Below are 72,089 nucleotides of genomic sequence, written 5' to 3' on the forward strand. Positions count from 1 at the left end.
ACGACAATGCCACAAGCATGCTTTATCCATACTATTGGAAGAATCCACACACAACACATCATTTCCTAAGTTGTCTACAACCATCACAGTTTCATATATTCCATTACAAGGCAATGCTTCAAAATATAAAACATTATTAAAATAAGCATAAATAGAACCCTTTTCATTATCAAATGAATATCTAAAACCTTGTTTATATAAACCATGAAATGAAATGATTTTTCTAGCCATATCTGGCGAATAGCAACAATTATTCAAATTTAAATCTAAACCATTACTAAGCACTAAGGAATAAACTCCAATCTTGGTCACAGGCGACAATCTTCTGTTTCCCATGATCAGATTCATCCTTCCACGCTCCACATCCCTATTTCGTTTTAGTCCCTGCAAATCAGAACATATGTGGAAACCACATCCTGTATCAAGAACCCAAGAAGTAGCATGTGATAAACTATTAGATTTAATTGTGTAAATACCTGCGAAATATGGCTTGATCTTCCCATCCTTGATTGCCTGCAGATATTCTGGGCAACTTCTCTTCCAATGCCCTATCTTGTGACAGTAGTGGCACTCTGCCTCTTTAGGGTTTGAGTTGGGTTTAGCATAACCAACTTTGGTTCCACTAGAAGAGGTGCCATCATGGGACTTTCCCTTGTGGTGGCCCCTTGAGGAGGCCTTCCTTTTCTTACCCTTCCCTTGCCCTATTGCCAAGACAGGGGCAGCAGCTGGAGTTGGAGGTGATGCAACAGATTTATCCTTGAGGTTGCTCTCAGCAGTCCTCAACAAGCCCTGAAGCTTGCTCAAGGAGACCTCTTCCTTATTCATGTTGTAGGTCATGCGGAACTGGCTATAGCAGGAAGGCAATGAATGAAGGATGATGTCAATTGCTAGCTCTTCATCGAAGTTCACATTCAACTTCAGCAGGCGATCAACATATCTCTGCATCTTTTGCAGATGGGCGGTAAGGGACTCTCCATTACCCATTTTGGTAGTGATCATCGAAGTGATGATCTCATACCTCTCTTGCCTAGCGCTCTGGTGGTAGCGTTCCAGCAGATCCTGATGCATCTCATAGGGGTACTTGTCCTCATAGGAATTTTGGAGCTCAGCAGTCATAGTCGCGAGCATGATGCAATGGACTTTCGTGGCATCACGCTCGTGGGCTTCGTAGGCCGCGATCTCATCGGCGGTAGCAGTTTCAATATCAATCTCCTTTAGCTTCTCGTCGAGGACATATTCTTTGTCCTTGTAGCGAGTAACCATGCGAATGTTGCGGATCCAATTACTGAAATTGGTCCCATCGAATATCACTTTCCCACACAAGTTCATGAGTGAGAATGAACCAAAGGAGTTTGACCCAGAAGCGTTGTTGTTTGCGTTCGACATCTAAAAAAAGAAAAAGAACAAAGTTGATTAGAAATGAATTTCCCCAATTAATCACCCAAATGAGAAATTAGGGCTAGGAACCAACAACATTATTTACAAATTAGAAAAGGGATGCTGTAATCTAACAAGTAAATAATTTGAAGGCAAGTGAATGTCGATTCACTAATTCTCCACCATGAAAAACGAAAAAGGAAATTAGGTTTTAAATGTATTGAAAACTCCTAGATACTTTGAGATTCATTGAACCTTTCAATGGCATGTTTAAATCTCGATATGCCTCTCAAGTTTGTGACTGGGATGCCGAGGATCACAAAGTGGGTGTGAATAACCATGCAAATGTACATGGTGCCCTTATTGTTACAGCCACCTATTCGATGTGCCGGTTAGCCACACACGCTCCATCGAACTATGACAAACAATGAGTCACCCTTTGCCACCTTTGCTTAGAACCCAATTAATGTGCCGGTTAACCACACACGCTCCATTAATGTCTTAACATGGGTACAAAGTGTAATTTCATGGAATTACATCAAATTCACTTTTGCCTAAAGTAACTAAGATTGGGAATTTTGTAAAAACATTTAGTTGCTTTATATAGATTCATTATACTTTTAATGAGGAAATGTTTGCCCAATCCTACCCGTTCGACTAACGACCCTACACCAATCAAGGAAGCGGTGGGTGAGAATGGACACCCATTAAACGACCATTTTATAGGCCATAACCTTATACCCCCTTATAGATCGGCTTCGTGAATGAGGGTTACTAACGGTAAGACTAGCATTTAAGTTATACATATATATATATATATATATATATATATATATATATATATATATATATGTATATTAATCTTATAATATTATAAGTATAAGGTTGAATTTTAAAACATGTAAAATTCTAAGGTTTGAAATTTAAATAAATCAAATTAAACTTTTAATCACAAAACAAAAATTTCAAAACTTGAGGACAAGTTTTGAACTTTTCAAAACATAAAGGATCAAATAGAAAATAATATAAATTAACTAATTAATTTAATGATTATCTAAATTTGACCTAGTCAATATTATTTGCAAGACAATTCACCAATTAAGTCAAATAATCAATTATTATCAAATAAGGAAATTGTTATTTAAACAAATGGTAACTATCTTTTGTTTTGTCAAGGATATAGTCAAACATATGATAAAATTCGGATTTTATGGACCCAAAACGATTTTGGCAAGTATCCTCAAGCAAAACAGCAAGAAATCCCGAAAATCACTCTGACATACGCTCCGACTCGTCGAGTCCCATTATGGACTCGTCGAGTTCATGCTACTTGTCGAGTCCACAATGGGACTCGCCGAGTCTGTCAGTCACGGGCACAAAAACCGATTTTTCATGGCAAGAACAATCAAATAATGCATCAATTCAATAGAAATCAATCTAAGCTCTGATACCACTGATGGGTTTGAGCTATAAGAACTTTCCTATGTGCACATGCAAACCCTAATGCTTGGATCTGGGTTTCTCTAATTTAACATGCATTGTATCCAAGACTTACAATTCTAGATCTAGTGAATACAATAGAAACTTGACATATGAAATCAGATCTAGATGAATACCTTTGATTACTTGCTTGAATCTTCTTGTTCTTGGAGCTTAGAGTCACAATTGTCACTCCTCTAATGGCTTACAAACACCAACTAGCAAGAGGTTGATTTGGAGAGAGAGAGAAGGGATGTAGAAATTGGCTCTAGGGTTCCCAAGGAAGCAAGGTGGCCGATTTCTCCAACCCATGGGTACTGTGAGCTTCTAGGGTTTCAGCCAAAACCCTAATGGACAACTTAATCACCAAGCAGCCCATGGAACCTTCTGGATTAAGGCCCTTGGACGAAATCTTGATGGGATCCTCCCATAATTTCGTCCACCCCTTGCTCCATAGGGTTTCCTAACCCAAAATACAACTATCACACATTTGACAGTTTAAGCCCCTTTATTCAATTAACCTCTTTTAGTCACTTAATTAATTCTTAATTAATCTATGACTAATATTAATCAAATAATATTATTATTTATTTAATATATTATTCTCATAATATATTAATAATATCTCTTCTCTCTTCATAAATCACCCTGTCAAGTTGTTATGGTGAAGGCAACCCAAAAGGACCATGCACAACTGGGTCAAGTACTTACCAAATATAGTTACGGGCTTAGACACTAATCCAGCACTTAAGTCAATCCGCTTCTTTTGATGCTTCACTCGTTGCAATGTATTCATACTCACACATGGAATCAGCTATTGTGTCTTGTTTGGAACTAGTCCAAGTAACTGTTCCTCCATTCAGTAAGAATACCCAGCCAAAATGCGAATAAAATTTGTATCGGTCTGTTTGAAAATTGGCATCACTGTAACCACTTACTCTTAATGTATCACTACCGCCAAGAACTAGGAACATGTCTTTCTTTCTTCGCAAATACGTAAGAATATTCTTCACCGCAATCCAATGGGCTCTGACAATATTTCTATGAAATCAACTAACCATGCTCAAAGCACAAGACACATCAAGGCGAGTACAGGTTATTGCATACATGATCGATCCTACAGTTGAAGCATATGGGACTCAACTCATGTCAGCTATATCTTTATCAGTACTAGGACTTTGGGTCTTACTCAACTTGATAGTACTATGAATGGGCAATTCCCCTTTCTTTGAATTATCCATATTGAAACGCTTTAGTATTTTATCCAAATATGTATTATGGCTAAGACCAATAAGATGATTATTTCTATCCCGTTGAATCCTTATTCCTAGAATATAGGATGCTTCCCCTAGATCCTTCATAGCGCAACACTTCCCAAGCCAAGACTTAACTTCTTGCAAGGTTGGAATGTTGTTTCCTATAAGGAGTATGTCATCAACATACAAGACTAGGAAAGTCACTATACACCCACTAGCTTTGACATATACACAGGACTCATCTTCGCTTCTAGAGAACCCAAACTCTTTAACTTTCTCATGGAAGCAACGATACCAACCGTGAGACGCTTGTTTTTAATCCATAAATAGATTTCTCAAGCCTACACACCCTATCAGGAAACTTAGCATGTACAAAACCCTATGGCTGACTTATATAGACGTCCTCAGATAGTTTCCCATTAAGGAAAGCAGTTTTAACATCCATCTGCCAAATTTCATAATCATGAAATGCAGCTATAGCAAGCATATTCCTGATAGACTTTATCTTAGATACTGGTAAAAAGGTCTCATCATAGTCAATCCCTTGGGTTTGAGTAAAGCCCTTTGCAACCAGCCTAGCTTTATAGGTGTGTACTCTCCCATCCATGGCGGTCTGCTTCTTGAAGATCCATTTGCACCCGACTGTCTTTCGAATAGGTACATAATCAACCAAGTTCCATACTTTGTTATCATACATGTGCTGAATCTCATTGTTCATTTCCTCCTTCCATTTAGCAGCCTCAGGGCCTGCCATAGCTTCCTTGTAGTTAGTAAGTTCATCTAAATTTACCAGTATACCATTACTGAAAACGTGTTACCATCTGCAATAATATGGAAACCATAGAACTCAGGTGGCATGCTAACCCTACTGGAATGACGAAGGGGTAATGAGTTTTCAACTGGCTCAACTGGAACCTCTTCCTCACGTTGAGTGCCAGTGTTGTCTGAGGTTCCTTCATTGATGACTCTTGAATTTCTTTAAGATCAATAGTGCTCCTACTGTCCTCTTTGAATATGACCTCTCTCGCGCGAAATACTCCCCTTCGAGCTACGAAGATCACGTTCTCACTAGGTCTGTAGAACAAGTATCCAAAGGACTTCTGTAGGTAGCCAAAGAAATAACACTTCTCGGCTACGGGTTCAATTTTGTCATGCCTCTCTCATCTTACGAGTGTTTTACAACCCGAGACCTTTATATGTGTGAGCGAGGGAGTTTTCCCTGTCCACATCTCATGAGGTGTTTTGGCAACCTTCTTTGTTGGAACAAGATTCACGATATTGGTGCATGTCTCTAAGGCATACCCCCATAAATGAATAGGAAAATAAGCTCGACTCATCATGGAACGAACCATATCCAGTCAGGTTCAATTACGCCTCTCAGCTACACCATTAAGTTGTGGTGTTCTGGGAGGTGTTAATTGTGACACGATTCCACATTCCTTGAGACAGCCGTGGAATTCGATACTAAGATACTCACCACCTCTGTCAGATCTGAGCATCTTTATATTCCTGCCTAATTGATTCTCGACCTCCTGCTTAAACTCTTTGAACTTTTCAAAGGTGTCTGATTTATGTTTGATTAAGTAGATATAACCATATCTATTATAATCATCTATAAATGTCACGTAGTATTTATTAGCATCTCTTGTGGTGGATCTAAATAGGCCACACACATCTGTTTGGATTAGGTCCAACAATCCTTTACCTCTTTCACATGTTCCAGTGAAAGGTGATTTTGTCATCTTGCCCAAGACACAAGATTCACATTCATTATTTGTCATAAGATCAAATGATTCAAAAAATCCATCCTTTTGGAGTTGGGCGATGCGTTTCTTATTTATGTGCCCAAGACGACATTGCCACAAACATGATTTGTTCACACCATTGGCTGAATTAATATGAAACACACTATTGCCTAGGTTATCAACACAAGTCAGAGTTTCATGCACACCATTACAAGGTAAAGCTTCAAACATAAAACACCATTATGATAAGCAGAAATAGAACCAACTTCACTATTAAATGAATGTCTAAAACCTTGTATGAGTAGTGCATGAAATGAAATAATGTTTCGCGTCATTTCTAATGAATAACATCAATTAATCAAATTAACCCTAACACCACTACTAAGAATAAGCCCATATGTTCCAATCTTGGTAACAGGTGAAGATCGCCTATTCCCCATGATTAGATTGAGCTTCCCATGCTCCACTTCCTCACTTTCGCTTAGTCCCTGCAAATCAGAACAAATGTGGAAACCACATCCCATGTCAAGGACCCAAGAATGAGAAATACGTGTGTTATTAACTTGAATAGTGTAAATACCTAAAGAGGACGCCTTGATCTTTCCATCTTTCAAGTCCAGCAGGTACTTAGGGAAGCTTCTTCTCCAATGACCCTTTTTGCCATAATGGAAGCAAGTGGCCTCCTTTGGATCACTGACCGCAGGGACATCAAAATTAGGCTTCGAATTTGAACCACTGCTAGACCCTCCAACATAGACCTTCCCTTTCCTATCATATTGGGAAAGAGCCTTTCTTTTTTCCCTTTTCCAGATTTAATGGCCAAGACAAGAGCATTTTTTTGTAGTAGAGGCATGATTTTTCTTCATCCCCGATTCAGCAGTTTGCAACAAATTATGCAGCTCAGTCAATGTCATCTTTGTGTTGTTCAAATGATAGGTCAGAATGAAATGATTATAACTAGGAGTTAATGAGTTAAGGACCATGTCAATGGCCAAATCGTCATCAAACGACACAATGATCCTATAGAGTTGCTCCACGTACCTTTGCATCTTTTGTACGTAAGGGAAAACAAACTCTCCTTCCTTGAGCTTGCACGCCATGAAAGCTTTGACCACTTCAAAGCGCTCTTGTCTTGCCTTCTTGTGGAACTTTCCAGCAAGGTTGAGAGACATCTCGTATGGCCAGTATTCTTTATAGAACTTGGCTAGCTCAGGTTCCATAGTGGTCACCATGATGCAAGTGACCTTTGTGGTATCATCATAATGTTTGTTGAAGGAGGTAATCTCCTCAGGAGTAGTGGTGGATTCATTGATTTCGACAAGAGGCTTTTCGAGGACATATTCCTTTCCCTCATATCGAAGATTAATCTTCAAGTTCCTCATCCAGTCTATGTAGTTGGGACCGGTGAGCTTCTCTTTCGATAAATTGAGAGTAGATAGAAGTTTGAGTTAGAGGAGTCGGCTTGAGTAGCAACGAGTTTACTATTTCCAAACATCTATATAAAGAGACATAGTTTTTACTTAGTGATATAAATCCTTAATACTTTAACCCAAAATAAACATTCAAGGCTAGGATCCAAAATACAAGTCGCAATAAAGAAGAGGGATGTCGTAATCTAATTGTGAATTTATCAAGGTAGGTAACAGAAATTTACCAATTTCAATCTAGCATGAAAATCCTAGATCGTTTGAGATTCATTGAATCTTATCAATGACATGTTTAATCTCATATTATGCTCTTCAAATTTGTGATTGGGATGCCAAGGATCATAAATAAGATATGAATAACCATGTAAACCCGCTTGACAACGTCGATGCCATTCATCATCTTAAATTAATGTGTCGGTAAACCACACATGCTCCATTAACAATGATAATTTCTATTTGTCCATCACTCAACTTTATAGTCCCAAATTAGTGTGTCGGTTAACCACGCACGCTCCACTAACAACATATAAAGAGTGATGTGTGTTTTCATGGACTATCATACACTTCACATTTTTGTCCTAAAGTAACTAGAGTTTGGGATTTATTTAAAAGGTTCTAGTACATTAATAACATCATACTTTTAAGAGGTTATGTCCTATGAAATCCGTTCGGGTAACGACCCTCCACCATACAAGGGAGCGGTGGGTGAGAGTGGACACCCATTGGCGGTCATTGTATAGGTCGCTTCCTTATACTCCCTTATAGTATGGCTTCGTGAATGAGGCGTACTAGCGATTTGACTTGCTTGTCTTATACATATAATATATATTAAACTTTTAATCACATATATAGTATAAGGTGTATTTTAAAACTACTAGGGTTTAAAATTAATCTTTCGAATTAAACAATTAATAATATTTAATTTTAAACTAAATAATGATTTAATATTTTATCTTAATTAAACAATTAATTAAATAAATATAAATCATATTATTTACCAATTAATCAATTATGTAACGCCCTGTTCTGAATCGTTTCTCATTTCGGGGTGGTGATCAAGGATTGGGTATTAGCAGACTTAGGACCCTTGACGAATTGAGATCTGGACTCATATGGAGGTGGATGAGGTAATTTAGATGATCTGAATGTTCGGTTTGTGTTTTGGAGCCAAAAGGTATTTTGGTAATATGTAAACTCAGGCTTTTATGGAAATTGGATTTTGTTTGGGAAATTTTAATACAAGTATGAGTTGATTAAAGCGTAGAGCTTCTCGTTACCCTTTCATGGATATAAGGATCGTCGAAATCGAATTTATAATGAGGAAGTTATGGCCTTTGGAGTATATGGGGGTTTAAGGGAAACCCTAGTATACGGGGCGTACCTAGGGAGTACGCATGGCGTACTGGTGTGAAGGTCGGTACGCGAGGAGTACACTGATGTACGCGTAGCGAACTAGGAGGGTCTGATCGTGGATGTGAGACCTCGTACGTTGCGCGTACGAGGAGTACGCGAGGTATACGGGGAGCTAGTGGAAACCCTAATTTAGGGTGTTGTACCCTATATAAGCACTTTAAGTATTTAGGGTTGGCCTCTTTACCAGCCTCCTAGTCCCCAAAACCCCAAAAATCGTTCCTTAGCCTCCATTGTTGTGTTTTTTAGCTCATTGTGTGCATCATGGTGTGTTTTGGTTCATATTCAAGAAGAAGGAGTTTGGTGCAAGGTTGTGGATCAAGCAAAAGAGCTTATGGATCTTGATTCTCTACTTCATTTCCAACTTGTTTGAGGTAAAAAGTTATGACCTTGCTCATTAGAAGCTTAGATCTAGTTTTCATGGATTTTGGACCCTTTTTGGCACCATGAATGAGATCTAGTGGTTTGTCACCACTCCATGAGCTATGAGTTGCCACTCTTGGTGTTTATGATGTTCAAAGTCCATAAAGTTGGCACCTTTAGGGTTTAGAATCATCTATGTATGAGATTATGTCCAATTAAAGTGCTATATCTGATGGGTTTTGAGCATTCTAACACTTCCTAAGTGTACATGCAATCCTAATAACCTTGAATCTATGTTTTCTCTATATACATGCAAATTTCTTTTTCAAGGTTATTTCCTAACTAGCATGGCATGGGGATTACATAAAACATAAAACTAGTAGAAATACATACCTTGTTGTTGCTTGGATTCCTTCAAGACTTTGTGAGCCTAGCACCCCAAATGTTGTGCCTCAAATGCTTCACACAACACCACAAGACTTGGAATAACTTGAGAGAATACTTCTAGCACTCAAAATTGGTTATGCCCTCTCCAGTAACACTATGTCCACTAGATCCACTTTTTGCTAGCCATAGGGTTCCTTTTATAGTGTTGTCACAATTAGGGTTTACACATGAATGCCCTTAATTGTCATGACTCTTGATTTCCCATGACCCATGGATTTGTAACTCCCATGGACTATCCATGGAGCTCCATTTGGTTACATCCATAACCCATAAACCATGGATCATTAATCCACCATAAAAGAATTGATGATTGTCATAATCAACCCTATATATTTAATTAGTCTCACTTTGACCACCAAATTAATCCTAGATTAATACTTGATCAATACTAATTAAATAATACTATTATTAATATATTAGAACTTATAATATATTAATAATCATAAGTGCCTTATTCTCTCATTTAGTCTATCCAAGTATTGCAATGCCATGCAACCCAAATGGACCATGCCGGGTCGGGTCAAGTACATACCAAATAAAGTTATGGACTTAGACACTATATCCAACAGTCTCCCACTTGGATAAGTCTAATAACTATATTTGCAAATATGACTTCAAAATCCGACTAGCAATCGTAGCTCTTTCAAAGTCTCTCGGAACTGAGATGATGATGATACGCCATTTAGGATAAGTGATCATATAATCCTCTGTTCTCATGATATCAGCCGGACAAACACATGGAACATGGTCTTACTTATTGTCCAGCATTTGTTTCTCGATCTCTGATTTGTTTCGACATAGAACTAAATTGAACACATCAATTAGGTTCTGACCAGGCCCGGTACATAGGTCAAAACCAAATCATCGAGGGGCCCAGATATCACTTCTATTTCTAGAAGGAACAGATAAACTTCGACTGATATGCTTGTACTAACTACTTGTTGAATTATTCACAAAGGCACGTTTTATAACATCGAGTTACCAATGCGTTTTCGTACAATCAATGAATAACCAACTCATAGTCAACAACTCATATCTCTAGTTTTGAAGATTTATATGATATTACCGTCTCACGATCACTCGAGATAAATTCCATGAAGTGATGCAAGTGAGCGTGGGTTGGATCCAATACTCAGCCCTTATGAGTACTCATGAATGTTGTAGCAACCATTGCATTGTCCAAAGCACTTTTAGACAAATCATACAAGCCAAATTCATGACAGTCTTAAATCAATACTTACTTCCAAAGTTTGACTGACTGTGGATGGTTTGAATAATAACATAATTATTCTGGAAGTAAAAACATGCAAAATTGAAACATAGTAAACAATCAACACAAGATAGTAACATCTTACTCATAAATAAATAACAACTTTTATTTATCATCAAATGTCAATTACATTTTACAAGTTTCAGGAATCTAATTATTGAAACTAATATCATCCCTCAGCCCAATGCGCCTCGCATGCTGTAAATGCTTAACCCTGCTCAGTCCCTTCGTGAGGGGATCTGCCGGGTTCTCATTTGATGATACCCTCTTAGCCACGAGGAGTCCTTCTTCTATTCGATGTCTGATGAAATGGTATTTTCTGTCAGTGTGCCTAGATCTCCCGTGATCTCTCGGTTCCTTAGCCAAAGCAACCGCACTTTCATTGTCACAGAAAATTTCCATTGGCTCCTTTATGGCTGGTACAACTCCAAGGTCTCCGATGAAGTTCTTTAGCCATATCGCCTCATTAGCTGCTTCATTTGCTGCTATGTACTCTGATTCACAAGTAGAATCAACTACTGTCTCCTGCTTGGAACTTTTCCAAATAATTGCCCCTCCATTTAGGATAAAGACCCAGCCTGACTGAGAGCGGAAATTATCCCTATCAATCTGGAAGCTAGCATCGCTATATCCTTCCACTCTCAAGTCATCACTGCCTCCGAGGGTAAGGACCCAGTCCTTAGTCCTCCGCAGATACTTGAGAATGTTCTTTACCGCTGTCCAGTGTGCCTTGCCAGGGTTCCCTTGATATCTACTGACCATGCTCAAAGCAAAGGCCACATCAGGGCGAGTACAAGTCATAGCATACATGATCGAGCCCACAGCGGAAGCATATGGTATTTGACTCATCTCAGCTATCTCAGCCTCTGTACTCGGACTCTGAGTCTTACTTAGCTTGGCATTACTCTGGATTGGTAATTCTCCTTTCTTGGAATCTTGCATACTGAACCTCTTCAGTACCTTATCCACATAAGTACTCTGACTAAGTCCAATTAGTCTCTTACTCCTATCTCTCAATATCCTTATCCCTAGGATATAGGCAGCTTCCCCAAGGTCCTTCATAGCGAAACACTTCCCAAGCCAGGACTTAACCTCCTGCAAGGTTGGGACGTCGTTTCCTATAAGAAGTATGTCATCCACATACAACACCAAGAAGCTAACTATGCTCCCACTAGCCCTGACATACACACAAGACTCATCCTCACTCCTAGAAAAGCCAAACTCTTTGACTTTCTCATCAAAGCAAAGATTCCATCTGCGTGATGCTTGTTTCAATCCATAAATGGATTTATCAAGCTTACATACTCTATTAGGGTATCTTGTATCGACAAAACCCTCTGGTTGAGCCATGTAAACATCCTCAGCCAACTTTCCATTAAGGAAAGCGGTTTTGACATCCATTTGCCATATTTCATAATCATGAAATGCAGCTATGGCTAACAATACTATAATAGACTTAATCTTAGCTACTGGTGAGAAGGTCTCATCATAGTCAACTCCCAGAGTTTGAGTAAAGCCCTTCGCAACCAGTCGCGCTTTGTAAGTATGTACCTTCCCATCCATGTCGGTCTTCTTCTTGAAGATCCATTTGCACCCAACTGTCTTACGACCTGGTACATTGTCAACCAAGTTCCAAACTTGATTGTTATACATGGACTGAATCTCGCTGTCCATAGCCTCCTTCCATTTAGCAGACTCAGGGCCTGCCATGGCTTCCCTGTAATTATTAGGTTCATCCAAATCTACTAGTGTACTATCACTAATAAACGTATCACCTTCAGTGGTGATGTGATAACCATAATAAAAATCAGGTGTGTTCCTCACCCTAGTGGAACGTCTTGGAGGTACAGACTCATCTATCGGATCAACAGGAGTTTCCTCCTGAGGTTGGTCGATAGCATTTAAGGTTCCTTCACCACTTGACTCTTGAAGCTCTTCAAGGTCAATTTGCCTCCCACTGTCCCCTTGGCTTATGAATTCTCTCTCACGAAAGACTCCTCTTCTTGCTACAAAAACCACATTATCACTGGGTCTGTAGAAGAGGTAACCAAAGGATCTCTGTGGGTAGCCGATGAAAATACACATCTCACTTCGAGGTTCAAGCTTATCATGAGTCTCACGCCTCACGAAAGCTTCACAAACCCAAATCTTGATGTGGTCCAAATTGGGAACTTTCCCAGTCCACATCTCGTGAGGTGTTTTGGCAACCTTTTTAGTAGGGACTAGATTAAGGATATGGGCGGCAGTCTCTAAGGCATACCCCCAGAAAGAGATTGGTAACGAAGCTCGACTCATCATGGAACGAACCATATCCAACAAGGTTCGATTGCGCCTCTCAGCTACACCATTCAACTGTGGTGTCCTGGGAGGTGTCAATTGTGAGACAATCCCACATTCCTTAAGATAGTCAAGGAACTCAATGCTAAGATACTCTCCTCCTCGATCGGATCGGAGCATCTTGATGTTCCTGCCCAATTGATTCTCAACTTCCTGCTTAAACTCTTTGAACTTTTCAAAGGTTTCTGACTTATGCTTGATTAAGTAAATATATCCATATCTAGTGTAATCATCAGTAAAAGTCACATAATAGCGATTAGCATCCCTTGTAGCAACTCTGAAGGGCCTACACACATCCGTGTGTACAAGGTCCAACAAACCTTCACCCCTATCACAAGTACCTGTGAAGGGTGACTTTGTCATTTTTCCAAGTAAACAAGACTCGCAACTATCATCTGACTTGAGGTCAAATGATTCCAAGACTCCAGCCTTTTGGAGTTGGCCTATGCGCTTCTTGTTAACATGTCCAAGACGACAATGCCACAAGGATGCTTTATCCAAGCTATCTGAAGAATCAATATACAACACATTATTTCCTAGATTGTCTACAACATTCACGGCTTCATATACACCATCACAAGGTAATGCTTTAAAGTAAAATACATCATTGTAATAAACATTAATAGCACCATTTTTATTATCAAATGAAAATGTAAAACCTTGTTTGTACAAGCCATGAAAGGAAATAATATTTCTCGCCATTTCGGGCGAGTAACAACACTTATTCAAATCTAACATTAACCCATTATTAAGCAATAAAGAATAAACTCCTATCTTGGTAACAGGTGATGCTTTCCTGTTGCCCATGACTAAGTTTATCTTCCCGTGCTCCACTTGCTCACTTCTTCTTAGTGCCTGCAAATCAGTACAAATGTGAATACCACACCCTATATCAAGCACCCAAGAATTAGCATTAGATGAGTTGTTAGACAATATTGTGTAAATACCTGCATGGGTGGGTTTAACCTTCCCATCCTTTAGATCTTGTAGATATTTGGGGCAGCTTCGCTTGAAGTGTCCCTTATCCTGGTAATAGAAGCACTGTGCTTCCTTTGGGTTTGAAGAAGGAGTAATGGGACCTTTCTTTGTCCCACTTGAAGAGGAACCATCAAGAGTCTTACCCTTGGTACCCTTCGAAGGGTTTTTCCTCTTCTTACCCTTTCCCTGCCCAATAGCCAGAACAGGGGATATTGAAGGAGTAGAAGTAGCAACCGCTTTACCCTTAAGGCCATTTTCAGCTGTCCTTAAGAGTCCTTGAAGTTTGCTAAGTGTGACTTCCTCCTTGTTCATATGATAAGTCATACGAAACTGATCATAACTTGGAGGTAAGGAATGGAGAATGATGTCAATCGCCATTTCCTCAGGAAAGTCAACATTTAGCTTCAGCAACCGGTCAACGAACCTTTGCATTTTCTGCAAGTGACCGGTGATGGGTTCACCATCCTTCACCCTTGCGGTTATCATGGAGGAGATGATTTCATACCTCTCCTGACGCGCGCTCTGATGGTACCTTTCCATCAGATCCAGGTGCATCTCATAGGGGTAGAAATCTTCATAGGATTTTTGAAGTTCAGGAGTCATGGTGGCCATCATGATGCATGCTACTTTAGTAGCATCCTTTTCATGTGCAACAAACTCCGCAAACTCTTCAGGAGTAGCAGTGGCTTCATTCACAACCTTAAGCTCCTTATCGAGGACATATTCTTTGTCCTCATAGCGGGTAATCATTCTGATGTTTCTGATCCACTCATTGAAATTGGATCCATCAAAGATGACCTTACCACAGAAGTTCATAAGGGAAAAGGAGCCTGTTGTGTTTGAGCCAGAAGCATTGTTGGAAGACATCTGAAAGGAAAGAAAGACAAGTTTCATTAGATTAGGAATCCTTAATAATTCACCCAAATGAAATATTAAGGCTAGGATCCAACAAACTATTTATAGTTGGAAGAGGGATGCCGTAATCCATACTATAAAATATTTGAAGGTAGGTAAATGACGATTTACCAATTTCCACCATAAGAACGAAATATTTTATTATTAAGTTTTATTGGTTTTGAAACTCCTAGATCTTTTGAGATACATTGAACTTTTCAATGGCATGTTTGAATCTCGATTGTGCCCTCTCAAGTTTGTGACTGGGATGCCGAGGATCACAAACAAGGTGTGAATAACTATACAAATTGACTTGGTACCCTCAACAATATTACCTAATCGATGTGTCGGTTAACCACACACGCTCCACCGATCTATAATAAGGTCAAGTTACCCTTTGCCACTCTTACTAGTCCATGTTAGTGTGCCGGTTAACCACACACGCTCCACTAACGACTTGGTAAGGTACAAAGTGTAATTTTATGGGCTAGCACCAATTTCACATTTTCCTAAAGTAACTAAGATTGGGAATTTATAATGTATAGTTACTTTATAATTCATTATACTTTTTAACGAGTATTTAAAGTCGTATCCTACCCGTTCGGCTAACGACCCTCCACCGATCAAGGAAGCGGTGGGTGAGAGTGGACACCCATTAAGTCACCATTTTATAGGCAACAACCTTATACCCCCCTTATAGACCGGCTTCGTGAATGAGGCCTACTAACGGTAAGAATGACATATTCTTATACATATCTATATAATAAAATTATAATAATAGTATAAGTGTTGATTTTTAAACTTTTTAAAAATCTAAGGTTTAATTTGGAATTAAAGTATTAAAGTTTAAGACTTTTCAAATTCCAAAACTTGAGGGCAAGATTTGAAACTATTCCAAGTCTCTTCAATTTGTAACTTATGAGTTTTAATGGTTCATAAAATGAAGACTCTTCATTTTATGAAACCTCTTTAGTTCTTTAATCACAATTAAAGGAAGTGACTTTTGGTTATCCATAACTTGAGGACAAGTTATGGACACCATCATAGCCATTAAGATCATGAATTAAACACACATGGTGGTTACACATAATTCCTATGATCTTCTAAAAACTCATAAGAACACAAATTCATGTCAAGCAATTTCAAGAAATCATATAAACATATACAATACTTGAAAATTGATAAAAGTCATGTAAAATGGGTTAACATAATCATTATCATTTTGAAAAACAGATTTTACAAGTCCAAAACTGATTGGGATAATGATCTTAATCCATTTCCAGCAACAAAACTCGAAAAAACTGCCCAGCACGCTCCTACTCGCCGAGTGCATTATTCTACTCGGCGAGTAGGATGAATTTGTTCATGGACTCGGCGAGTACAGTCGTCAGAGTGCAGAATTTTCGATTTTTAAGCAGTTTTGCATCAAGTATACAGAAAACAATCCTAGGCTCTGATACCACTGATGGGTTTTGAGCATTCTAACACTTCCTAAGTGTACATGCAACCCTAATAACCTTGAATCTATGTTTTCTCTATATACATGCAAATTTCTTTTTCAAGGTTATTTCCTAACTAGCAATATCTTGAAGTTGGGTCCTTTTGGGGCATGCAAAGTCACCAAGTCAGTGACTTTATGGTTCTGGACATTTATTGGGGATTAGATCTGTGGTTTGGACTTCTGGTCTTGAGCATTAAGTGCTTAATGAAGGTTTTGGCTTAATGGGTGAGTACGTTGGGCGTACAAGTTTGTACGCACGACGTACAAGACATTTAGCATGTATGCTTAGCGTACATCTGAGTACGCCCTACGTACTCAACAGGAATGGACTTGGGTGTTTGGGCTTCAGTTTGGGCCATCTTTTGAGTTTAGTTGTTTTGGGCCCTGTTGGGCCATCAAGTTTTGGGCTGATAATTATTTCGAGAAGGCCTACAATGGGATTTGGGCCCAATTTGGAAAATTGAGCCATGTTTGGGCCTTGTGTGATTATTTGATAATTGGGCCTTTTGTATTAGAGGTTTGGGCTTAAGTCTTGGTCCAAACTAGGAAAAGGGGTAAAATGGCCATTTACCCTATTTATGGACTGATAGTGGTGGATTGGAATCCAATTATTAATTGGATGTTATTTGATATTGTTAGCTTGGGGATTTGTCAGACCAGCAGCCATGGATTTATCAGGGTGATTCGGCAGTGCGAGGTGAGTCTCCTCACTGAGTTTAGCGGGTCAAAGGCACCAATGTCGGCCCATGGTTTATATGTTAGGATGTTATATGTATGCATGACTCTTGCATGTGTTATGTGATGGCATGTTTACCGGGCAAGGCCCGATGCCAGGCGGGGCCTGATGAGCATATTGTATGCTAGTTATCAGTATGTGTTTTTATGTTACCGGGCAAGGCCCGATTTCGGGCGGGGCTCGATGACTGTATGGTATGCTATTGTCTTTGTGGTTATCATATGTGTTAGTATGATCATATGTTTATATGATTATATTTATCGGGCGGGGACCGATGTCAGGCGGGGCCTGGTGATTGATAGATCTGTAAACCGAGCGGGGCTCGATGCCGGGCGGGGCTCGAACCCGAGTGGGACACGATATCGGGCAGGGCTCGATGGAGGTCGGGGGCCCAGTATGTGATTTATTATGTTTGGTATGTGGTATATTGTGGATCTCCCTAAGCTTTGTGCTTACGGTTTTCAGTTTATGTTTCAAGTACTTCGAATTTCAAATGGAAGAGGCCGGGATGATTGCAGAGCACACACCACCTCGTTCCGCATTTTCTTGATTTAATCTGATAAGAAATGGTGATTGATACAATTGTTTATTTGGATTTATATGATGATGTTTTGGGATTTCTGGTTTTATTAAGTTAAAAATGAAATTTTTGGGTCTTATTTTTGGGACGTTACAAGTTGGTATCAGAGCCTTGGTTTGAGGGATTCGGACATACTCCCGGGTGTGTCTGAACTCAAACTAAGGATTTGGTAAAGGTTTTCAAAAATGAAAGAAAAATGATTTAAAAAGGGAAAAACAAGTTTTTTAATACAAAAAAAGGGTGTGGTGCATGCAATCGACCGAGCTCAAGTAAGTTTCTCCCAAAATACCCATACATGTTATCTGGTATGATTTGATTTATGAATATGTCAATTGATGCGACCTCGACCTTGACCTTCTGCTTGCTTTCCGATCTGATGTTAGAAGGTATCTACAAGGCCACACGAAAGAACAGCCGTCAGCCGTTTCCCGGGAGGAGGCTCCCGGAGGAACGCTCTGACGGTCAAGTTAGATGGGGTTCTTCGGTATTAGAAGATAGGTTACTCTGACGGTCTGACGGTCAAGAGAAGACGACTTACCTTTAGGGCTCCTGAGTGTGCCCTTTTATACCTAGCGATCCTGCTCGTCCGTACGAGACAGGATCGGTTTTAGGGGACAAGGTCAGAGGTGCTGATTGGAGGGTTGTGCGCCTCTTTATGTCAGAGTACTGCCATTGGCTCCGGCGGTAATGCTCTGACCCTCTGCCTTGTCGTTTGACCGTATCCTTTGTCTTGATACTGGGAGCGTCTCTGGCGGGCACGAGCCTTTCGCCAGGGCGCCTTGCTCTTAGGGGCGCTGGCGGGCACTGAGCCCGCTCCTCTTGGCTCGGCCGGGGCGCCAGGTATCTTGGGCAGGAGTGACTCTTCCGTGCCGACTTTGGCACGTCATCAAGTCCCCCAGTCCAGTAGTCGTAGCGTTGTGCTGCTAGATACGACGTTCTGGGCTTGGTTACTTTACACGTGTTGTTTCCCTGTTCGTTCGCCATTCCGGTTTTAATGGCGACGTGACCGCTCATGATGGCTAGCGGTTACGTCAGCGTGTCAGACATTTTGAATATCCCGCCCTTTCCGTTTCCTTATAAGGGTACTTATCATGCCTTCTTATCTACGTTTCTTCTTTCTTTCTACCCTTCTTCCTCAACTCCATTTTCTTTCCTTTCTTTTCATGGCGAGTCCCCCAGGCATTGTGCCTTCTGCTTCTGAGTACTCATTTCTAGAAACCACTTATGGCCTTACTTCTCGTGATGGTGTAGAGTTTCCTTCACCAGGTTCTTCTATACTTTCCCCCCCTCCCGGAAAAGTCGGAATCTACCAGAAAACCCTAGATGCCGGCCTTCGTCTCCCCTTGACTGACTTCCAGGAGGAGGAGCTCCAGAAAGACGGTTGCAGCGTTCAAATGCTAACGCCCAACGCTGTAAACAAGGTTGTTGCTTTTGAGATGATTTGTCGGGCTAACGGTTATCTTCCTGATTATTTCGTATTCAAATACTTCTTCCGCTTTTGTTGCACCGGTGATAAGTTCACGTTTTCTATTCGTCGGGGAGGGCATACCCTAGTGCCTGACGGCCAAACGCCCAAAAACTGGCAAGATAGGTGGTTTTGGGTTAACCAGGGCTTAGTGGGTAGCGGACGCTACCGTGCCAACACTTTTGCTGATACTACCCCCAAACTCTTTCCCCATAACAGGGTGTGGCTGATTTTCTCAAGAACATCCAAGTGTCCCCCGAGGATTATTCTGAGGCCCTTCTCTTTGGTGTGGGAATGAGTCCGTCTTGGAGACGTCGCGGTAAAATGGCGGTTTTCTTCCTCGTCGTGGATGGTAAGTGTCTGCGTTCTTGCTTTGTGTATCAAGGTTAGGGTTTTATTATCTGAATATCTTCCCTTTTTGATTTTCCATAATGCCTTGAATTCCCCAGGTAACGAGTCCCCTTTGTCTATGGATGAGGTGCTTTGAAAATGCTACAGGGGTAAATTGGAGTATCGGGAAGTGGATTTGGTCGATCGTCTTCCCCCCCCCTTCGCCGTTTGGATCAGCTTGTTTTTACTTCCGCTATGCCAAATCCTCTGTCGACAAGCGGGGATCCGCCGTCTGCCGGGGGGATCCCCTTGCAGTTCGCCCACTCTCCTCCATTATGCCTTTAGGTGGTGTTTATGCTACTTCCATCGAGGGTGACGAAGACATAAAAGATGTCATCATTGCTGATGTTCGGCGACTGCAAGCCAAGCGGAAGGCCGTGCTGGCCATGGGCGAGACTATGAGCGGTGTATCTCACGTCGCCAAGCGGGTTCAAACCAGGCGTAGCTTCTCGCGCCTTCTGAGCTCAATCTCCTCGTCATCGACATTGGTTGTTGTTATCCCTGATGATGACGTTCATCAGTCTGAAGGGATGGGCGGGGTGCATAAACAACCCGTAGTTCCTGCTTCAGTTGTTCCCCCTGTTTCTTCCAGTTCTTCTCTTTCAAAGGATCTTCGTGACCCGGATCCCACCCCTGTTTCTCCCATCAAGAGCTTAGGTGGAGGTTATTTAGGACATTCTCCTTTTGTCCCCACTTGGAGTCTCCACAATGAGTCTCGTCTCTCTGTTCGCGCTAATGCTTTAGAGTTTGCCTGACATGCCTTTACTCCTGCTACTGCTGTTGATATGGAGGCTATGGGCAGTCCTGCCCTGTCCCATAACATGACCTGCGTTGCTGCGCAAGCCATGTTTTATCTTGTTGCTGGAGCTCGACGCATTCAGACGCTCAACGATATGGAAGTTGTGCATGCCGGCTGTGGGGCCCATGTGACTGGGTTAGAGCAGCGTATTTCAGAACTTACTGGTGATCTGCAGCGTGCAGAGCAAAGGTATCAACTTCTGGCTTCTGAAAAAGCTGCGATGGAGGAACTCAGGTCCGGTTTGGAGGCCAAAGTTTATTCTCTTTCTCAGGTTAACGAGGGTTTGATGATTCAGGTCGAAAGCCTTGAGCGTGACGCAGCTGATCGTGATAGGGTAGTCGCTGACTTGCAATCGAGTGTGAACGTGACCCAGTGTGATCTGAACTGGTTATTACAGGTGGGGCTTGTGCGAGTTGTGGATAAGCTAATCGAGCATCCGAAGTTTACGGGGGCGGTGAGTCTCATTCGTCACGCCGCCTTTGTTGCCGGAGCTGAATCTGTGTGTGCTGCTCTGGTCACTGCTGGTCACCCAGGTCTTGTGGATACCCCTGCTGTTGGCCCCGTTACTAGTGTCAACGAGGCTCTTTTAGCATTCGCTAGTATGGATCATGCTTCATTGTTGGGGCTAGGCGAATTGGACATGCAGGGGGTTCATGATCTTTGTGCTTTCTCTGGTTCTGATGGTACTCCTGAAGATGTGGTGGATGGTAATGATGGAATTGATCATGGTAAGAGCACTGTTGGTGGCGGCGGTGAGGATGTTGTTAAAGAAAGTGATGGTGGTGGGGGTGTTGGCGATTGTTTGGGTGCCAACGTTTGTCTGAGTGATGAGTGTGATAATGTTGTTCCTGAGCCAGTTCGTGTTGATGACATTGTTGAGAACGCAGAAGATGTTGTTGTGCATGGAGGTGATGACGCTAATGCCGAAGGGAATGGAGATGATGATGGTGATGGTATGATGTAGGTTTCGTGTGCTACCCCTATGGGGCGTGAAGACTTTGTTTGTTTGTTGTTTTGACATTTATGTCTTGAACTCTCGTGTGTGGTTGTTTTGGCTTTTGTGTGTTGGCGATGTTATCTTTGCTATGATATTTGATGATATGTGTAATCGCTATGTGCTTATTACTTCATAAATCGTTAGTTGCTAAATTTATTGGTGCTACAGGGCCACACACTAAGCGATCGACCTTGTGCTGAACATAAGGGTGAGGCCTCGATTAATTCGACGCACTAAGCGTCCGCATCAGCCGGTGTGTTGAGCCCTATTTGCATTGATCATAAGGCTTAATACTCTAAGTATTAAAGCTGAATGCACTGGGTTTTAATATACTGATTATCTTAATACACTAAGTATTATTGTTGAATGCGCTAAGCATTATAATTTAATACGCCAACATTTTAGACTTAAATGCACTGAGCATTACGCGCGTTAATCATTAAGAGTTCAGTACACTAAGTACATATTTCATCATTTTAATTGTTAGATTTGTACACCGAGTACAAGGCTTTTAAACACATCGAGTATCAAGACCTTCTTTAGTGCTCATGGACTCGTGCTTTGATCTTGGTTTTTTGTGTTTTGATGCTTGGCTTATCCAACAGTGCTTTCTCCAACTTCGCTGCTCTCTTGTGGAAGCTTTCTTCTAGAAGTAGAATTTCCTCAAATTCCTTGCGTTCCACGTTCTTGGAATTTGTCTTCCTTCCATTGTTTCTAGCATGTACGCCCCATTTTGGTTTGCTTCTACAACCTTGTATGGACCCTCCCATACGGGTCCTAGCTTGCCCTGAGGGTGAGCCCGACTTGCCTCGTTCTTTCTTAGCACGTACTCTCCCACTTTAAATGTTTTTTCCTTGACTCTTTAATTGTAATATCTCTCTGTCGTATGTTTGTATGTCGCATGGCGTATGCTTGCCTTCTCTCGCCTTTCCTCGAGGATATCTAGGTTCAGCCTCAGGTCTCGGGAATTGGCTTCTTCATCGGTATGGCTTGTCCTTAGCGTGCCTATCATCACCTCCGCTGGAAGCATTGCCTCCGCTCCATATGTCAAACTGAATGGTGTCTCATGCGTGCCTGTTCGCGGGGTGGTCCTATACGACCATAGCACCGTCGGTATCTCTTCCACCCAGTTTCCCTTGGCCTTTCCTAACCGCTTCTTGATCCCGTTCACAATGGTTCTATTGGTTATCCATAACTTAAGAACTAGTTATGGACTCCATTAAAACACATAAAGATCAAGAATTAATCTAATCAATTATTAGCACATAATTTCTATGATCTTCTAAACTCATATGTTTATGAATGTTCATATCAAAAATTTCAAGAATCGTAAGTACATATACAAAACTTGAAATTTTGATACGAGCTTTTAAACAAAACTTCGATTTTCAAGTTTTTTTTTTTTGCATCAAGTATCAAATAAACAAACCAGGCTCTGATACCACTGATGGGTTTTCAGCATTCTAACACTCCTATGGTGTACATGCAACCCTAGAAACCTTGAATCTATGTTTGACTAAGATACATGCAAATAATTATTTTTCCAAGGTTCTTATCCTAACTAGCATGGCATGGGGTACTTGAATCAAATAAAACTAGTAGAATTACTTACCTTGTAGTAGTAGTTGATTGCTTGGAGTTTGAGAGCCTAGCACCAATAATGTGGATGCCTCAAATGGAAGTCACAAATCACCACAAACTTGGAAACTTGAGAGAATAGTCACAAACTTCTTGAAATCGGCCCTCTTAGTTTACACACATCAACTAGTGCAATTTCAAGAACCAAAGCCTCCTTTATATAGTGTGGTGGATTAGGGTTACATCCATGTAAACCCTAATACCCATGTCTTTTCATTTCCATGAGATTCATGGGTTAAAGCTCCATGGAGTATCCATGGACTTTCCATGCAAGCCTAGCCCATTCCAAATAAGCATTAGCCCACACTATATAAATACAAGAGCCCATATTTAATTAGTCATACTTTTGATCTCTAAATTAATTCTAAATTAATTATAGATCAACACTAATTAAATAATATGATTTTATATTAATATATTAGAACTTATAATATATTAATAAATCATAACTTATACTATTCTCAAAAGATTATCCGTAAATTGTTCGGGTGAAGTGCAACCCAAATGGACCATGTCGGGTCGGGTCAAGTATATACCAAATATAGTTATGGACTTAGACACTATCTCCAACAGTCTCCCACTTGGATAAGTCTAATAACTATAGTTGCAAGTATGACTTCAAGAACCGATCAGCAATCGTAGCTCTTAAAACTCTGTTGAACTATGAAGCGCCATTTTAGATAAGTGATCATATAATCCTCTGTTCTAGATATCAGCCAGACAAATACATGGAACATGGTCTTGCTTATTGTCCATCATTTGTTTCCCGATTTCTGATTTGTTTGACATAGAACTTAACTGAACACATCAATTTAGTTCTGACCGGGCCCGGTACATAGGTCAAAACAAAATCATCGAGGGGCCCAGATATCGCTTCTAATCCTAGAAGGAACAGATAAACTTCGACTCATATGTTTGCTCTACTACTTGTTGAACTACACACAAGGCACGGTTTATAACATCGAGTTACCAATGCGTTTTCGTGCAAACAATGCATAACCAACTCATAGGCAACAAATCATATCTCTAGGTTTGAAGACTTATATGATATTACCGTCTCACGATCACTCGAGATAAATTCCATGAAGTGATACAAGTGAGCGTGGGTTGAATCCAATACTCAGAACTTATGAGCACTCATGAGTGCTGTAGCCCCGCTTTGTCTAACATCTTAGACCTCTACAAGCCAACCCATGACAGTCTTGATTCATATCTACTTCCAACATATGACCGACTGTGGAGAGTTTGAATAATATGATATAAACCATAACATAATTATTCTGGAAGTCAAAACATGCAAAAAGAAATAATAGTAAACGATTGACAAGAGATAGCAACACTTTACTCATAAATAACAGCTTTTATTTATCATCAAATGTCAATTACATTTTACAAATTTCAAGATTATCTAACTACTAAAACTAATATCATCCTTCAACCCTATGCTCCGAGCATGCTGGAGATGCTTAGCCCGAGTCAGTCCCTTCGTGAGGGGATCTGTTGGGTTCTCATCCGATGATACCCTCTTTGCCACGAGGATTCCTTCTTCTATTCGATGTCTGATGAAGTGATATTTTCTGTCAATGTGTCTGGATCTCCCATGATCTCTTGGTTCCATGGCTAAGGCAACCGCACTATTGCTGTCACAGAAAATCTCCATTGGCTCCTTTATAGCTGGTACAACTCCAAGGTCTCCGATGAAGTTCTTTAGCCATATAGCCTCCTTTGCTGCCTCGCTTGCTGCTATATACTCTGATTCACAAGTGGAATCACCCACTGTCTCCTGCTTGTAACTTTTCGAAGTAATTGCCTCTCCGTTTAGAGTAAAGACCCAGCCCGACTGAGAGCGGAAATTATCCATGTCAGTCTGAAAGCTAGCATCACTGTACCCTACAACTCTCAAGTCCTCACTGACACCGAGGGTAAGGACCCAGTCCTTAGTCCTCCGTAGGTACTTGAGGATATTCTTTACCGCAGTCCAGTGTGTCTTCCCAGGGTTCCCCTGATACCTGCTAACCATGCTCAAAGCAAAGGCTACATCAGGTCGAGTACACGTCATATCATACATGATCGATCCTACAGCTGAAGCATAAGGTATTCGACTCATTTCTGCTATCTCAGCCTCAGTACTAGGGCTTTGTGTCTTACTCAATCTGGCGTTACTCTGGATGGGTAACTCTCCTTTCTTGGAGTTATGCATGTTGAACCTTTTCAACACTTTGTCCACATAGGTGCTTTGACTAAGTCCAATTAGTCTTTTACTCCTGTTTCTCAAAATCCTTATCCCTAGGATATAGTCAGCTTCTCCAAGGTCCTTCATAGCGAAACACTTCCCAAGCCAGGACTTTACTTCCTGTAGGGTTGGGATGTCATTTCCTATGAGTAGTATGTCATCCACATACAGTACCAAAAAGCTGACTATACTCCCACTAGCCTTGATATAGACACAAGATTCATCTTCACTCCTTGAAAATCCAAATTCTTTGATTTTCTCATCAAAGCAAAGATTCCATCTGCGAGGTGCCTGTTTTAATCCATAAATGGATTTCTCGAGCTTACACACTCTACTGGGGTACTCTGTACTGACAAAACCCTCTGGCTGAACCATGTAAACATCTTCAGCCAACTTTCCATTAAGTAAAGCGGTTTTGACATCCATTTGCCATATTTCATAATCATGAAATGCAGCAATGGCTAACAGAACCCTAATAGACTTAATCTTAGCCACTGGTTAAAAGGTCTCATCATAATCAACTCTCGGAGTTTGAGAATAACCCTTTGCAACCAGTCGTGCCTTATAAGTGTGTACATTACCATCCATGTCGGTCTTCTTCTTGAAGATCCATTTGCACCCAACTATCTTACGATCAGGTACATTGTCAACCAAGTTCCAAACTTGATTGTCATACATGGACTGTATCTCGCTATCCATAGCCTCTTTCCATTTAGCAGCCTCAGGGCCTGCCATGGCTTCCGTGTAGCTGTTAGGCTCATCCAGATTTACCAGTGTGTTATCACTGATAAGTGTCTCACCTTCTGCAGTAATATGAAAACCATAATAATGCTCAGGTGCATTCCTAACTCTGGTGGAACGCCTCAGAGGTATAGATTCTTCAGTTGGCTCAACAGGAGTTTCCTCCTTAGGTTAAGGGCTAGGGTTTGAGGTTCCTTCACCACTTGACTCTTGAATTTCCTCAAGGTCAATTTGCCTCCCACTGTCTCCTTGGCTCATGAATTCTCTCTCTCGAAAGAATCCTCTTCTTGCTACAAAGACCACATTATCACTGGGTCTGTAGAAGATGTAACCAAAGGATTTATGTGGGTAGCCGATGAAAATACACCTTTCGCTTCGGGGTTCGAGCTTATCGTGAGTCTCGCGTCTCATGAAAGCCTCGCAACCCCAAATCTTGATGTGGTCTAGATTGGGAACTTTTCCAGTCCACACCTCGTGAGGTGTTTTGACAACCTTCTTTGTAGGGACCAGATTAAGGATATGGGCGACAGTCTCTAAGGCATACCCCCAAAATGAGATTGGTAGCGAAGCTCGACTCATCATGGAACGAACCATGTCCAACAAGGTCCGATTGCGCCTCTCAGCTACACCATTCAACTGTGGTGTCCTAGGAGGTGTCAATTGTGAGACAATCCCACATTCCTTAAGATAGTCAAGGAACTCAGTACTAAGATACTCACCACCACGATCAGATCGAAGCATCTTAATTTTCCTGCCCAACTGATTCTCCACTTCTTGCTTAAACTCTTTGAATTTCTCAAAGGTTTCTGACTTATGCTTGATTAGGTAGACATATCCATATCTACTAAAATCATCAGTAAAAGTCACATAGAACCGATTAGCATCTCTTGTGGCGGTTCTGAAGGGTCCACACACATCCGTGTGTATGAGGTCCAACAAACCTTCACCCCTAGCACAAGTGCCAGTAAAAGGTGAGTTTGTCATTTTACCAAGCAAACAAGATTCACAACTATCATCTGACTTTAGGTCAAATGACTCTAAGACTCCATCCTTTTGGAGTTGGCCTATGCGTTTCTTGCTTACATGTCCAAGACGACAATGCCATAAGGATGCTTTATCTAAGCTAGTGGAAGAGTTAATACACAATACATTATTTCCTAGATTATCTACAACAGATACAGTTTCATACACGCCATCACAAGGTCATGCTTTAAAATAAAGAACATTATTAAAGAAAGCATCAATACTACCATTATTATTATCAAAATAAAAGGTAAAACCTTGTTTATACAGTGCATGAAAGGAAATAACATTTCTTGCCATTTCTGGCGAATAATAACATTTATTCAAATCTAATGTAAACCCACTATTTAGCACTAAGGAATAAACTCCTATCTTGGTGACAGGTGAAGCTTTCCTATTTCCCATGATCAAGTTTATCTTTCCCTGCTCCACATTCTCACTTCTTTTTAGTCCCTGCAAATCACAACATATGTGAATACCACAACCTGTATCAAGGACCCAAGACTTAGAATGAGGTGAGTTATTAGACAATATAGTGTATATACCTGCATGGTTGGGTTTTACTTTCTCATCCTTCAAATCTTGCTGGTACTTTGGGCAGTTTCGCTTCCAGTTCGACTTTTCATGGCAATAGAAGCATTCAGCCTCATTAGGGTTAGCAGAAGGAGTGACAAAACCTTTCTTGGTTTTGCTTGAAGAGGAGCCTTCAAGGGTCTTACCCTTGGTACCCTTAGAAGGGTTCTTTCTCTTCTTCCCTTTGCCATGCCCGATTGCCAAGACATTGGCCGCAGTTGGAGTAGGAGTAGGAGTAGTAACAACCGACTTACCCTTTAGACCACTTTCGGCGGTCTTCAAGAGTCCTTGAAGTTTGCTGAGGGTGACTTCTTCCTTGTTCATGTGATATGTCATGCGGAATTAATCATAACACGATGGCAAGGAGTGCAAAATGATGTCTATTGCTAACTCCTCAGGGAAGTTCACATTCAGCTTCAGTAAACGGTCCACATACCTTTGCATTTTCTGCATGTGGCCCGTGATGGGTTCACCATCCTTCATTCGGGTTGTTATCATGGAGGAGATTATTTCATATCGCTCTTGACGAGCACTTTGATGGTAGCGGTCCATCAAGTCCTGGTGCATCTCAAAAGGATAATAGTCCTCATAGGACTTTTGGAGCTCGGCTGTCATGGTGGCCATCATGATGCATGCCAATTTTGTAGCATCTCTTTCATGTACCTCATGTTCAGCAAGCTCTTCAGGAGTAGCAGTTGGCTTGGGTACCTTCAGCTCCTTGTCGAGAACATATTCTTTGTTCTCATACCGAGTGACCATCCTGATGTTTCTGATCCAATCTGTAAGGTTGGACCCATCAAAAATGACTCTCCCACAAAGATTCATGAGAGAGAAGGAGCTAGTAGGGTTTGAGCCAGAAGCATTGTTATTGGAAGACATCTGAAAAGAAGAGGGAACAGATTAGATTAGATATAGAGATAGTCCTTAACAAAACACCCAAATGTAATATTAAGGCTAGGACCCAACACAATATTTTATAACTTAGAAGAGGGATGCCGTAATCTAAGCTATAAGATATTTGACGGTAGGTGAATGACGATTCACCAATTTCCACCATGAAAAACGAAATATTTAATTAGGTTTTAATTGGTTTAGAAACTCCTAGATTCTTTGAGATTCATTGAACTTTCTTCAATGGCATGTTTCAATCTCGAGTGTGCCCTTCAAGTTTTGTGACTGGGATGTCGAGGATCACAAAACAAGGTGTGAAGTAACCATGCAAATTACTTGGTACCCTTAATGTATTACCCCTCAATCGATGTGCCGGTTAACCACACACGCTCCATCGATACTATGATAAACATTAAGTCACCCTTTACCTACCTTGTTAAGTTCAAGTTAGTGTGCCGGTTAACCACACACGCTCCACTAACGACTTAAACAAAGTGTAAAGTGTAATTTCATGGATTAGCACCTTATTCACATTTTCCTAAAATAACTAAGATTGGGAATTCAATAAAGTTTAGTTACTTTAGTATTATCATTATACTTTTAATGAGAATTTATAATTCCTTGTCCTACCCGTTCGGCTAACGACCCTCCACCGATCAAGGAAGCGGTGGGTGAGAGTGGACACCCATTAAGTTGCCATTTTATAGGCAACAACCTTATACCCCCCTTATAGACCGGCTTCGTGAATGAGGCGTACAAGCGGTAAGACGACTTGATCTTATACATATATATATATTATTAACTTATAATATTATAAAGTATAAGGGTTGAATTTTAAATTTTAAAATTCCAAGGGTTGGAACTAAAGTTTTTAATATGACTTTACATGTTCCAAAACTTGAGGGCAAGTTTTGTAAACTTTCAAAACATTTCATTTCTCATAACTTATGAGTTAATGGTTATTAAAAATGAAGACTCTTCATTTTTTTTTTGTAACCTATGTGTTCTTTTAATGGTTATTTATAAATGTGACTTTTGGTTATCCATAACTTAAGAACTAGTTATGGACTCCATTAAAACACATAAAGATCAAGAATTAATCTAATCAATTATTAGCACATAATTTCTATGATCTTCTAAACTCATATGTTTATGAATGTTCATAACAAAAATTTCAAGAATCGTAAGTACATATACAAAACTTGAAATTTTGATACGAGCTTTTAAACAAAACTTCGATTTTCAAGTTTTTTTTTTTTGCATCAAGTATCAAATAAACAAACCAGGCTCTGATACCACTGATGGGTTTTCAGCATTCTAACACTCCTATGGTGTACATGCAACCCTAGAAACCTTGGATCTATGTTTGACTAAGATACATGCAAATAATTATTTTTCCAAGGTTCTTATCCTAACTAGCATGGCATGGGGTACTTGAATCAAATAAAACTAGTAGAATTACTTACCTTGTAGTAGTAGTTGATTGCTTGGAGTTTGAGAGCCTAGCACCAATAATGTGGATGCCTCAAATGGAAGTCACAAATCACCACAAACTTGGAAACTTGAGAGAATAGTCACAAACTTCTTGAAATCGGCCCTCTTAGTTTACACACATCAACTAGTACAATTTCAAGAACCAAAGCCTCCTTTATATAGTGTGGTGGATTAGGGTTACATCCATGTAAACCCTAATACCCATGTCTTTTCATTTCCATGAGATCCATGGGTTAAAGCTCCATGGAGTATCCATGGACTTTCCATGCAAGCCTAGCCCATTCCAAATAAGCATTAGCCCACACTATATAAATACAAGAGCCCATATTTAATTAGTCATACTTTTGATCTCTAAATTAATTCTAAATTAATTATAGATCAACACTAATTAAATAATATGATTTTATATTAATATATTAGAACTTATAATATATTAATAAATCATAACTTATACTATTCTCAAAAGATTATCCGTAAATTGTTCGGGTGAAGTGCAACCCAAATGGACCATGCCGGGTCGGGTCAAGTACATACCAAATATAATTATGGACTTAGACACTATCTCCAACAGTCTCCCACTTGGATAAGTCTAATAACTATAGTTGCAAGTATGACTTCAAGAACCGATCAGCAATCGTAGCTCTTAAAACTCTGTTGAACTATGAAGCGCCATTTTAGATAAGTGATCATATAATCCTCTGTTCTAGATATCAGCCAGACAAATACATGGAACATGGTCTTGCTTATTGTCCATCATTTGTTTCCCGATTTCTGATTTGTTTGACATAGAACTTAACTGAACACATCAATTTAGTTCTGACCGGGCCCGGTACATAGGTCAAAACAAAATCATCGAGGGGCCCAGATATCGCTTCTAATCCTAGAAGGAACAGATAAACTTCGACTCATATGTTTGCTCTACTACTTGTTGAACTACACACAAAGGCACGGTTTATAACATCGAGTTACCAATGCGTTTTCGTGCAAACAATGCATAACCAACTCATAGGCAACAAATCATATCTCTAGGTTTGAAGACTTATATGATATTACCGTCTCACGATCACTCGAGATAAATTCCATGAAGTGATACAAGTGAGCGTGGGTTGAATCCAATACTCAGAACTTATGAGCACTCATGAGTGCTGTAGCCCCGCTTTGTCTAACATCTTAGACCTCTACAAGCCAACCCATGACAGTCTTGATTCATATCTACTTCCAACATATGACCGACTGTGGAGAGTTTGAATAATATGATATAAACCATAACATAATTATTCTGGAAGTCAAAACATGCAAAAAGAAATAATAGTAAACGATTGACAAGAGATAGCAACACTTTACTCATAAATAACAGCTTTTATTTATCATCAAATGTCAATTACATTTTACAAATTTCAAGATTATCTAACTACTAAAACTAATATCATCCTTCAACCCTATGCTCCGAGCATGCTGGAGATGCTTAGCCCGAGTCAGTCCCTTCGTGAGGGGATCTGTTGGGTTCTCATCCGATGATACCCTCTTTGCCACGAGGATTCCTTCTTCTATTCGATGTCTGATGAAGTGATATTTTCTGTCAATGTGTCTGGATCTCCCATGATCTCTTGGTTCCATGGCTAAGGCAACCGCACTATTGCTGTCACAGAAAATCTCCATTGGCTCCTTTATAGCTGGTACAACTCCAAGGTCTCCGATGAAGTTCTTTAGCCATATAGCCTCCTTTGCTGCCTCGCTTGCTGCTATATACTCTGATTCACAAGTGGAATCAGCCACTGTCTCCTGCTTGGAACTTTTCGAAGTAATTGCCTCTCCGTTTAGAGTAAAGACCCAGCCCGACTGAGAGCGGAAATTATCCCTGTCAGTCTGAAAGCTAGCATCACTGTACCCTACAACTCTCAAGTCCTCACTGACACCGAGGGTAAGGACCCAGTCCTTAGTCCTCCGTAGGTACTTGAGGATATTCTTTACCGCAGTCCAGTGTGTCTTCCCAGGGTTCCCCTGATACCTGCTAACCATGCTCAAAGCAAATGCTACATCAGGTCGAGTACACGTCATATCATACATGATCGATCCTACAGCTGAAGCATAAGGTATTCGACTCATTTCTGCTATCTCAGCCTCAGTACTAGGGCTTTGTGTCTTACTCAATCTGGCGTTACTCTGGATGGGTAACTCTCCTTTCTTGGAGTTATGCATGTTGAACCTTTTCAACACTTTGTCCACATAGGTGCTTTGACTAAGTCCAATTAGTCTTTTACTCCTGTTTCTCAAAATCCTTATCCCTAGGATATAGTCAGCTTCTCCAAGGTCCTTCATAGCGAAACACTTCCCAAGCCAGGACTTTACTTCCTGTAGGGTTGGGATGTCATTTCCTATGAGTAGTATGTCATCCACATACAGTACCAAAAAGCTGACTATACTCCCACTAGCCTTGATATAGACACAAGATTCATCTTCACTCCTTGAAAATCCAAATTCTTTGATTTTCTCATCAAAGCAAAGATTCCATCTGCGAGGTGCCTGTTTTAATCCATAAATGGATTTCTCGAGCTTACACACTCTACTGGGGTACTCTGTACTGACAAAACCCTCTGGCTGAACCATGTAAACATCTTCAGCCAACTTTCCATTAAGTAAAGCGGTTTTGACATCCATTTGCCATATTTCATAATCATGAAATGCAGCAATGGCTAACAGAACCCTAATAGACTTAATCTTAGCCACTGGTTAAAAGGTCTCATCATAATCAACTCTCGGAGTTTGAGAATAACCCTTTGCAACCAGTCGTGCCTTATAAGTGTGTACATTACCATCCATGTCGGTCTTCTTCTTGAAGATCCATTTGCACCCAACTATCTTACGATCAGGTACATTGTCAACCAAGTTCCAAACTTGATTGTCATACATGGACTGTATCTCGCTATCCATAGCCTCTTTCCATTTAGCAGCCTCAGGGCCTGCCATGGCTTCCGTGTAGCTGTTAGGCTCATCCAGATTTACCAGTGTGTTATCACTGATAAGTGTCTCACCTTCTGCAGTAATATGAAAACCATAATAATGCTCAGGTGCATTCCTAACTCTGGTGGAACGCCTCAGAGGTATAGATTCTTCAGTTGGCTCAACAGGAGTTTCCTCCTCAGGTTAAGGGCTAGGGTTTGAGGTTCCTTCACCACTTGACTCTTGAATTTCCTCAAGGTCAATTTGCCTCCCACTATCTCCTTGGCTCATGAATTCTCTCTCTCGAAAGAATCCTCTTCTTGCTACAAAGACCACATTATCACTGGGTCTGTAGAAGATGTAACCAAAGGATTTCTGTGGGTAGCCGATGAAAATACACCTTTCGCTTCGGGGTTCGAGCTTATCGTGAGTCTCGCGTCTCATGAAAGCCTCGCAACCCCAAATCTTGATGTGGTCTAGATTGGGAACTTTTCCAGTCCACACCTCGTGAGGTGTTTTGACAACCTTCTTTGTAGGGACCAGATTAAGGATATGGGCGGCAGTCTCTAAGGCATACCCCCAAAATGAGATTGGTAGCGAAGCTCGACTCATCATGGAACGAACCATGTCCAACAAGGTCCGATTGCGCCTCTCAGCTACACCATTCAACTGTGGTGTCCTAGGAGGTGTCAATTGTGAGACAATCCCACATTCCTTAAGATAGTCAAGGAACTCAGTACTAAGATACTCACCACCACGATCAGATCGAAGCATCTTAATTTTCCTGCCCAACTGATTCTCCACTTCTTGCTTAAACTCTTTGAATTTCTCAAAGGTTTCTGACTTATGCTTGATTAGGTAGACATATCCATATCTACTAAAATCATCAGTAAAAGTCACATAGAACCGATTAGCATCTCTTGTGGCGGTTCTGAAGGGTCCACACACATCCGTGTGTATGAGGTCCAACAAACCTTCATCCCTAGCACAAGTGCCAGTAAAAGGTGAGTTTGTCATTTTACCAAGCAAACAAGATTCACAACTATCATCTGACTTTAGGTCAAATGACTCTAAGACTCCATCCTTTTGGAGTTGGCCTATGCATTTCTTGCTTACATGTCCAAGACGACAATGCCATAAGGATGCTTTATCTAAGCTAGTGGAAGAGTTAATACACAATACATTATTTCCTAGATTATCTACAACAGATACAGTTTCATACACGCCATCACAAGGTCATGCTTTAAAATAAAGAACATTATTAAAGAAAGCATCAATACTACCATTATTATTATCAAAATAAAAGGTAAAACCTTGTTTATACAGTGCATGAAAGGAAATAACATTTCTTGCCATTTCTGGCGAATAATAACATTTATTCAAATCTAATGTAAACCCACTATTTAGCACTAAGGAATAAACTCCTATCTTGGTGACAGGTGAAGCTTTCCTATTTCCCATGATCAAGTTTATCTTTCCCTGCTCCACATTCTCACTTCTTTTTAGTCCCTGCAAATCACAACATATGTGAATACCACAACCTGTATCAAGGACCCAAGACTTAGAATGAGGTGAGTTATTAGACAATATAGTGTATATACCTGCATGGTTGGGTTTTACTTTCTCATCCTTCAAATCTTGCTGGTACTTTGGGCAGTTTCGCTTCCAGTTCGACTTTTCATGGCAATAGAAGCATTCAGCCTCATTAGGGTTAGCAGAAGGAGTGACAAAACCTTTCTTGGTTTTGCTTGAAGAGGAGCCTTCAAGGGTCTTACCCTTGGTACCCTTAGAAGGGTTCTTTCTCTTCTTCCCTTTGCCATGCCCGATTGCCAAGACATTGGCCGCAGTTGGAGTAGGAGTAGGAGTAGTAACAACCGACTTACCCTTTAGACCACTTTCGGCGGTCTTCAAGAGTCCTTGAAGTTTGCTGAGGGTGACTTCTTCCTTGTTCATGTGATATGTCATGCGGAATTAATCATAACACGATGGCAAGGAGTGCAAAATGATGTCTATTGCTAACTCCTCAGGGAAGTTCACATTCAGCTTCAGTAAACGGTCCACATACCTTTGCATTTTCTGCATGTGGCCCGTGATGGGTTCACCATCCTTCATTCGGGTTGTTATCATGGAGGAGATTATTTCATATCGCTCTTGACGAGCACTTTGATGGTAGCGGTCCATCAAGTCCTGGTGCATCTCAAAAGGATAATAGTCCTCATAGGACTTTTGGAGCTCGGCTGTCATGGTGGCCATCATGATGCATGCCAATTTTGTAGCATCTCTTTCATGTACCTCATATTCAGCAAGCTCTTCAGGAGTAGCAGTTGGCTCGGGTACCTTCAGCTCCTTGTCGAGAACATATTCTTTGTTCTCATACCGAGTGACCATCCTGATGTTTCTGATCCAATCTGTAAGGTTAGACCCATCAAAAATGACTCTCCCACAAAGATTCATGAGAGAGAAGGAGCTAGTAGGGTTTGAGCCAGAAGCATTGTTATTGGAAGACATCTGAAAAGAAGAGGGAACAGATTAGATTAGATATAGAGATAGTCCTTAACAAAACACCCAAATGTAATATTAAGGCTAGGACCCAACACAATATTTTATAACTTAGAAGAGGGATGCCGTAATCTAAGCTATAAGATATTTGAAGGTAGGTGAATGACGATTCACCAATTTCCACCATGAAAAACGAAATATTTAATTAGGTTTTAATTGGTTTAGAAACTCCTAGATTCTTTGAGATTCATTGAACTTTCTTCAATGGCATGTTTCAATCTCGAGTGTGCCCTTCAAGTTTTGTGACTGGGATGTCGAGGATCACAAAACAAGGTGTGAAGTAACCATGCAAATTACTTGGTACCCTTAATGTATTACCCCTCAATCGATGTGCCGGTTAACCACACACGCTCCATCGATACTATGATAAACATTAAGTCACCCTTTACCTACCTTGTTAAGTTCAAGTTAGTGTGCCGGTTAACCACACACGCTCCACTAACGACTTAAACAAAGTGTAAAGTGTAATTTCATGGATTAGCACCTTATTCACATTTTCCTAAAATAACTAAGATTGGGAATTCAATAAAGTTTAGTTACTTTAGTATTATCATTATACTTTTAATGAGAATTTATAATTCCTTGTCCTACCCGTTCGGCTAACGACCCTCCACCGATCAAGGAAGCGGTGGGTGAGAGTGGACACCCATTAAGTTGCCATTTTATAGGCAACAACCTTATACCCCCCTTATAGACCGGCTTCGTGAATGAGGCGTACAAGCGGTAAGACGACTTGATCTTATACATATATATATATATTATTAACTTATAATATTATAAAGTATAAGGGTTGAATTTTAAATTTTAAAATTCCAAGGGTTGGAACTAAAGTTTTTAATATGACTTTACATGTTCCAAAACTTGAGGGCAAGTTTTGTAAACTTTCAAAACATTTCATTTCTCATAACTTATGAGTTAATGGTTATTAAAAATGAAGACTCTTCATTTTTTTTTTGTAACCTATGTGTTCTTTTAATGGTTATTTATAAATGTGACTTTTGGTTATCCATAACTTAAGAACTAGTTATGGACTCCATTAAAACACATAAAGATCAAGAATTAATCTAATCAATTATTAGCACATAATTTCTATGATCTTCTAAACTCATATGTTTATGAATGTTCATAACAAAAATTTCAAGAATCGTAAGTACATATACAAAACTTGAAATTTTGATACGAGCTTTTAAACAAAACTTCGATTTTCAAGTTTTTTTTTTGCATCAAGTATCAAATAAACAAACCAGGCTCTGATACCACTGATGGGTTTTCAGCATTCTAACACTCCTATGGTGTACATGCAACCCTAGAAACCTTGGATCTATGTTTGACTAAGATACATGCAAATAATTATTTTTCCAAGGTTCTTATCCTAACTAGCATGGCATGGGGTACTTTAATCAAATAAAACTAGTAGAATTACTTACCTTGTAGTAGTAGTTGATTGCTTGGAGTTTGAGAGCCTAGCACCAATAATGTGGATGCCTCAAATGGAAGTCACAAATCACCACAAACTTGGAAACTTGAGAGAATAGTCACAAACTTCTTGAAATCGGCCCTCTTAGTTTACACACATCAACTAGTACAATTTCAAGAACCAAAGCCTCCTTTATATAGTGTGGTGGATTAGGGTTACATCCATGTAAACCCTAATACCCATGTCTTTTCATTTCCATGAGATCCATGGGTTAAAGCTCCATGGAGTATCCATGGACTTTCCATGCAAGCCTAGCCCATTCCAAATAAGCATTAGCCCACACTATATAAATACAAGAGCCCATATTTAATTAGTCATACTTTTGATCTCTAAATTAATTCTAAATTAATTATAGATCAACACTAATTAAATAATATGATTTTATATTAATATATTAGAACTTATAATATATTAATAAATCATAACTTATACTATTCTCAAAAGATTATCCGTAAATTGTTCGGGTGAAGTGCAACCCAAATGGACCATGCCGGGTCGGGTCAAGTACATACCAAATATAGTTATGGACTTAGACACTATCTCCAACACCCTCATGTGCGCCTGCTTGGCCTGCATGTGCTTCCCGCAACGCCTCTTTTCCTTTGATCTCGTCCACGCATCTTAGCCATGGGGTTGTGAACCCCTTCCGGTATAGCTCCCCCTCAATTAGAGCGTAAGAAGGTGCCTTTATGTGCACTCTTCTGGCTTCGTCATGACTATCAGGTAGAACGCCTTGCTGTAGGTAGTCTATTAGTGGTGTCATCCATGTGGGCCCCGCTGTTGTGAGTGTTCTCACCTGCCGTTCCTCTATACTTCTTTCCTTGAGCACTTCGACCAAAACCTTCTTCGATAAGTGATCAAAACATGTCGATTCTAGTTTTCTTAGAGCGTCTGCTCTCCTGTTCTCGCTCCTTGGGATTTGCTTGATAGTGAATTACTTAAAAGATTTGGTAAGCTATCGCACTGTCCTAACGTATCTTTCCATTCTTTTGTCTCTTGTCTCAAAGCTTCCATTAACCTGGTTGGCAGCCAGTCTTGAGTCTGTCAGCGCAGCTACAGCCTCCGCCCCCATTTGTTTAGCCAAGCGTAGGCCGGCAAGCAGTGCCTCGTACTCTGCCTCATTATTTGAGGTGTGGAAGTCGAAGCGGAGGGCATACGTAACCTCTTCTCCTTCCGGGCTGGTTAAGATTAGGCCAGCCCCCGAGCCCTCCCTGCTGGACGCTCCATCGGTATACAACGTCCATTTTCTATTTCCCTCTGGAATTTCTGTTACCGCCATGATTCCTTCTTTGATTACATCTCCCTTCCCCGGGACTTCGAGTAGAAAATTTGCCAGCGCCTGCCCTTTGATTCTTGTCCTTGGCCGGTAGCTAATATCATGTTCACCCAATTCGATCGCCCATTTTGCGAGTCTTCCTGAGGTTTCGGGCTTGAGCAGGATTTGTTTAATCGGGCAATTTGTCAGGACCTGTATTTGGTGGGCCTGAAAATACCGTCTCAACCGTCTCGCAGCATAGATCATATCTATTTGGTGGGCCTGAAAACACTGGCTTCTGTTCCCCTACTCTTTCCACAACTAGTACAGAGGATATGGCTTCGGCTGAAGTCGAGAGGTATACCTGCAATATCTCACCCGGAATGGGGCTAGCTAACGTTGGTAGTTTGTGTAAAGCTTCCTTGATTCCTTGGAGTGCTACCTCTGCCGCCGTTGTCCACTGGAAGTTACTTTTCTCGATACAGCCTTTCAACGTGTCGAATAGCGGCATAGCCTTTTCCGCTGACTTTGAGATGAACCTACTGAGCGCCGTGATTTTCCCATTCAGGCCTTGCGCTTCCCTTAGAGTACTTGGGGGTGGTGTTTGCATGAACTCGTCCACTTTTGTTGGGTTGGGCTGGATGCCTTGTCTGGTAACATAGTATCCTAGGAACTGGCCTTTTTCCACTCCAAACGTGCACTTGCTCGGGTTTAGCTTCATCTTTGCTTTCTCCAATGTTTTGAAAGTCTCTTCAATATCGTGCAACATCTTTTCCTCATCCTCACTTTTAATAACCATATCTTTGACATACACTTAAATGTTTCTCCCAATCTGGCTTGAGAACATGGAGTCGACCAGACGTTGGTATGTTGCCCCCGCGTTTTTCAAACCAAAAGGCATTTTGGTATAGCAAAATGTGCCATGGTCGGTGTAGAAAGTTGTTTTCTCCTCGTCGTCCTTACTCATCAGGATCTGGTGATACCCTTTATACGCATCCAGAAAACATTTTAATTTGAAACCTTGTAGTGATTCTACCTTCTGGTCAATCTCCGGAAGGAGGTAACAGTCTTTAGGGCATGTCTTGTTAAGGTCGGAGAAATCGATGCACATGCACCATGATCCATCATTCTTTCGCACCATGACAGGATTGGCTATCCAAGTTGGGAAAACTGCTTCCCTCAGGATCCCTGCCTTCGTCAGCTTGGCCACCTCCGCATTGACTACCCTATTGCGATCTCCCCACTGAACCCTCTTTTTCTGTTTAACTTCCTTTGTACCCGGTTTAATCATGAGTTTATGTTCAATGATTTTCCGATCTACTCCTACCATATCTGTGGGAGTCCACGCAAATATGTGCTTGTATCGCCGGAGGAGATCGACAAGTGACCGCCTGGTGTGCCGTGGAAGATTGTGACCGATGTTGATTGTCTGATCGAGGTGTTCTTCGTTGACCACCTCTTTCTCGTATGTCGATTCACCCCGCGCTTTTTTGGTTTCTCTTGTTATCTCGACTGGTTGCATGATCGTAAAGCACTGCAGTTGTCTTGGTGGTGTGGCCAGGATTATGGTCGGACCTCTGCTAGTGTTGAACTTCACTATCCCGTGCATTGTGGACGGAATCGCGCCTAATTTGAGCAAGGTTGGCCTTCCCAGAATGATATTATGTTCTCCTGAATGTCGGATCACAACGAAATCGACCAGGACTGTTTTCCTTCGTTGCTTGTAATGATTAGTCAGTGTAAGAGGGAGGTGGATCATGCCTAGCGGACATAGGTTGTGCCCCGTGAATTCGACCAACCTTCCCGTTGTAGGTCTCAGGCCGTCCTTCCACCTGTCTGGGAGGAGGCGGAAGCAATGCTCGTAGATGATGTCTGCGGAGCTACCTGTGTCGATATACACTCTGTGTATGACCACGTCTTTAATAGAGGCCTGTATTATGAGGGGGTTATCACATGTCCAGCCTTCGGGCCTGGGATCTTGTGCTGAGAATGTGATCTCTTGTGTCATGGGCGTTAGGTTCTCCTGGTGTGCAGTTCCCTCGTGTCTGCTTCTCTTGGCTCGTATCATGAATATTTCTTTGGGCTGAGTACCTTCTTTCGGAGCCCCTTTGGCGTTTTCTGTGTCAAACTTGGCGCGCAGGTTGCCTGATATCTCCACGAGATCTCCCTTGAGCTTTTTCTCCTCCATTTCTTTTTTAAGGACCGAGCAATTGGTAGGGTCGTGTGTCCTGCTTTTGTGGTATTCGTAGTACCGTCCTTTCGGTGCTCTCTCTTGCTGCTTGTCCGCGACCATGTATACGTCTGGACGACGACCCCGTCTGTCGTCCTTGACGAACGGCCTGAAGCGACCCAGTGATCTCTTTCCTCATCCGAAGTGACCTTGTCCGAAGTTCCTGCTTCCCCCAGATGTTTCTGTGTAGGTTGGGTTAGAACACTTGATGGCCATGGCGTTTAAGTATGCTTGCTTTGCTGCTTCGCCTTCCTCCTGTCTTAAATATCTTTCCACTCTTTCCTTTAGCTCGGCTCTTGTCTGTGGTTTTTTCCCATGAGTTTCTGTGACAGAGGGCCGGGGAGGAGTCCCCACGTGAAAGCTCCTGCTATAAGGCCCTCGTCATGACCCGGTACGTCCAACGTGGCGTTTGTAAACCGTGTGAAGTACTCTCTTACGCTTTCCCCTTCCTTTTGCTTACATCCAATGATGGAATGGGAGTCGCCTTTGTACTTTCGCAGTTGCATGAAGTTGGTGACGAAAAGATATTTTAGTTGGCCAAAGTTGTAAATGCTACCTGGGCACAGCGTCTTGAACCATGTGCCTGCATTTCCATCTAGCGTCGTTGGGAAATATGTGCACCAGAAACGTTCGTCTAGCTTTAGCGACGTCATTGTCCATTCATATGTGTCGATATGACTGTCCGGATCGGTGGTGCCATTGTAAGTTTTCAAGTTGGGGAGCTTTGCTGTGTTTGGGATCTCGTAATCCAGTAGTTCCTTGGCAAACGAAGATGTGACACTCTGTGACAGGCAGTCTTGATTGGGGATGGTTAGCGGGCCCTGCACATTATACTGGTGGGTCGTGTTGTACGGCTGTGCCCCTGGGTGACCGTAGAACGCTTGGTATCCTGGGTTAGGACCATAGAAGGCATGTTGTTGGAACGACAACTACAGCGAGTATCCCGGGTGTGTAAGTTGAGGCTGAGCCAGGGATTGTGTTGGTGTGGGCTGCTGTTGACTTGCGTGGGTGGTCGCTATAGGCGCACCCCATGTGCCTGTCAAGAGGTGAGGCAAAAATGGTGGTGCTACCATGGTTTGCGCGAGCGGCGGGAGCATCAGGGGTGTGCTCGTCGGTATCTGGCTCTGTGGTGACACGTGGAGTGGTGGTTGGGTGTTTGGTGTTTGGCTTGCTGGAAAGAGGGGAAGTTGGTGTTGTACCATTGGGGTGAAAAAGGGTGACGTTTGGTTTACTGAGTGTTGTGTCGCCGTTGGCTGGAATGTTAGCGGCGTTGGCAAAGGTGTGGCGAGTGGTGTCGTCCCCATAAGTGGCCTCGGTTGTCGGAATGACGTTTGGATAATGGGCTCTATGCTTGTTGTTTGCAGCGAAAAAGGTGGTTGAGCTAGCTGCTGGGTTATCGGGGGCGTTGTAGTTAGCATAGAGCTTCCTTCGCCGGTGGGTTCATTGGTGGCCGTTATGGGTGGCGGTACGTCGTCCAACGGTGTCATGGAGCGTATAGGGCTGTTCTGTATTCCCTCAATGCCGTCACCGCCGTCAGACGCCATTGATTTTGATGAAATAGTGGTTTTTACTTCGTTCTTCGTCACACTCCCACGGATGGCGCCAAATGATGCGACCTCGACCTTGACCTTCTGCTTGCTTTCCGATCTGATGTTAGAAGGTATCTGCAAGGCCACACGACAGAACAGCCGTCAGCCATTTCCCGGGAGGAGGCTCCCGGAAGAACGCTCCGACGGTCAAGTTAGATGGGGTTCTTCGGTATTAGAAGATAGGTTGCTCTTAGAGAAGACGACTTACCTTTAGGGCTCCTAAGTGCGCCCTTTTATACCTAGTTATCCTGCTCGTCCGTACGAGACAGGATCGCTTTTAGGGGACAAGGTCAGAGGTGCTGATTGGAGGGTTGTGCGCCTCTTTATGTTAGAGTACTGCCATTAGCTCCGGCGGTAATGCTCTGACCTTCTGCCTTGTCGTTTGACCGTATCCTTTGTCTTGATACTGGGAGCGTCTCTGGCGGGCGCGAGCCTTTCACCGAGGCGCCCTGCTCTTAGGGGCGTTGGCGGGCACTGAGCCCGCTCCTCTTGGCTCGGCCGGGGCGCCAGGTATCTTGGGCAGGTGTGACTCTTCCGTGCCGACTTAGGCACGTCATCATCAATCGCATGCTAGTTAGGGCTAAGGATTTGCTCAGTTTTTGCATGGTAGAATGCTAGGAGAGATGCCTTTGTATGCCTGTTGTATGAGCTTGCAGACCTGCATGCTAGTTCTGTTTAGTTAGTGGTAGATTGACCTGATATGTGATACCTTGTAGCCTAGGAAGCATGGGATGCTAGATTGGTTATAATTTGCATGCATAAGGAAATTAGTAGCGGGAGTGGGAGCTCCTAGTATGAGTTGTAGTATGTGGGATTGGATGCTCGTGAGTATTCTATGGATTGGAGTGCTACTACACGAATATTGTTTTCTTTGTGCTTTGTGGAACTCTTAGGTGATAGGAGTTAGCTACTAAGTGAATATGTTAAGTCATATGTGACAAAGGTTGAATAATCTCAGAGTGATGGATTTGACCTTATTGCGCAGCTCTTGTCTGAGTCTGTTACTCGAAGGATTATCTAAGCCTTGTTGCATGTGATTGTATTCATGAGGTGGATGACTGGCATTGTGGGGAGTTCTTCAGCAGCTGATGGCAGGGTGAGGTCGGGAACCTAGGAAGGCCTAGGGATTTCTTCAGTGGGTTTCGTTGCGCTGGTTAGCGAGTGTTTGGTGTATGGATTTGAGAAGGTCACTTAGAGGATTCAGGAGGATTCTTGAGGAAAGTATGGATAGGTGTGGAAGGTAGTATTTGGACCGTACTACTGAAAGCACAGGATCCATACTCGAACTAGGGAGAGTCTTGGAGAATCTAGGAATCCTGTGAGATGAAGATTATGGAGTATGTTCTGATCTTTTGCATGTTGTTTTCGGTATGGTGTTGAGCACTCAGGAATGGGGTTCAGGTTCTGGTTCCGGCTCAGGTGCAGGTACTGAGCCGATCGATGCGCGGATGCAGTAGTTCATCTTATAGGAGATTACTCGCGGTATTTTGGAATGGACCCCGGTGATCTTTGGTTCAGTCGGAGAAGGGATTTTGGAGCTCTGGGATGGTCGTCTTAGGGCCTTTCAGACCGAGATTGTAGTGGGGCAGTTGGGGGCTCATCTGGAGCCCAAAGCTTGTGGATACCTTAAATCCTTAAGGAAGGAGGTTCCTACTGCTAGTTCTCATCATTAGGATCGGAGGTGGGTTATGCACCATGCCCTCAGGAGGGTTAACTCCATTATTGGATTTCTGTGGAGGTTTTGCGAGCCTTACGCGAGGAGTTACCCGACATCATTGGGCGCGTCATTGATAGATTGGTCGTCAGGTTCGAGGGTCGGACCTCGACTGTTTAGACGATTATAGAATGGTCGGGGTAACCCAGGAAGAGGGGTCAGTATTCTAACAGATGCTTCTACGGGTATGTTATCTTTTGATTTCTTCTCGTTTATTGTCAGAATTTATATTGCTTTGGAATTATGTATTGGTTTTGGGTAAGCATTATCTCTGGTTTGGTTCTTTGCTATTGTCTAGGTTATATTATCAAGGATTGTTATATCCCTTTCTACATGCCATGAATCTGTAGTGGGCCGTATCTTGCTAAGAGGGTTTCAGCGTGTTCGGTTGTTGTTCAGGGTCTTTGTCGGGATCAATTCAAGGCTACTGATTTATAGGTCTATGATTGGATTAGTTGGTTAGCTCTCCAATGAACTCAGGGTTCAACCATGTTATCATCTGTTCTAGGATGATCAGCAGTTGTCCATGGAAGAACCTTTGGGTTCAATCACTACCGTTGCTAGGGAATGAGCGGCAGCAAGAGGATAGTGGTGGCAGTTGCATGAGTCACTGGGTATTTGGAAGTGCCAGGGCATTTTTTTATGGCAAGGATTGTAGATGGGTAGAATTCATTGATCCTTTGAGGAGGGAAGTTAGGGTGAAGATTTGTCATTTCAGAGCAAGGCTTATGGTTTTTAGTCTCCAGCATAAGAACTTAAGGATTTGGTGTGGTATCATGGTAATCATTTGGGGTTATTGGGATGTTGGGATCTATGGGTGTATCTATCTAAATTTCAGAAGTTAGGCCATCATTGAGTTTGGCTAGTAATGGAACGCTAGTATTGGTAGGCTCAGATCATAGTCGGTTCATTTTGTAAGAAGATAAGATGGGTTGGGAATCCATCAATTTTCATGGGATATGAGAGCTTCGACGAGTCCAAGTGGGGGAGTATCGATCAGAAATTTTCGGGAGTTGGATCGGGTGTGAAACTAGGGTAAGTTTCGCATCCCAGTCGGGAGGAGAGACGACCCAAGTGGCCGTCTGGATTGAAGTTGTGTAAGTTGGAAGTTCAGGAAACTTCCAACAGTTGGTCGGCACCTCTTTGTTATGCATAGCAGGCTTGTGGATGGATCCAGGTCGACGGCTATGTTAGAGTCTCGCTGCTTGTTCTTGTATGATGAAGGCTTTGGGGTTCGAAGCATGACCCGAACACCTGATAGGATGCAGTTGGATGCAGGTTTCAGCTTAGTATGCATGGGGTTGTGATGGTTTGGGTGTGGTAAGACCATGGATGGTAACCATGGTTGGTCAGAAGTGTTGTAAGATTGCGATGGGATCGTAGCATTTACCAGTTTGAGGTACACTATCGTTGGAGGTGGTCATGAGCGTAAAGGGGGGGGGGGTCAGTTCGTGCTTTGGGCACGACGGGCAGGATTGTCGAGGAGTATTTCTCTGTTTTAGGTGGAGGACCATTGGGGTCCGGGGCGGAGTCGGACCTCTGTAGCTCTAGATGGACGGGACCCGTGGGTGAGGCCCACTCCGTGGTATAGTTTGGGTGGGACCTTTGGGCGAGGCCCATGTGTATATGGCAATATAGGTAGGACCTGGTAAAGACTGTTGGGTCAAGGTATTGGATCTTGGGCTACAAGATTGAGTGTGTGGTCAGCGAATGGCATAGAAGGATGCTTAGGCTGGGTAGCCTTGTCATTTGGACTCTTAAGAACCTGGTGGCTGGACCAGGTGCGAGATTGGTAATCTTAACAATGGTTTGGGAATCTCTATATACTGGTTTAGTGAGGGGTTGCTGTGAATCAGAAGGTTTCAGTTGAAATGCAAGTGTAGATCCTTGGATCTCGGGTTATAAGTTATGTACCAAGTTGGTTCTTGGTGGGAACTCTCATTGGGAATCACGGGTATTTGTGTGCAAGGTCTTCATTTCAGTTGGATGTGCATTAAGGAATATGCATGCCGAGGGTATCAATTGAAGGATTCAGGGTTAAAGGATGGATTCAGATTCGAAGGTAGATCATGCTCTTGTGATTGTGTTTTGGTTTGGCTCTATCTGTGTGGGGGTCAGGCAAGTATGTAGTTTCGTAATTTCAGCAGCGGTATATTGGTTCGGCAGTTCAAGGAAGCGGTGTCTTGTTCAACACTAGAAGGTTTATCTCCCATCTCGTCGCGCGTTGTTTATTGTGTTCTTGGAAACGATATCATCAGGATGAACCTTCACTCGAAGGAATATCAGTCCCTTTGGTCAAGTGAAAGGTTGTCGACAACAGTGTTTGATCTGTGAATCTATTTTCTAGTGGGAACCTCTGGTTATCAGATGTTGAGTAGTCGGTTGGGGGATAAGTAGAGTGGAATTAGCGATGGTTCAGTATAGGCGGTCTGTTAGGGAGTCAGACCATCTCGAGACTTCAGATTTCAGGTTGAGTAGACGTGGTTATTTTGCATAGGATTATTTTAGGTAGAGAAAGGATTCGTTCATCTTCGGGTTGGAGAACCCTGCTAGGGTTGGTTTCGGTTACCTTGGGAAGGTTGTGGTATGCTCGAGGTTGTGGTCGTGTTGCTCAGGTTGTCTGGTAGGTCGGGGATGGTAAGGAATGATTTTGAGGACGAAATCTAATTTTAGTGGGGGAGAGTTGTAACACCCTATTCCGAATCATTTCCCATTTCCGGGTGGTGATCAAGCATTGGCTATTAGCATACTTAGGACCCTTCAGGAATTGAGATATGGACTCATTTGGAGGTGGATGAGGTGATTTAGATGATCCAGGTGTTCGGTTTGTGTTTTGGAGCCAAAAGGTATTTTGGTAATATGTCAGCTCAGGCTTTTATGGAAATTGGATTTTGTTCGAGAAATTGTAAGACAAGTATGAGTTGATTAAAGTGTAGAGCTTCTCTTTACCTTTTCATGGATATAAGGATCATTGAAATCGAATTTATAATAAGGAAGTTATGGCATTCGGAGTATATGAGGGTTTAAGGGAAACCCTAGTACGCGGGGCGTACCTAGGGAGTACGCAAGGCATACTGGTGCGAGGTTCGGTACGCGAGGCATACACTGGTGTACGCGTAGCATACTAGGAGGATCTGATCGTGGATGTGAGACCTCGTACGTTGGGCGTACAAGGAGTACGCGAGGCGTACGAGGAGTTAGATGAAACCCTAATTTAGGGTGTTGTACCCTATATAAGCACTTTAAGTCTTTAAGGCTGGCCTCTTTACCATCCTCCAAGCCCCTAAAACCCTAGAAAGCATTCCTTAGCCTCCATTGTTGTGTTTTTGTGCTCATTGTGTGCATTTTGGTGTGTTTTGGATCATATTCAAGAAGAAGGAGTTTGATGCAAGGTTGTGGATCAAGGAATAGCTTGTGGATCTTGATTATCTACTTTATTTCCAGTTTGTTTGAGGTAAAAAGCTATGACCTTGCTCATTAGAAGCTTAGATCTAGTTTTGATGGATTTTGGACCCTTTTTGGCCCCATGAATCACCACTCCAGGAGCTATGAGTTGCCACTCTTGGTGTTTTTGAGGTTCAAACTCCATAAAGTTGGCACCTTTAGAATCACCCATGCATGAGATTATGTCCAAGTAAAGTGCTATATCTTGAAGTTGGGTCCTTTTGGGGCATGAAAAGTCACCAAGTCAGTGACTTTATGGTTCTGGACATTTATTAGAGATTAGATTTGTGGTTTGGACTTCTGGTCTTGAGCATTAAGTGCTTAATGAAGGTTTTGGCTTAATGGGTGAGTACGTTGGGCATACAAGTCTGTACGCACGGCGTAAAAGCCATTTAACATGTACGCTTAGCGTACAGCTCAGTACGCCCCGCGTACTCAGCAAGATTGGACTTGGGTGTTTGGGATTCGGTTTGGGCCATCTTTTGGGTTTAGTTGTTTTGGGCCCTATTGGGCCATCAGGTTTTGGGTTGATAATTATTTCGAGAAGGCATACAATGGGATTTGGGCCCAATTTGGAAAATTGGGCCATGTTTGGGCCTTGTGTGATTATTTGATAATTGGGCCTTTTGGATTAGAGGTTTGGGCTTAAGTCTTGGTGCAAACTAGGAGAAGGGGTAAAATGGTCATTTACCCTATTTATGAACTGATAGTGGTGGATTGAAATCCAATTATAATTGAATGTTATTTGATATTGTTAGCTCGGAGATTTGTCGGACCAACACCCAAGGATTTATCAGGGTGATTCGGCAGTGCGAGGTGAGTCTCCTCATTGAGTTTAGCGGGTCAAAGGCACCAATGTCGGCCCATGGTTTATATGTTAGGATGCTAGATGTATGCGTGACTCTTTCATGTGTTATGTGATGGCATGTTTACCGGGCAGGGCCTGATGAGTATATTGTATCCTAGTTATCAGTATGTGTTTTTATGTTGCCGAGCAAGGCCCAATGTCGGGCGGGGCTCGATGACTGTATGGTATGCTATTGACTTTGTGATTATCGCATGTGTTAGTATGATTATATGTTTATATGATTATATGTATCGAGCGGGGCCTGATGTCAGGCGGGGCTTGGTGATTGACAGATTTGTAAACCGAGCGCAGCTCGATGCCGGGCGGGGCCGATGGAATGTCGGGGCCTAGTATGTGATTTATTATGTTTGGTATGTGGTATCTTGGGGTATTCACTAAGCTTTGTACTTACGGTTTTCAGTTTATGTTTCAGGTACTTCGAATTTCAAATGGAAGAGTCCGGGATGATTATAGAGCACACACCACCTTGTTCCACATTTTCTTGATTTACTCTGATAAGAAATGGTGATCGATACAATTATTTATTTGGATTTATATGATGATGTTTTGGGAATTCAGGTTTTACTAATTTAAAAATGAAATTTTTGGGTCTTATTGTTGGGACGTTACAAATTAATTAAATAATTTTAAATCATATGGACTAAATACTTATTTACCAATTAAACAATTAATTAAATAAGTCAAATTTAATCATAATCCATTATCCTTCTAATTTTCGAAAAAATGGTAGAGTTTATCAAGTTTTAATTATTCAAATTTTAAGTCATACTAAAATAATAATTAAGGAAACTAGAAACCTATGGATATACATAAGATTTTCAAAAATATTAGGATGGTGGCTAGGGTTCCCAAAACCCTAGCCAAGTCGAAATTTAAGCTTTTAGGGCTTAATTTCCATAAACCCTAATTTTGATCAATTCATTTTAGTGCACAATCAAATAGAAAACTAAGGCTTTGATACCACTGATGGGTTTTCTAGTTAATAAAGAAATTGACATGTGGCGGAAAAACACTTAAACCCTTTAGTTCACATGCAACCTAGAAAGGATTTATGTTTTATCTATTGATAGGAACTAACTATGAATATCCAGAAACCCTATGAGAGAGGCTATGAAATCGAAATTCATACAAAATTAGGGTAACATACCTTTTGATTATTATTGTAAATAATCAAAGTAAAATCCTTCTTCAAGACCTTGAAAAACTAGCACCAAAGGTATGGTACCTCTAATGGCTTGTACCCAAAACTCTAGTAGCAAGAAGACTTGAGGAGAGAGGAGGCTTGAGCAAAATTTCAGCTCTTTTGAGAGTATATGTGGTGGACGAAAATGTGATCCCAAGGGGTCCTATTTATAGGTTGTAGGATAACCCTAGAAAGGCTAATCTTGAATTAGATAATAATATTTTAAATTCAAGATAATTATCTAGTATCCTTATTATCTAATAGGATTATCCTAAAACCCTATAAGACCTAGCCAAAATTCAGCCACATCTAGAAGGCTCTAGAAACCCTGTGTTGTTCAACTATTAAACAATTACAGTTTAGTCCCTGTACTTCCAATTAATTCTAATTAACCCGAATATAATTCCAATTAATTTCTGATTAATTCTCAATTAATAATTATTATTTCAAATTATTATATTAATCATATAATATATTAATAAATAATTTGTTATAATTTATTAATCATATAATAAATTAGCAAATCAACCTCTTCCTCCAAAAGTCATTCTATTCAAATACTAGTTTTGAGGGCAATCCAAAAAAGACTTTGCTTCTATTTCAAGAATATACCATTTAGTTATTGGCCTAGACACTTTATGTTGGATTAATGTCTAAGTCCATAACTATTTTGGTATGTACTTGACCCGATTGTGAGCATGGTCCTTTTGGGTTGCCTTCACCAAAGCCACTTGATAGGATGATTTGTGGAGAAAGAGATTAATTATGATTTATTAATATATTATATGAATAATATATTAAAAGAGAAATCATATTGTTTAGTTAATATTAGTCAAGAATTAATAAGAATTAATTTTGTGGCTAAAAGACATTAATTAAATAAAGGGGACTAGAACTGTCAATTGTGTGATAATTGGATATTGGGCTAATGGACTCCATAGAGGTTGGAGTGGACGAAATATATGGGGAAACCCATGAGAATTCGTCCAATGCCTCTAAGGAGGGAGTCAATGGGCTGCTTAGGGCCTAAGCAGTCATATTAGGGTTTCCTAGTTCAAAACCCTAATGGTCTCCATATATAAAGACCCCTAGGGCACCCAAAAACGTGGCTAAGCATTCCTTAGGGTTTCTTGGACGTTTTTGGTTCCTCCTTCTCTTCTCCTAAGTCATCCTCTTGCTCTTGGTGTTTGTGAGCCATTAGAGGAGTGACACTTGTGACTCTAAGCTTTCAAAAGCCAATTACAAGAAGGAATAGATTGTTATTGCTACATAACAATCAAAGGTAAGATCTAAAACCCTTTATTATAATAATATTGATTGTTGTATGCTAGATTAGGGTTCTTGAGTCTTGGATGAATTGCATGTACAATAGAGAAACCTAGATCCAAGCATTAGGGTTTGCATGAGCATATATGATGTTCTTTTGTATAAAACCCATCAGTGGTATCAGAGCCTTGATTGGTTTCTATTGTATTGAGGCTTAGTGTTTCATTCTTGATTGCAAAGTCGAGTTTTTGGCCATCTGCCTGACAAACTCGTCGAGTCCCAATGTGGACTCGTCGAGTAGGATGAACTCGGCGAGTCCATATGGTGACTAGGCGAGTCTGGCTGTGAGACAGACGGATTTTCGGATTTTTTTGCCTATTTTGACTTAGGATAATTGTCATAATTGTTTCAAATTAATAAAATACGAATTTTATTGATTCCTTATGATTATCTTTGTCAAAATAAAAGATTTTGGTCATCTAATTAGATCATTGTTACCTTGTTTGATAAATGTTAAATTATTTGAATTATTTGGTCAATTATCTTGCATGAAATTGGATTAGGTCAAAAACTAGATAATCACCAATTAATTGTTTAAATGACTTATTTGTATTTTGATCTAGATAGTTTTGAAATGTTTCAAAACTTGCCCTCAAGTTTTGGAATTTAAATTTTTTGATTAAAAAGTTTAATTTTGAAATATTTAAATTCTAAACCCTAATGATTTGAAATGTTTCAAAAACTTGCCCTCAAGTTTTGGAATTTAATTTTTAATTAAAAGTTTAATTTTAAAATGTTAAATTCTAAAACTCTAATTTTTGAAAAAGTTCAAATTGCACCCTTATGGTTTTATTAAATTAATTAAGTGTGTAATTAAAGGAGAATTAATAAATCCATAATGATATGGTTTACATTTAATTAAATTAAAAGTGTAATTTATTAAATTAGACCACATAGTATTTTAAAAGGTGTAAAATACACCCTTATACTATATATAAGATTAAAAGTCTAATATTATATATGTATAATTTAAATGCTAGTCTTACCGTTAGTAGGCCTCATTCACGAAGCCGATCTATAAGGGGGGTATAAGGTTATGGCCTAAAAATGGTCGTTCAATGGGTGTCCACTCTCACCCACCGCTTCCTTGATTGGTGGAGGGTCGTTATCCGAACGGGTAGGATAGGGAAAACCCTCTCCTCATTAAAAGTATAATGAATTTTAAAGTAACTAAATGTTTTACAAAATTCCCAATCTTAGTTACTTTAGGCAAAAGTGAATTGATGCAATTCCATGAAATTACACTTTGTACCCTTGCTAAGACGTTAGTGGAGCGTGTGTGGTTAACCGGCACACTAAATGGGTTCTAAGCAAAGGTAGCAAAGGGTGACTCGATGTTTGTCATAGTTCAGTGAAGCGTGTGTGGTTAACCGGCACATTAAATAGATGACTGTAACATTGGGGGCACCATGTAAGTTTGCATGGTTATTCACACCTTGTTTTGTGATCCTAGGCATCCCAGTCACAAATCGAGGGGCATATCGAGATTTAAACATGCCATTGAAAAGTTCAATGAATCTCAAAGGATCTAGGAGTTTTCAATACATTTAAAACTTAATCTCTTTTTCGTTTTTCATGGTGGAAAATTAGTGAATCATCATTCACTTACCTTCAAGTGTTCTGCAATTTGGGTTACGGCATCCATCTCCCAAGTTGTAGAGTATTGTGTTGGGTCCTAGCCTTAATATCTCATTTGGGTGTTTTATTAAGGACTCAATCAATCAACTAACTTGAATTTTCTCCCATTTTGTAGATGTCGAAGTATGACAACTATGGTCTTCCCAAATCCCTTGGAACAAGCTTTCCACATGAAGATGATATTGCACGATTCGATCGAGGAACGAGAGATCATGCTTCACTTCCTCCGCCTCCTCCTATTGTTCTCCCTAACCCACAAGTTCAAAGGCTTGAAAAGTTCAAGCTCACTCAAGCCCTTTTGGCAAGTAAACATGAAGAAGGAAAGTCAGTGTGTGCACACGTCTTAGAGATGAAATCACACATTGATAGGTTAAGAATGTTGGGAGTCGTTGTCTGTAAGAAGCTAGTTGTTGACTGGGTTCTTCAGTCGCTTCCTGACTCATATAGTGAGTTCGTAAGAGAGTACTATATGATAGACCACGACGTGACCCTCATCGATCTCACCTATTTGCTTGTTGCTGCTGAATCAACAATGATTTGGTGCACTGGAAAAGCAAAGTTGATTGGTAGATCGGCCTTCCAAACCTCCATGGACATAGGCAATGGCAACGAAAGGCATGCCATGGTTGAAAGGTTTGATCATAAGAGAAAGGCAAAGTCTAAGGTAGTTCCATGTGCTGTTCCAAAAGAGTCAATTTGTTTTTATTGCCAAGAGAAAGGGCATTGGAGACGAAGTTGTCCTGTCTACCTGAGAGATCTAAGAGATGGGAGAGTCAAGACGTATGGCTCTGCTTCAGGTAAAATCCATTAACTAACTCTATAAGTTCCTATTTTTGATTCTTGATACATTATATGATAAGATTCCATTTTTGATGTTTCGTAGAATCGAAGAAAAGAAAGGAAGCTTAAAGGAAGAAGTGTGTTGAATCTGATCGTGAAGAAATGGATTTTGATCGCATGGATTCGAAGATTGGATTTTTGAGCTGCTACTTTAGAGTTAGGATAGATTGCTAAGAAATGTAATAGCATAGTTTTTCAATTAGTTGTGTTGTAAGGACAAATTTTTCCGCAATAAAATAAATTTTGATTTTGTTTTATTTATTTATCCTTGCAATGACATGTATGAAAAATTGATGTTTGTGTATTTCTATTATTAGCAATGTTGAAATGGATGTGATTCTTAGTTATATTATTTATGGTAATGTCATAATTTTCTAAGTAAGGAGAGATTCTCATCGCCCAAGTTTCAATTGGACAGAAACTTGGAATCTTAAAACTTGTATTGTGTGATGTACGGAAATCTTGGTACTTAAGTAATTAAGACTAATTCCTTGTTCACATAAGTATGTGAGTCAATTGAAGGAATAAAGGAACTAGTACACAATGTTGTGTACTAGTTAAGTCCACCATAAATAATAATAACATTATTCGTCATGAGTTACTAAAGGTCTAGTAAATGTGGTTATACTTACAAGATTAAGTGTAATTCTGAATCATTGAAAAGTTTCAATGAATGGCAGAACGAATAAGTAGAATCAATGAAGGCAGAAAGATAAAAAGTTTCTCCAACTAAGAAGAAGGGAGAGTACTTTTGTATCGGGTTTTATGATCGTCTTAATGATTAAGAACCATATCACAATTGATCCTCTAAGGACATCTTACTACACTAGTATGGCTAAGAAAAGGAATCAGAAATTGTTGAAATGGTTAAATCAAAAGGATGAGTCATACTTCGTTCCAAAATCAAGTCTTAGAGTAGTACTCCAAGATTGTGAATTGAGTGACACATCTTAAGAAGTTCTAACACACTCATCAAATGTGAAGTAGAAAATTGTTTTTCTTACTCTTGCACGTTTAAAATTGGTAAGTTGTGATGTCTTGGAGAAGACAAAGACCAACTAAGACCAATTGTGTGTAGTGGATTGTCTTGATAAGAATCCGCACTAACTCTTGAATATTTGTTTGTCATGAAATGTTTCTTGACAAGAGAATCTTATATGTCAAGAGGTCAGTGGGAGTCTAAATGATCTTGAAAATGTTGAAGAACTAATCAAGACTAAACCTATTATTAAACACTAGCACACGAATTGAGGTTTGCAACCTATCGTGTTGACAAAATTTTTATTTCTATGCCATTCCAATAAAGTTACTTATGCATATGAGTTCTACGAGTTCTCAATAGACTGCATTGTTGGATTAGGTGTCTAAGCCCATAACTATAATTGGTATGTACTTGAATTGATAGCAGCACAGTCCTTTTGGGTTGCCCTCAAACCTAGCAACTAGACAAGAAAATTATGAAAGGAGAGATATTAATTTATAAGATTAATAAATTAATATAAATGATTTATTAATATGTTAAAAGATTAATATATTAATTAGAAATCATTATGTTTAATTAATAGTTAGCCAGAAATTAATCAGAATTAATTTTGGGGTTAAAAGTATTAATTATAAAGTGTTGGGATTAGTTTGCAATTATCTAATAGTTGAGTGGAAGGCTCCAGAACCTCCTTGGAAGGAGGTGGACGAAATCTATAGGGGAAACCCTAAGGATTTCGTCCAAGGGGCTTTGGATAAGGCCTTTGGGTTAGCTTAGGCCCTAAGCAAAGGAGTATTCGGGTTTTCCCTAAACCCTAGATCCCTCAGCTATATAAGGAGCCTCCCAGCTCCTAAATTCGGCCACTCCTACCTTGGAAGAAACCCTAGGCCGAATTTTGCATACCCTAGCCTCTCTCTCCTTCAAGTTTCCTTCTTGCTAGTTCTTGGGTGTGATTCCATTAGAGGCATTACATTTGTGGTGCTAGGCTTCCAAGAAGATCAAGTTCAAGAGGATTAACAATTGTTTGCTATAACAATTGAAAGGTATGTAATTCTGAAACCCTAGTTTGTTAATTTCGAAATTAGCCTCTCTCCTCTAGGGTTCTTGTTTGCAATTCAAAGTTATATGTTCAATAGTTAAAACATAGATCCAAAGTAGGTTGCATGTGAACTTAGGAATTGGTTTTCTAGTTTATTTGTTTTACCTAAAACCCATCAGTGGTATCAGAGCCATTGTTTGTTTTAAATTGAATTGCTATAATAGTTGAATTGCAATTTAGGGTTTATAGCCATTAAACCCTAAAGGCCAAAATTTTCGATTTTAGGGTTTTGGTTCAAAGGGTTTTCGAAAAACCCTAGCCTCCATGAACCCTAATCGAAATTAGGGTTAGGGTTTTGAAAACCCTTGCCTCTTCCCTTAAAATTTCGAAATATGCTAGTCCCTTTTAGGGTTTCTTTGTTTTGGATAATAGTTGCCTTATTGGATAATTGAGAAAAATAAGGAAATTATCCTATCCTCATATTTTCGAAATCTAGAAGGGATATGGATTAGGATTAAATTAATTGTTTAATTTAATTAGATAATCCTTACAAGATTTAATAGATTAATTAAAAGTTAATTAATAGATAATTATTAAATCTAGTTATTTGGTTTATTTTAAATTTAAATTAATAGTTTAATTTTTCGAAATTTATATATAAACCTGAAAGTTTTAAAAAGTTTAAAACACACCTTATATATGTATTATAATTAAAAGTTTAATATTATATATGTATAAGAATATGGTCAGTCAAATCGCTAGTATGTCTCATTCACGAAGCTAGTCTATAAGGGGGGTATAAGGAAACTGCCTATAAAATGGTAGTTGAATGGGTGTCCACTCTCACCCACCGCTTCCTTGATTAGTGGAGGGTCGTTAGCAGAACGGATTTGATAGGACAACTACATCTCATTAAAAGTATAATGTTATTAAAGAAAGTACTAGAACATTATTTTACAAAATCCCAACTCTAGTTACTTTAGCAAAAATGTGAAAAGTATGCTAATCCATGAAATTGCACATTATGCTTTATTGGTCGTTAGTGGAGCGTGTGTGGTTAACCAGCACACTAAAAGGCACTAATAAATAGTAGTAATGGGTATCTCATAATTATCATTTTGATGGAGCGTGTGTGGTTTACCAGCACATCAATAGTTAATGATAAAGACAATGAGGTTACCAAGCACATTTGCATGGTTATTCACATCTTGTTTGTGGTCCTCGGCATCCCAGTCACAAATAGAAGAGCATAATCTGAGATTAAAACATGCCATTGAATAGTTTCAATGTATCTCAAAAGAATTAGGAATTTCACTTCGTTTATTTTGTCTAACGGTGGAATTGGTGAATCGTCATTCACCTACCTTTATGAAATTTGCACTTGGATCTCGGCATCCCATTTCTAAGTTGTGAATCTTCAAAGTTGGATCCTAACCTTAATATTATATCTTTGGGTTATTATATTGAGGTATCTTGAGATCTAACTAAAACTTTCTTTCTTTTCAGATGTCTACTCCTGGAAACACTTCTGCTTCATCATCCTCCAACCACAACTTCTCTTTGCTCAACATTTGCTCCAAAGTCGTTATGGATGGCTCTAACTATAACGATTGGATGCGTAACATCAAGATGGCGCTTCGATTTGAGGACAAAGAATATGTCCTTGAAAAGGAGCTCAAAGAGCTTGATGAGTCTAAAGCTACTCCTGAAGAATATGCTGCCTACAAGAAACATTATGATGATGCTACCAAAGTGGCATGCATCATGGTCGCAACCATGTCCCCACAACTGCAGAGGTACTATGAGGACTACTGGCCCTTTGAGATGAACAAGGACCTTATGGAAAAGTACCATAAGCGAGCTCGTCAAGAAAAGTTTGAAGTAGTCAAGTCACTCATGGCTTGCAAGATGAAAGAAGGGGAATCGGTTGTGTCTCATGTGCAAAGAATGCAACGCTACATAGATCGTTTGGTCAAGCTCAACATTCACTTTGATGAGGAATTGGCCATTGACATGGTCTTGAACTCATTACCTGATTGTTATAGTCAGTTTATTCTAACTTACCATCTGAACAACACTGAGCAGACACTGGCCCAATTGCACAACTTGTTGCAGACAGCTGAAGCAGGGATGAAGGGTAAAAGTATAGCTTCCACTCCTGCAAGGGCCCCTGTCTTGGCTATTGGACAGGGAAAGGGGAAAAAGAGGAAAGGTCCTCCTAAGCAAAACTGGAAGAACAAGGCTCAAGTTGGGTCATCTAGTAATGGCCCAAAGGCTAAGCCCAATGCTACCATTCCCCATGTTTCTGATCCAAAAGATGCAGATTGCTTTTATTGTAATGACAAAGGGCACTGGAAGAGAAGCTGCCCAAAATATCTGCAGGATATCAAAGATGGCAAAGTGAAGCCATCTTCAGCAGGTATTTACACTATTTCTTCTAATACCTCATTATCTTCTCGTTCATGGGTCCTTGATACAGGATGTGGTTTTCACATCTGTTCTGATTTACAGGGGCTAAAAGAAAGTGAGGAGATAGAGCGAGGAAGGATAAACTTGATCATGGGAAACAAGAAGTCTTCACCAGTGACCAAGATCGGAGTTTATCAACTTTTGCTTAGTAATGATGTTAGATTAGATTTATTAAATTGTTGCTATTCGTCTGAGATGACGAGAAACATTATTTCATTTCATGCATTGTTCAGACAAGGTTTTAAATATTCTTTTAATGATTTGAATGGTTCAATTTCTGTTTATAAGAATGGTATTTTTGTATTTGAAGCTTTACCTTGTGATGGTGTGTATGAAACAGTGACTTGTGTTGATAGCTTAGGAAATAGTGTATTTAATATTGACTTGTCTAATAGTGTAGAAAAGGCATGCTTGTGGCATTGTCGTTTTGGACACATTAACAAGAAACGCATAGCCCAACTCCAAAAGGATGGAGTGTTGGAATCATTTGACCTAAAATCAGATGATATGTGTGAATCTTGTCTTTTGGGAAAGATGACAAAATAACCATTCACAGGGTCTTGTGAAAGAGGTGAAGGTCTGTTGGATCTCATACACACAGATGTGTGTGGGCCCTTCAGATCAACTACAAGGGATGCTAATCGATTCTATGTGACTTTCACTGATGATTATAGCAGATATGGCTATATCTACTTAATCAAACATAAGTCAGAAACCTTTGAAAAGTTCAAAGAGTTTAAGCATGAGGACGAAAATCAATTGGGCAGGAAGATAAAGGTACTTAGATCCGATAGAGGCGGGGAGTATCTTAGTATCGAGTTCAACGAATATCTGAAAGAATGTGGGATAGTCTCACAATTAACTCCTCCTAGGACGCCATAGTTAAATGGTGTAGCTGAGAGGCGTAATCGAACCTTGTTAGACATGGTTCGTTCTATGATGAGTCGTGCTTCGCTTTCTATTCACTTCTGGGGGTATGCCTTAGAGACAGCCGCCCACATCCTCAATCTTGTCCCTACAAAGAAGGTTGCCAAAACACCTCACGAAATGTGGACGGGGAAAGTTCCCTCGTTAGCACATATTAAAGTCTGGGGTTGTGAAGCTTTCGTAAGACGGGAGACTCACGACAAGCTAGCAGCTAGAAGTACGAAATGTGTTTTCATTGGTTACCCAAAACAGTCTTTTGGATATTTGTTCTACAGACCTAGTGAAAACATGGTCTTTGTAGCATGAAGATGAGTCTTTATAGAAAGAGAGCTCATATTCAAAGAGGACAGTGGGAGCACCATTGACCTTAAAGAAAGTCAAGAGTTATCCAATGAAGGAACCTTAGATGACACTAGCACTCAACCAGAGGAAACAGTTCCTGTTGAACCAGTTGATAACTCATTACCTCTTCGAAGATCCACTAGGGTGAGTGTGCCACCTGAGTTGTATGGTTTTCATATTACTTCAGATGGTGACACATTCATCAGTGATAGGACACTGGTAAATTTAGATGAACCAGTCACTTATAAGGAAGCAATGGCAGGCCCAGAGGCTTCCAAGTGGAAAGAGGCAATGGACAGCGAGATTAAGTCCATGTATGACAACCAAGTTTGGAATTTGGTTGATAGTGCACCAGGTCGTAAGACAGTTGGGTGCAAATAGATCTTCAAGAAGAAGACAGACATGGATGGAAATGTGCACACATTCAAGGCTCGATTGGTTGCAAAAGGTTTCACTCAAACCCCAGGGGTTGACTATGATGAGACCTTTTCGCCAGTAGCTAAGATTAAATCTATTAGGATATTGCTCGCCATAGCTGCCTTTCATGACTATGAAATTTGGCAGATGGATGTCAAGACTGCTTTCCTTAACGGGAAGTTGGCTGAGGATGTTTACATGAATCAGCCAGAGGGTTTTGTTGATGCAAAGTTTCCCAATAGAGTGTGCAAGCTTGAGAAATCAATTTATGGATTGAAACAAGCATCTCGCAGCTGGAATCTTTGCTTCCATGAGAAAGTTAAAGAGTTTGGTTTCTCTAGAAGTGAAGATGAGTTTTGTGTGTATATCAAGGCTAGTGGGAGTATAGTAACTTTTCTGGTGTTATATGTCGATGACATATTACTCATTGGTAACGACGTTCCAACCTTGAAAGATGTTAAGTCTTGGCTTGGAAAGGGTTTTGCCATGAAAGACCTTGGAGAAGCTGCCTATATTCTTGGGATTAGAATATTGAGAGATAGAAAGAAGAGACTAATTGGACTTAGTCAGAGCACATACTTGGATAAGGTACTAAAGAGGTTTAGTATGGAAAATTCCAAGAAGGGAGAGCTACCTATCCAAAGCAATACCAAATTGAGTAAGACTCAATGCCCGAGTACAAATGAGGAAATAGCAGACATGAGTCGTGTACCTTATGCTTCCGCTGTCGGATCGATCATGTACGCTATGACATGTACTCGCCCTGATGTGGCATTTGCTTTGAGCATGGTTAGTCGCTATCAGGAAAACCCGGGTAGAGCTCATTGGATAGCGGTTAAGAATATACTCAAGTATTTGCGAAGGACAAAGGACTGGGTCCTTGTGCTTTGTGGTAATGATACTTTGAGAGTAGATGGTTACAGTGATGCCAGTTTTCAAACGGATAGAGATAACTTCCGTTCTCAGTCTGGCTGGGTATTTTTACTGAATAGAGGAGCGGTTACTTGGAAAAGTTCCAAGCAAGATACGGTGGCTGATTCTACTTGTGAATTAGAGTACATAGCAGCGAGTAAAGCGTCGAAAGAAGCAGCTTGGTTGAGGAACTTCATCGGAGATCTCGGAGTTGTTCCAACCATCCAGGAGCCTATGGAACTGTTCTGCGATAATGAGGGAGCGGTTGCCTTAACAAAGGAACCGAGATATCATGGTAAAACCAGACATATCGACAGAAAGTACCATTTTATCAGGCATAGAGTAGAAGAAGGCCATCTTGTAGTAAAGAGGGTATCATCTGAAGATAACCCAGCAGACCCCCTCACAAAGGGTCTGAGTATGGCTAAGCATATTCAGCATGCTCGGAGCATAGGACTGAAAGATGATATTAGTTTTAGTAGTTAGATTAGTTCTGAAACTTGTAACAAAGTAAATGTAATTGACTTTTGGTGATTCAATAATAAAGTATTATTTATGAGTTTGTTTGCTGCCTTTTGTCAATTGTTTATTGTGTTTCATTTTTGCATGTTTTACTTCCCGAATAATAAGATTATTCAAACTCCACAGTCGCTCGTACTTTTGGAAGTAAGTAGTGAATTAAGACTGTCGTGAATTGGATTGCAGATTGTCTGAGGATAGACATGGCAATAGAATTGCTGCAATGTTCATTAGTACTTAGAAATTGAGATTTGAGTATTGGATAAACCATCGCTCAGAGTATCACTTCATGGAATTCATCACGAGTAATACTGAGATGATAATATCTTATAATCTTGAAACGAAGATATATGAGTTATAATTTACAAAGTCGGTTATACATTGGTGATACGAAAACGCATCAGTAACTTGGTGTTATAAAACGTATTGTCATGTATAATTTGATGAGTAAAGATACAAGCATATGAGTCAACGTTTATTCGTTCCTTTTGCCCTAACCGGAAAAGCGATATCTGTGGGCCCCTCGATGATTTGGTGTTGACTTATGTGCTGGGCCCAGCCAGGACTAAATTGATGTGTTCAATTAGAAGTCCTACATCATCACAAATCAGAAATCGGGAAACATAGATTCTGGACAAAGAGATTGATTACATTTCATGTCTTATGTCTGGGGATATCTTGCAGAACGAAGGATTATATGATCACTTATCTCAGGACATGTAACTGACTGGGTCAGAGTTCAGCAGCAGCTTTTGGAAGCTAAGTCATATTGTTTAATTAATATTAGTCAAGAATTAATAAGAATTAATTTTGTGGCTAAAAGTCATTAATTAAATAAAGGGGGCTAGAACTGTCAATTGTGTGATAATTGGATATTGGGCTAATGGACTCCATAGAGGTTGGAGTGGACGAAATCTATGGGGAAACCCATGAGAATTCGTCCAAGGCCTCTAAGGAGGGAGTCCATGGGCTGCTTAGGGCCTAAGCAGTCATATTAGGGTTTCCTAGTTCAAAACCCTAATGACCTCCATATATAAAGACCCCTAGGGCACCCAAAAACGTGGCTAAGCATTCCTTAGGGTTTCTTGGACGTTTTTGGTTCCTCCTTCTCTTCTCCTAAGTCATCCTCTTGCTCTTGGTGTTTGTGAGCCATTAGAGGAGTGACACTTGTGACTCTAAGCTTTCAGAAGCCAATTACAAGAAGGAATAGATTGTTATTGCTACATAACAATCAAAGGTAAGATCTAAAACCCTTTATTATAATAATATTGATTGTTGTATGCTAGATTAGGGTTCTTGAGTCTTGGATGAATTGCATGTACAATAGAGAAACCTAGATCCAAGCATTAGGGTTTGCATGAGCACATAGGATTTTCTTTTGTATAAAATCCATCACTTTAATCCAACATTACCAAAGTTAGTGATCATATATGTATATATATATATATATATATATAAAATATACATGGCATTCTCTTGTATCACTCATATAATAAAAAACCCAATTACTTATCATTAAATTCTCAGTCCTAACTTGGTATTAGAGCCAAGTTTCGGCCAATCTCTTTCCGAATGAAACCTAACGCATTTTTCTTTTCTTTTTTTCTGATCCACATCCTATCCCACAAGCACCCAACTAAATCATGGCTATTTTCTAAGCATTCACATCTGCATAAAAGATTTCTTACAATTCTCACAAATTCGCCTTCACCCTATCACCTACAAATTATGGGTACTAGAAGGCAATGATTCAACCATTCTTAATTACCAATAACCTTTATGGCCATGTTGATGGTACGATCCAGTCTCCATCATCGGATATTCCAGGAGCAGAAAACTCCATTGTAGATAACCCGAGTTATCTAAATTGGACTTCTAATGATGCCCACGTTAGAATGATTCTGATATCCACCATTTCTTAAGCCTTTTTTAACATGTACAAGGTACATCATCCAGAGACTTATGTATTGCACTTAAACGAGCCTATGCACCAAATAATTCTTCCAAGGTATACATTTTGAAGACACGATTCTTGAAGATTGAGATGAAAGGAGATAAAAATCCAATTGTCTATCTTAGTCACGCCAGGAGTATGCAAATGCCTTAGCTAACATTGGGGAGCCAATTAAAGACAAGGATCATGTAATGCTTGCTATATCCGGACTTAAAGAAGAATACAACGAACTGGAATCCAATCTTCTTTCTCGTTATCCATATATTGCGTTCAATGCATTACATGGTCTCCTTCATGATCATGATTTTATGATCAACAAAGCCACACCAACAAACACAACTGTCTCTCAAGCCTTTACTGTATCAATTGGAGACTTTATCTCAAGGTCAACCACAATTCAACAATTACAACAGTTATCCATACAGCTTAGTTTTCGGTTAAACCCAACTGCTCCTCAAAATTATGGCCTTTCTCAAACTCCACCTCAAGTATACTATGCAGCCCGATAATCTAATAATTATCATGGCAATCGTCATGGAAATTCATGTGGCAACGACAAGGGTCAAGAAGAGAATTATGGTAACAATAATGGTAACAATAGTGGTAACTCTAACCATTCTCAGTTTGCATGGGATTCAACTCAGAACATGGTTTATGGGAACTACAATAGATGTGGTGTTGGACATCTTCCATTTCAATGTCCAAATCAGTCCACTAATCCATCATCAGCCCAAACAAATTATGCAGTTAGTTCAGAAAGCAGATCTACATCAGCTGCAACCTGGTTTCCTGACATAAGGGCTAACAATCATGTTACACCAGACTTATCAAATATAGACAACTCTAAAGCATACTACGGTAATGATTGAATGCATTTTGGCAACGGTAAGGCTCTCCCAATCTTTCATATCGGTTCTTCCAAATCCTTTCACCATATAAAAACTTTAACTTATCCAATATTCTTCATGTTCCTGAAATTAAAAAGAACCTATTATTTTTTCAACAATTTTGTCAATATAATAATATCTTCATTGAATTTCATTCTTCATTCTTTGTTGTGAAGGACGCCTTTACACGCACTAACCTACTCACGAGCCCAAGTGATACTGGTCTCTATTCCATTCGTCTTCCACAACTCAAGTCCATTTCCAAGATTTCTTTTACACCCACTAGAGCGTCTTCTGTTATCTATCACCAATGACTTGGTCATCCATAACAACACATTCTTAACTCTATTGTTTTAAATTGTTCCTCACTTGTTTCAAATAAATGTTTTCCATCATTATGTTCATCTTGTCAACTAGGAAAGTCTTCCAAACTTTCCTTACATGATTCAGATTTTCGCAGTAATAATATTCTTGATTTGATATGCTATGATGTTTGGGGTCCCACACCACAACTATCCTTTGATAGTTTTAGATTCTTTATGTTGTGCGTTGATTATCATTCACACTATATGTGGTTATTTCCTATTGTTCATAAATCGGATGTTTATTCCAATTTCAAAATCCTTCTAACCATGGTCGAACTTCAATTCAACACTAAATTAAAAGGCGTTCAAACTGATTAGGGGGAGAGTTTCATAACTTATCTCAGCCGCGCACAAGGAATGTGTGACGTAAAAAGCTACGAAGAGAATGGTTGACTTTTAGCTAATGCCACCAAAATAAAAATCGTAGTACTCCTTAAAATAGGAATTTTGAGAAAAATAATGCCAAAAATGGAGTCCGTATGAGAGAGTTATGATTTTAGCAGAATCATTTAATTTTATAAAAATATGGACGAAAAATAAAGTCAAAATTAGCCGACGGAGTCTAAACGAAAGTTGTAGATCTCGTCGATAGCTACGCGTGGATATAAAGAACGTCAAAAACGGAGTTCGTATGAATGAATTATAAATTATAATAGCATATTTACATATTAAAATAAAGTATAAATCATATATACGTATACATATATATACATATGTATGTATAATTAGAAAGGTATCGACGATGCGGTCGTTATAAGACAAGTGTTGAGTACTTTCGACATCAATTTAGTACAAATATCGTTAAATCTATTTAAAGTAGTATTATAAAGAGATGTTTAGTCGTTTATATAACTATAAGGTCATTAAGTAACTATAGAGGGTAGTTTTTGAAAATTCAGTTACTATAAATAAGAGCCTATAGGCTCTCATATTTCCTGCACCATTCTCTTGATTCAAGAGTCTTTCTCTTCTTATCCCCCGAGAATTTCGGTCCCTCGTGATTCGACTTCTCTTTCTGTAGTTTTAGTATAGTAAGGTGAGCGATGAAGCGCTGCAAGAATCTTTCTTAGAAAGATTCAGCGACGAAGTTCTGCCTCTGCAGAGCTCGGCTCCTAGCTAAAACCCCCTTGTAAGTAAGTTATGATTACCCTACCTCAAGTATAGATTATATTTAAACTTAGTATTATAATAAATATATAGGCTAGTATTATGACTTATATAAGTGTCATTATAATGTCTTTTTAACTACTCGTAGTACGGGGAATCCGGTTTGAAGGGTCGCATGGGTTGCTGGATTTCAGAAGTGCTTTAATGTCAAAATGGTCCTGCCCTCTGGTGTTTCATGTCTGACCCATGTCTATACATAGTGGTTGAAAAGTAGTGTCTAACGCTTATATAAATAATAATACTAAGACTAATAGTTAGTCACAAGAAACATTAGACTAAAATCTAGTGGTAATTATACTAGGTTTCGTCGAAGGAAATTATATTGTTAAGAAGCGGAGCGCTGTCTGAGTTTGGAGTCATCACTTTAACAAGTGAGTGCATAGTTACTTTCATCTTACACATAGATATGAAGTATTTAATATAAATTATGTGCTATGTGTGCATATTATCTGTGTACTTAATATTTATGTTGGAAGAACAAAAATATACATGTTTTAATTGTTTTAAACTGTGTATGTATTTAATACCTATAATTATGATGGGTAAAAGATGGGTAGATTAAAGATGAGATGAATGATGAGCGATGAAAAATGAGTTGAATGATGAGCGATGATATATGAGTGGTAAAAGATAGTGAGAAGCGATGAGCCAAGGGCTGACCCAAGCGATGGCCTCGTCATCTAGCAGAGTATAGATGAAAACCACAGACTATTCTAGACAGTCCAGTGGAACACTAGCAGACTCGCAACCTGTAGGTGTTGTGAACGATGTGTTCACCCGGTGTACTCTAAAAACCCATTGACATGTATTGCGGGTGGACTCCCTAAAATAATATTGTCAATAAATGAGATAAACACTGGCAGCTATGGACTTAGCGCCTGTTAGATGAACCCTGGAAACTATGGACTTAGTGTATATTATATAAACCCTGGAAACGATAGACTTCATGCCTATTTCTTAGGACAATCCTTAGGAATAAATAATGAGGAATAGATGATTCTTAGGGAAGATACTTAAGAATAAAGAAGATAATGGGGATGGGTAATTGGGTTTATTGTTTGATGATTAAACATAATATGGGTTGAAAACCCTATGTACTCACCAGGTTTCCCAACCTGACCCATTCGGTTTAATTGTATCACAGGTGTCGATACGAAGCTACATTACACTGAGAGATTAAAGGAGATGTAAATCACTAGTGTAAAGAATGTAAGGTCTGTTTATGCTTATGTTTCTGTATTGACGATGACATCCCAATGTTTTAATATAAACAAATACATTTCTTCGGAAATGCTTTGATAAAACCTTTATCATGTTTTCTGGGAACAAAATTCTGCAACATTGTTTTTTAAAAAGGATACTCTGATTTTTAAAATAAGCATAAATAAAATTTTTAAAATGACCGTGAATTTGGGAATGTCACATTTGGTATCAGAGCATTGGTTTAAGCGAACTAGGAATAAGGATTTATTTCTAGACTTATACTTAGAATGCTAAGCAATGATCGAGAGGAGTGTGGCTAATGTATTTTAGGTAGTACACCTGAATAGACACAAACACTAGCTTATTTTAGGGAAGATGCATAAAATGCTTTTATATGCTAAATAATTTATGTTATAGCAATAAAGATACCTTATGTGCTATTATTTGATCGGATCTATGGTCTACTGCCGACCGGATCTAGAAATTTTATGTGTTCAAATTTATAAACGTTTAACTACGGTATTAGAACTGGCATGTAACTTTTCGGAGTGATAAGGATATTTATACGTCTATCGTAAATAAAATCATTCCTATCTTAATTCACGTCATTACACATCGAACGTCTGATTTGGTGTATAGATCGAAATGGCAAGAACCCGAAGTGGAGTTGGAAACGCGAATGGAAACATGAATCAGCAGCCTCAACCCCAAGTGATTGAGCAAATACCGGTAGTAGCAGCTGCACCTGATTCAATCAAGGTGGCAGGAGTGCAAGAAATGATCCAGATGATGTTGGATCATCAAATGGATGAAACAAGGCGGTTACTTCAATAGAATCGGGATGAACCTACGATGCCTGTTGAACAACCCAAACTGAATGCGGACAATCAGAAGAAGGGAACTACAGTAGGATCGTTGGTCAAGCTGAACCGCCAATGTTTAGAAGGAATAACCAAGATGGAGGAAATGACGGACGTGGATGAAAATACAAGGATTTCATGGCATCCAAACCACCGTTCTTTCTAGAAGCCCAACACCGGTGGAAGTTATGGACTGGATCTCCGAGATGAAGACAATGTTTGAGAGTTGCGACTGTAGCAACAGACAAAAGACCGCTCTCGCGGTTCCTCTGTTAAAATCTGGAGTACTGAGCAGGTGGAAGCTACTAGCTGATACGATGCCCAAGGGTGAAGCAAGCAAGATGTCTTGGGAAGATTTCCTGGTGCAACTAAAAATGCAGTACTGCTCTGAGTAGGATCTTCTAGAGATCAACAATGAGTTCCAGAACCTAAAGAAGGGAAGGATGAGTGTCACCTAGTATGCTGCAAGTTTTACGGAGAAGATGAATCTTGTTCCTTACCTAGTTCCAACTGAACTCTCCAATGTCAAAAAGTTTGTCAATGGATTACCAGCAGACTTTGGTCCAATGGTTAAACAAGCAACCACTTTGAAAGTCGTCGTCTGGGCAGCCAGGAATGTTGAGACCCAGATAAGGGAAAAGGGTCTGGAGAGAGCTGAATTTGGCGAGAATAGGAAGTTTGAAGGATCTTCAAAGTCCAACAAGGAGAGCAAATTCACAAAGTCTGGAGGAGGAGGAGGTGAAGCAAAATGGTGCGATAAGTGCAAGAAGAAACACTTGGGAAAATGTGGCGAAAAGGTGACATGTTTCAAGTGTGGAAAGTCTGGGCATTACGCCAATGAGTGCACATTCAACAAGAAGGTATGTTTCGAATGTGACAAAGAAGGGCATATTTCTAGAGGCTGCCCAAAGAAAAATGAAGCAGCAAGGCCAAATGCACCGCCAAAGCCAAGGGCATTCCACATAATCCTTGACGAAGCAGATAACAACACAAGGAATCGGAAGTGAGGTATTTATATCCCAAGATCAAGATATGAAGTAGCCATGCAGATAGTATCCGGTGGTGTAGCCTATTAGAGGCATAATATAGGTTAAACTTGAACATCTGTGTAATCGTTTCAAGAAGTAATATAAACCTTGGTTTTGTTATCTGGTGTTTTAAGTTGTTATGTGATTTTCTTGTATGGTGAATTGGAAAACTGCAAGACAATACTTGGGACGAGTATGAGTAGGTGTGACTGGTAGTAGAGGCCTATACTACTGGAAGCACAAGACTCGCACTTAGATCAGGGAAAGTCACAAGGTTACCAAGTCCCTAGTAATTGATACTGTTTTATTCATGTCTGTCGTTACCATCGTTTCTGTAATGACTAAGAAGATGATTATTATTCTGACCCTAGTGGTTATATCAAATTGAATTCGACTAAGATAAGTATTGTACGTGCTTCAGAGAACTAAGTTCGATGTAGCATCTGACTTAAGCCAGAAGATTGAAGTAAAAGATAATCGAAGCGATCAATAGAAGTATCGCGATCGTCGTTAAAGTAACAAACTTGTAGCTAGAAGTGCTACATGCTAGAATGTGATTGTATTACATTAGAACATGAAGGAAGGTATCTTCCATTCTGGAATTTGACTCTAAAAGACCTGAGTCTGAGCGTTGCATCATACGACGAGATGTCATTAGAACATGTCCCATCGGTCTGTTACGGTAATCGAAGTAAAGAACTTATCTTAATTTAATTATGTTTATGAAGAAGCGGGAATCTCCAATAATGATTGAGTTTGTAACTCGAAAGTTATGATTGAAAGTCCAGCAAAGGATAAAGAGCGGGTGCAAGATTTCGCACTGCCAACAGTCAATTAGCCCTAGAGTTAGATACTCATTTAAAAGGACATAAGAGTTACGATTACCACCTAGGATGGAAAGGAAACGTACAGAGTCATTACACAAGCCACATTTTTTTGACGACTCCGGGACGTAATCATCCTAAGGGGGAGATAATTATAACACCCGCAGATTCGGGTTAGTCAACTAAGATATAATAAGCGTTAAAAATGATTTTTTTATAAAAGATTATCTACGATAAATAATCTAAACCGAAGTAATAGTTAGGGTCAACAATTGTAACCTATTTGATGTAATAAAGAAGAATTATATGAATACTATATGTTTCATGATTATTATAATATAATAAAATAGGAAAAATCAGTCAAATCGTCCGTAAATCGTAAAAATAAGTGCGCCAAAAAACACACACATATATATATATATATACATATATATATATATATATATATATATATATATATATATATTATATATTATTTAGAAAGTAGATGTCTTCCTGATCCCGAAAATATAAATTTCGTCAAAATCCGAATCCGTATGAATTAGATATGATTTTTATAAGATATAAAAGTCAGTCGCACACAAGGAATGTGTGACGTAAAAAGCTACGAAGAGAATGGTTGACTTTTAGCTAATGCCACCAAATTAAAAATCGTAGTACTCCTTATTTAAACAACAAACACAGTGCATGCTCACAAATATCCCGATTTTTAAGTGGTAAGCTAGTAAGATTTACTTTCTATACAAGAAATTTCCCCATATTCAAACAACAAACACAGTGCATGCTCATGTTCAAAGGACAAACACATCTTGGTCATGTAACACCTTACAAATCACGATTTTAAGGTATAAATATGTGGTAGTTTCAACATTTTATGCACCTATAGTTTGATAAACAAGTTGATGCATACAAATATCAATTGGGTAAACGTAATTTGACTTGTATCCCCCCCCCCCTCCTAAAATCATGTAAAACACGAAAATGTGGGGGTATGAAGCTCACCTTGGTGATTTTCGTGGGTTGTAGGGAGGAAAAGATGAGTGGTTTTGAGCCTAGCCTTGTGCACAAGCTTGAAGAACTTCTCGAAAATGCAAGTGTTCTAAGGATCTAACACACGAAAATGTGTGTAAACATGGAGTTTTTCGCTTGAAGATGCATAAAAACACTTGGGATTTACAAGAATGCTTACCAATTTCTATGAACCACTTGAAGAAATATCACTCCTTGAAGATGTCACACGTTTTTGGAAGAGGCAGGATGAGAGAAACTTGAGAGTAAAATGAGTGGAGAAGTTTTTGGTGTGGCCATGGGATCTCTCGGCCGAAGTGTTTAAAAGAAGGGAAAAGATGGTGCTTGGTTGCATGGAAGACAATTGAGTGTGTAGTATGGATGTATGGTGAGTATTCATGTGTCTTCCATGGATGCATGTAGGGTATTATAGTGTAAAGCAATGAGGTGTCATCACAACTCAATCCTTGGGTCATGTGTTTAAAACCGATTTCACTAGCTTAGGAGAGGGGTTTTCGGTTTTAGTGTGGCCTAAAACACCCTCCATCCTCAAATGGTTTTCGGCTTCAATATGGCCCAAAGAAAAAGGGTTTTCGGTCATGGGTTATTTGGGCCGAGAACTTCTAAGAAAAGGCCTAAAAATTAGTTTTTGTTTAGCTATTAGATCAAACTTGAGCTTACTTGAGCTTATAAGAGGTTATTACAACTCGATTCTTAGTGTATGCATATATGTACTCATATAACATTGTCATTTTTGAATTACCATAATCTATTTCAACATGGTTACAAAGAGAAATTGTTTGTACATGAATAAAATCTCGACCCTAATTTTGCTAGTTGTGACACGTCTTATAGCAAATGGGATTTCATGGATCGAAAACTTATCCATCCTTGTTCTTTCTTCAAAATAATGGTACCTTGCTTTATGTTTTGGTCTATTTTGATGACATAATTGTTACATGACATATTAATATGGCCATTAACAATTTCATTCAAAAAATCAACGCCACGTTTTTAGTTTAAAGATCTAGGCAAGTTAACCTATTTTCTAGTCACTAAAGTTGTTCCTAATGGAAAAAACATCATACTTTCTCAAAGGAAGTACATTTTGGATTTACTAAAGCAGTCTGGTATGGCTGATTGCAAACCCATGTCGTCTTATATGAGCACTTCAAATCCGAGGAGTATTGATGACAGGCCGCTCCTTTCTTATCCAACGAAATATCGCCAAACTATTGAGGCTCTTCGGTGTTTAACTTTGTCACAACTTGACATAAATTTTTCCGTCAACAAAGTTTGTCAATTCATGCATTCCCCAATAGACAATCATTGTTCTACAGTCAAAAGAATCCTTCGGCATTTAAAAGGGACTTCCAAATCTAGTTTATTAATCAAACATGACTCGAGTGCTACTCTTCAAGCTTTCATCGATGCTTGTTGTAAGAACAATATTCAACCCTACTCAGATGCAGATTGGGTCGGCTATCTAGATAACTGTCAGTCCACGGGGGGATTTGCCATCTACTTGGGATCTAATCTCATCACTTGGACTGCTCGAAAGTAGCACACTCTGTGATATCCCCAATTTTATGGCCTTTTTAAAACTTTTTGTTTATGCTTATTTAAAACAGTTGTTATTGCGGAATTGGTCCCAAAATATCCTTGACATGATATAATATCAAAATCAAGGCATTTTAGAAGATTTTATATTTTAAAAGTCAGGGGTGTCATAACTGATACAAGAAACATAAGCATAAACGGAGACTTACAAAGTCTCAATATACTAACGATCTACATCTCCTTGAATCTCTTAATAGATAATTACATTATCTATAAGTATCTTCATATCGCTACCTGTGATACAAGCAAATTGAGTGGGTCAGGTTGGGAAACCTGGTGAGATACATAGGGTTTTCAAACCACAATATTATAATATTTAATTATATATTCTTCTGCATTCAAATAACCCAATTACCCCAATTCCGTTTTATCTCACTTACTAATCCTAATATGATGATCTTGAGGGATTGTTCTTAAAGGACCTTTATCAGTAGACAACTATAATTCCTAGATGATTAG

The 72,089-nt window shown here is 40.0% G+C and overlaps 2 protein-coding genes across 2 annotated transcripts; both read right to left on the reverse strand.

The window, feature by feature from the left end:
* Nucleotides 1-39,089: 39,089 nt before the first annotated feature.
* On the reverse strand, nucleotides 39,090-40,463 carry LOC145130741 (uncharacterized). The gene has a single exon (XM_079065513.1). The coding sequence runs from the start codon at nucleotides 40,461-40,463 to the stop codon at nucleotides 39,090-39,092; it is 1,374 nt and encodes a 457-aa protein (XP_078921639.1).
* Nucleotides 40,464-40,789: 326 nt separating this feature from the next.
* On the reverse strand, nucleotides 40,790-41,158 carry LOC145130742 (uncharacterized). Its single transcript, XM_079065514.1, has one exon. It carries the CDS (start codon nucleotides 41,156-41,158, stop codon nucleotides 40,790-40,792), a length of 369 nt encoding a protein of 122 aa, XP_078921640.1.
* Between the last annotated feature and the right edge of the window lie 30,931 nt (nucleotides 41,159-72,089).

The sequence above is a fragment of the Lactuca virosa genome, chromosome 8, assembly GCF_052849685.1.
Source record: "Lactuca virosa cultivar CGN04683 chromosome 8, Lactuca_virosa_CGN04683_v6, whole genome shotgun sequence".
NCBI lineage: Eukaryota > Viridiplantae > Streptophyta > Magnoliopsida > Asterales > Asteraceae > Lactuca > Lactuca virosa.

Bases quoted from the DNA above. Each gene is read 5' to 3' on its own strand.
- LOC145130741 (XM_079065513.1), bottom strand. From the start codon at position 40,463: ATGGAGGAGAAAAAGCTCAAGGGAGATCTCGTGGAGATATCAGGCAAC.
- LOC145130742 (XM_079065514.1), bottom strand. From the start codon at position 41,158: ATGACGTCGCTAAAGCTAGACGAACGTTTCTGGTGCACATATTTCCCA.